Source organism: Hyperoodon ampullatus (assembly GCF_949752795.1).
Source record: "Hyperoodon ampullatus genome assembly, chromosome: 17".
In the NCBI taxonomy this organism is placed as follows: domain Eukaryota; kingdom Metazoa; phylum Chordata; class Mammalia; order Artiodactyla; family Ziphiidae; genus Hyperoodon; species Hyperoodon ampullatus.
In genome coordinates this window covers 11,155,974-11,228,062 of record NC_136930.1, presented here as the reverse complement: position 1 = coordinate 11,228,062, position 72,089 = coordinate 11,155,974, and positions in this window count along the sequence as shown.

Below are 72,089 nucleotides of genomic sequence, written 5' to 3'. Positions count from 1 at the left end.
CTTCCCGGACCGGGGCACGAACCCGTGTCCCCTGCATCGGCAGGCGGACTCTCAACCACTGCGCCACCAGGGAAGCCCAACCTCCCCTTTTCTAAGAGTCTTGTGTAAGTCTATGCAATCAAAAGAACCTAACAAACTGTATTAGGACCCTCTGTTGTAAGCAGCAGAAAACTCAGTTCAAACAGCCTTAAGGAAAAAGGGAATTTATTGGCTCAAGTAACTGAGAAGTCAGGAGTGTCATTATCTTTAAGTATGTCTGAATCCAGAACTCAAATAATGTCATTTGATTTGTCGGGGTCCTGGCAGGAATAGATGGCTCCATCCAATTAGGGTTTTGTTTTGTTTTGTTTCAGGCAAGGCTTTACTGGGGCCCCTGCTGCAGCAGCAGGGAGCAAGAACAAACAACAGGTTCTCTTGCTTGCTCACTCCCGGAGCGGGCGGCAAGCTTGTTCCTTATATGGGGGTGAGGGTACGGGTGTGTCCAGGGGTCGGACCAGAGGGTGGCTTAGGTGTTTTGCCCACCCCTTGGTGGTGTTGTGTGCAGGTTTTAAAAAGAGGACTACTTATAAAGATGAGAGCAGGATTTAGGGAAATTACAAGGGGTATTGAAGTACCAGAGCAAGTAGCAGTTAATAGTGGGACATCGTTACCGTCTCTAGGCCTAAAGGAGTAAAGCAAGTATGGATCCTGGAACCTGAAGACAGTGAGCTATATGAACAGGTCCCCTGACAGAAGCCATAGCCTTCAGCAGAGAGACAGCTAACCTGAGGGGACCCCACGGAAAGGCACTGGGAAATAAATGATCTCATGTCTCTGATCTCCTGACAGCATTCCCACCTTGAAGCCAAAGGGGAAGAGAGGTAGCTCGAGTCCATTTAGTCAGCTGGTAGAGAGCAGGAGAGAGATCTGGGGGCAAGTGGAAAATACCCAACAGCACTTGGTCTCCCTCTCCATCTTCTGGGTTGGCGTCTTTCTAGGCAGGGCCTTAGCTCATCACCCTTACAGCTTGCAATCTGTGGGAAGAAAGCTTCTCTTGCACAAGTTTTTCCAACAGAAGCCCAGAATTTAGTCTTGTTAGCCTGGCTTATATCACCAAACTCATCTCTATTTCAGTCTATATTTATGCCCATCTCGAAATCAATTACTGTGGCCAAAGGACAACTGAGCAGGTCATGATCACCTGAATACCCTTGGAGCTGGGAGGATGGGATCAACCCCATAGAAACACATAGTGTGGAATGGGGGAGAGTGGTTCCCCAAAGGAAAATTCAGGTGTTGTTAACAGAAGAGGGGGGAATACATAGAGGCGGGACAGGCAAGGACATCATATGTACACTACGTTACCCAGACTACTCATAGTCCAGGCCTGGATAAAAATGGAATGACTGATTGCCTTGATGGGATGCAGTATGCTTTGAGAACTATTCATTGCACATAGTTGGAGGTCAGTAAACATTTGCAAAAATCTGTTGGATTATAAATGTTTAGAACCTATGTACAGAATCATTTTGCAATTGACTAGGAGACATTTCTGAATCCAGAGGACATTTTTTCCACTTCCAATCTTTATAGCAATCCTTATATGAATATTGACCTATGATTATTAACATCTTGTTTGTAAAACTCTATATTTACACCCCAAACACTGCCTCTTTCAGTGTTCTGAATTATTTTGTAAACCCTGTTTATTTGCTTTCCTTAGACCACAGTCTTGTGAATTTCTGGCTTGTTTACACACATCACCAAGTATTTTTTTAGACTCATTTAGCAAAAGATCATCATGAAAGAGGCAATAAACTAAAGTAAGGTTAGTGAACAATTTAAATTTAACTGTTCATAAGGCTCCTCTGTTTTGTCCATTAAAGAGAACTGTCCGTGTTGCTAAGAGCTAGTTATTAAACTGATAAAAATGAGTCTTGTCTTTAAAAAGCCTAGCTGCTGTTATCTGATCTCAAAGGTGAGCCTGTAAAACTAATTCTTCTAGTGTTTGCTTGTCATTCAAGCATGACGTTGATTCTGGCCACACCCACTGGTTTTTTTGTTCCGCTCCAGCAGGTTTTTGGCAGTCGTTCTGTCGATGGCTCTTTGGATAAGAAGCCCTGCCAGCAGCGTTTAAGCAGCATTTTGCAGGGAGTGGGAGCAGGGATTCAGATTGGGCTGACGTTGAAAACCAGAGGATTTCCAAAGTGTAAGAATCACTATTTTTAGAGCTTTAATGCCATTGAAAGGTTCAGATAGGAAACCTTTCCCTTTATGTCTCCTATATTCTGGAGAGCAGTGATTTTAGCGATTTAGTCCATAAATATTTATGCAGTAGACAAGAGAAGCATGGACCCTACCTTAATGGGACTTAATCTCCCGTAGGGGGTTCCCCAAATACATGGATGATGGGGGTTGCCATGGTGTCTGCAGGTAAATTCATGCAGGGTGGTACACCTGCTGCCCATTCATCCTTGCACAGGACATGCCAGGGAGAACAGGAGAGAAAGCCTGAAGTTAGGAAGCAGCCACCTTTCTATCATCTGCGGCAACAAAAGCAAGCAACAATATAAAGAGCCCCCCAAATCTCACACATCCAATTTTGCAATACATGACAAACAGCAAGAGCAGAAGATTGAACTTCTTTCTCTTCTCTTACACAGACATTTCATCTTTCTGAATCCCTGCCTCTTTTACTAAGCCTTTCTTATCATTCCAGCTCAGAGTGATCTCATTGTCCCCTTTCTCTCAAAGCCTGTGGTTCTTAGACTTGATCATATACTCCCTCATAGTAGTATTGGATTTTTAGATGTCCCCCTATGCTCCTTGAGGGCAGGGACCAGATTGAGTGCTTTTTTACATCCCATATGGCCTGTATTCTGGGGTAGAACAGGAGCTGTATAATCACTGACTAAAATAACAGAAATGCTTTGCTCAGGTTAATGTTAAACTTAGTTTGCATTCTCAGGCCATAAACCACCCAGTAATTAGAGGGTCATTTGTACAGAAGCAGCCTTGAATGTAACAGTAATGAAAACGATCTTGTCTGGTGTCTGGACGAAGTAGAGCGACCTAATAAAACTCTAATAAACTGGGTCAGAACGAACCCAGAGAACATCAGAGCTGAGAGAGTTTGTACAAAAATCATTTGGTTCACAGTCCCTCCTTTCACAGAAAGGAAACTAGGGCCCTTAGAGGCCGTGGCTTGCTCAAGGTTACATTGAATTTGTGATAGAGGCCAGACCAGTAACTACAGTTCTTGACCAAGTTACTGGGTGAAGAGTCAAGTTGGGAGTCAGCTAGACTCAACTTTGTGTTTTCCAAGCCATCATGATAGTAACTGGCATTTTGCAACTCCATTTTGTTGTTCCTGGCACTGTGTCAGGTGCTTCTTTTACAGTAACACACTACTTCATTTAGTCTTCACAACCCATCTGAAGGACGTACTGTATCAGCCAGGGTTCCTCTTGAGAAACAAAACCAGTAGGAGACAGATATCAAGAAATATGTTTATTAGAGACATGCAAATCAAAACTACAATGAGCTATCACCTCACACCTGTCAGAATGGCCATCATCAAAAAGTCTACAAATAACAAGTGTTGGTGAGGATGTGGAGGAAAGGGAACCCTCGTACACTGTTGGTGGGGACGTAAATTAGTGCAACCACTATGGAGAACAGTGTGGAGGTTCCTCAAAAAACTAAAACTAGAACTGCTATGTGATCCAGCAGTTCCACTCCTGGGTATGTATCCAAAGAAAATGAAAACACTAGTTCGAAAAGATACATGCACCCCAGTGTTCAGAGCAGCATTATTTACAGTAGCCAAGATATGGAAGCAAATCAAATGCCCATCAGATGAATGGATAAAGAACATGTGGCATATATATACATATATATATATATATATATACACACAAAATATATGGAACTCAGCCATAAAGAAGAATGAATTTCTGCCATTTGCAGCAGTGTGGATTGACCTAGAGAAGATTATACTTAGTGAAATAAGTCAGACGGAGAAAGACAGATACTCTGTGATATCACTTATATGTGGAATCTAAAAAATAATACAAATGAATGTATACACAAAACAGAAACAGACTCACAGATACAGAGAACAAACTAGTTACCAACGGGGAGAGGGAAGGGAGGAGGCGCACACTAGGGGTATGGGATTAAGAGATATAAACTACTATGTATAAAATAGGTGAGCAACAAGGATATGTTGTATAGCACAGGGAATTATAGCCATTATCTTGTAATAAAGTTTAATGGAGTATAATCTGTAAAAATACTGAACCACTATGCTATACACCTGAAACTATACTTCAATTTAAAAGAGAGAGATTTGTTGCGATTGGTTTACAGGATTTGGGGAGCTGACTAGGAGAATCCGAAATCCATAAGGAAGGGTAGCCTGGGGTTTGGGGCATAGAGTGAAGCTGCTATCCACAGGCAGAATTTCTTCTTCTTCAAGGAAGCCTCAGCCCTACTTTTAAGTCCTTTCAGTACCTTCTGGGGGGTGTGTCTGATTCACCCCCATGTCCCTCTCCTGCTTTGACTTGTATCTGCTGGAAGTTTGGTTCACTTTCTTAGCCAGGTAAAAGAGGACAAATTGGTTGATTCTGGCTCTTGCTCTGTTACGTTTAGCCTGCCTCATCAGAATTCAAACCTCTTTTCTAAAAAAGAAATATTTCTACCTTCATGAAATAGTTGTAAGAAATGGCCTTGTATGTGGACACTTTGTGAGCATATTCCCCAAAAGTCACCGTCCTACTGCTTCCTGGAATGTTGAAGGTTGTCTACAAGGGCAATAGAATTGGACTTGTTGGGATTCTTTTGTCTCCCATGACTTGAGTAGGGCAAAAAGGGAGTTGATTACCCCTGTTGTGTTCTCAAGATAAGAGCAGTCACAACCCCAGGTCCAATAACCAAGTGGCACCACCGGATATTACAGTTTATCTATCCAAACTTGAAACCAACCATCTTAGAAGACCTTCATGGCCTTGACATTAACGTCACCAAATGAAAACATTTTTTTCCCATTGGAAAGTCACAAGTGCATGTTTTTCTATTCTACCAACCTGTACTTCGTGGTAGGGGAGCAGAGATTGATCGAAGGCCTCACCTGTCTCAACCTGCTGTCCCTGAACACATCTCATGATAGCATCTCTGCACCTCATCCAGGTGCAGCTGGGGAAAAATATACTATAAGTCTCAAATATACTAGGTGTCTCTAACGTGTGGTCCCACACACTCGGGCCTTTTGCCATGTACCTTCTCTCCCCTGTCCCATTCCCTGCTGTCACTGTTCCAGACCTCTCACTATGTCCCTCTACCCAGCTCCTGCCTCCATACCTTACTCTCAGCAGATGACCTTGCCAGCTGTCTTGCAGAGAACTTGAAGGCTAGCAGACAGAAACTCCCTCAGCTTCCTGGCTGATCGCCTCCTGCTTTCCCACTAAAACCTTCCTGGATCTGCCACTTTCCTTCCTTCCTCCACTCTCAGAGGAAGGGGTATTCCTTCCTCTCATTCGAGGTGACTCCATCCATCTAGTCTCCCCCTCACTCACCCTCCTTCTCTGTCATTTCCTTTCTGGACGTTAGACTCTTTTTCATAAGATCCTACCCAAGAGCCTTTAAAGAGGTCCACGTCTTGCCCGTCAGGCAGAGGGGAAGAAGAGAGGAGGGACCGACTCCTCTAGCTGCTGTCTCGCCTCCTGTCCTCAGACAGGCTTCCCGGGACGGTTGTCCTCGTGTCTCAAGTTTCTCATCTTTCCCTCTCTGTGAACACACTGCAGTTTGCCTTTTGCTTCCACCATTTCACTAAAGATGCTTTTGCTACGGTTACCAGTGACCTCCCAATGCCAAATCCAATGGATACTTTCCATTCCTTATCAAACTTGATGATGATGGGACACACACTTGACACTGTCTCCTTAAAAAATGCTTCCTAATTTCCAGGACACCACACACTCCTGGTTCTCTCCCACCTCCTGACAGATTCTCACCAGAACACTTCACTGACTTTCTCCTACAATCTGCTCCCTAAGCTTCTGTCCTGACTCTTATTTTCTTCTCATTCTATACCTCTTCCAGTGATGTCCAGGCCTCACCAAGACCTTTAATGGCTCCTTTCTTCTGGTGTCAGAGATTACTAGAACCTATACAAGTTGCTGCAGCAATTCCCTGCAGCCTAGGGAATTTCTCTAGACAACACCGTTCATCCACTGCTTAGAACCTTCTTCTCTTGTTTGGTTTCCATCCCACTTCCTGGAACAGGATCCTTGCTCTCTGCTAAGCCTCTTGGCATGCATGACTTGTTTAGATGATCAGCCTGGTTTTTGAGTCTACTGTAACAAGAACAAAATTATTAATGCATGAGTCCTTCCAACCTTGCCCCTCTTCCTGGCCTCTAAAAGGATCCTGACTTTGCAGGTTTTATTTCTTCTCCTCCCTCACCCCCCAGAGAAGCCTCTCTTGCCTTACCAGACTCATCTTTGGGGAAGTGGGAGGGAGATAGGAACAGGAGATCTGGAGACTGGGGTGGGGGAAGGCTTTTCAGGACATGTATGAGGGTTGGAGGAGCAGTTTGTGATGAGAGGGACATAAATGGGAAAGAGACAGGGCTTTTAAGAGGTATTGCTATGGTCTGTGTTCATTCAAAATGTTAAAGAAATGAAAGCGAATAACGAATAATTTTGACGGTACTTGTGGGTTTTGGCAGATTATGACGGCAGTTTTGCTCTAAAAATGGGCCACAGGGTTTCTCAAGCTTACAACTCCTCCCCCCAAGACTGCAAACTGAAGCACGATTCCCCCTTGGACACCAGCCCCACAGCTCAGACTTCCTCATTTTCCTTGAGGCCAGCCTGTGTGGGAGAAAATATCCAAGTGCTCATCTGGTCTTACATATGAGGCTCTGGCTTCCAGACCCGAATATCCAGGTCAGTTCTGTCTTCTGAGCTCCAGACCAGTACATTAAACTGCTTACAAGACATTTCATCTAGACATTTCACAGAACCCTCACAGTCACCTTGTCCCAAAGTTGCCTCTTTATCTTCATCATCCCTTCTTCTTAATGTCCCTCCTCTTAGGTCCCTCAGTAAGACATCAACCTCAACTTAGTCACCCACTACAGAAACCTGGGTGTCATCCTTCCTTCGCTAAGCCCTCTCATCCGGATGGTCACCAGTCCTCTCCTGATACTTACATGTATCGACATGCTGAGCCACTTGATGCTTCCTAAACTCTTGAAGTTTCAAAGTTTCTCCCATCATGCCATTGAGCCTTCCGTTGTGTTTGCATTCAATGTCTTTCTATTCCCTACCTCAGCTCTTCTGTTAAACCTTAGAGGATACTTAAACTTCATCTCTTTTTCGAAGCCTTCCTTGATTGCCCTACACGGACTGATCATTTTCTCCTTTATACTACCTTGAACTTACCGTATTAAGGCAGGTATCACAATGTATTGCAATTATTTTATTTATTCAACTGTCTCTGCTCCTAGACAATGAAATCCTTGAGAGAAAACATTGTATCTTATTACTGAATCTCTAGCACCCAGCATGGTGTCTGGTTTCTAGTAATAGCTCAATAAATAATCACTTAATAATTGTGCAAATGAATTAACAATAAGTTTATGAGGCAGTCAGGAATCCAAATTAAAGATAGAAAAGATAGGCTTCATGGAGTTAAGTAATTTGCCAAAGTTATGCAGCTACTAAGTGAGGGAACAGAATTTGATCTTGGTCTGTTACTACAGCCCATACCTTTTGTTTACAATAATTACACCACCTCTTAGCTGGTCAAAGCCCTTCTTATACTTTAGAAAATTTTATGTAAATTTTCTTTGATGATAGTGATAATGTTTATCTCTTTATGGTGACATTTTTAGGGCATTTTTTTTTCTTTTTTTTTAAAATAAATTTATTTATTCATTTATTTTTGGCTGCGTTGGGTCTTTGTTGCTGTACGTGGACTTTCTCTAGTTGCAACAAGCGGGGGCTACTCTTCGTTGTGGTGTGCGGGCTTCTCATTGCAGTGGCTTCTCTTGTTGCGGAGCACAGGCTCTAGGCGCGCGGGCTTCAGTAGTTGTGACACGTGGGCTCAGTAGTTGTGGCTCGCAGGCTCTAGAGCACAGGCTCAGCAGTTATGGCGCATGGGCTTAGTTGCTCCGTGGCATGTGGGATCTTCCCAGACCAGGGCTCGAACCCATGTCCCCTGCACTGACAGGAGGATTCTTAACCACTGTGCCACCAGGGAAGTCCTAGGGCATTTTCTTGGAGGTATCCCGGGGATACAAGAATTATTTCAACCATTCTGTTTTCATTGCATATTTTAATGCTCATCTTTGAAGGTTTCCTCAAAAATTCAAGCTTTTAAAGCCATTTTTTCTACATTTATTTCACAAATTCTAGGTGGTGATATTGTTGGAAAGTAGGTTGGAGTTAGAGTCCCCCATTTCTACCCGTTGTCACTCATGGAACGACAGCCATCAATACCAAGGGCACCCTGAAGCAAAGGTAGGTGGAAGAGTTTATTTTGAAGAAAATTAAAGGATACAATAGTGCTAGTTGTTTGCGGGGAAGTGTTTTGTGTTCAATAAATCCTCAGTATTACTCAGCCGAGGACCTCCCTATGGATTTCTAAGAAGTCAAGTCGAACAGCCACGGATACCGCACGAATGTTCTTCTTTGGGATTCATTTCTGTAATTGCTGCCTATGGCAATGTAGCATGTGATGTCTGGACATATTATCTCAGGAAAGAAACAAGAAATATTTGGAAGTCCACACTATTTTAAAAAACTAACAAACAGTTGTTTCTCCCCACCTGGAGGCTGGAGAGTATGTGAATCAAATCGGTGGTTGTTTTGTTTTGTTTGCTCATTCACAATATCTCTTTTATTTCATCGGACAAGACTGTAGGGTAATACAGGGTCATTTCTAGTCATTAAAAAAATTGTACCACTTTCCTAAGTAGTTCAGAGCCCCTGAGTTCTCTATAAGTGGAATCCAGGAGAGATGCGGCAATAACCACAGATCAGAGTCATTACTGAATTTTCAGACATGCATCATCCCTTTCCTCCAAGGCTTCTTACAAAACTTTCATTGCCAAATAGGCATTAATCTTTCCAGTACTCAAGAAGTTGGGTGAAAGTGTACACTTTACCAGCATAAATTTATTGAACTATTTATTTAGGGAGAACAGACAGCAGCTCATTTGCAGATGGAGTATGTAGGGAGAAACGTAATGGAGATTCTAGTTAATTTGTTCCACTGTCATTTTCTAAGGACTTTCTAAGCATCAGACACTGTGATGTGTTAGGGATGCAGAGATTAAACAGACAAACCTGGTCTCTCCTCTCAAAGCACCTCCAGAAGAGTAGGCAGTCGTGGCAGCTACACACTCACTGCTGAGGACCACGATGGCTACAAGCACTGAAACCCCAGGGGCGCACAGAGGAGCACCTTGGTGTAGGATGGGGATGAAGGAAGACTGTCCAGAGGTGGCACCCGGGCTGAGTCTTGAAGACAAATCGGAGCTGGTCCAAGAAGAATGTTAAAGGCAGAGGCAGCAGCCCTGCCTGTAATAAATGAAGGAGAGAAGACAAGGCTCTTGCAGGCAATTGTAAACATGTCAGCGTGGATGAAGTAGAAATGTGAAGGCTGGGAGTGCTAGTCCCATGAAGGGTGTGGTAAGGGGTGGGGAGCAGATCGGGTAGAACAAAAGTGGGAGCAGGAAAAGAGCAGAGGGGGCTTCCATGAAACTGCTTCCGCAGCTCACTGTCCAGCTAGAGTTGAGCTGAATGTCTCTGGTTCGCAAAGCCTTTTTCTAGATAGGCCCGCTTCTCAGAAACAGCCCTGAGAGAGTCATTGCCCCAGAGTTCACAGAGCCTGATATCTGGAGCTCAGGGACTCTAGGAGGCAGAGAAAGGAGCTCCCTCCCACCCCCCATCCCAGGAAACACTTACCGAGGAGCCTCTGGCTCCCAAATGGGAATGGACTTCCTAAGAATCCAAACACTGCAGGTCTTTGCTCTGTCAAGGTTAGCCATCATCAACAATTCAACAGCAGTGTTGCCTCAAGCTATGGAAGAACAACCTGCCTGCATTGCTGTGTGATTGCGTACCCACAGGGCAGGGACCAAGTACACAGTCTCTCCCAGCCCCTTGCTTCTGATAATTGCTTAGTAAATCCTCACAAACTATTGACTCTTCTTTTGTTTAATTGTAATTGATTGATGCTCAATAAATACTTGCAAATAATAATTACAGTTGGGCTCTGTGGTAAGGGAAAAAACAAAGGAAAAGGAAAAGAGAGAAAAAGTTAATGTACAAAAAGAATGTGGAAGAAGTAATCAATATTAATTCATTGAGTACGTACTAAATCACAAGTCCTCATCGTAGCACTTTTGTGTATTATGTCATTTAATATTTACAATGACCTATGATATACATATTATTATTATCTCTATTTAAAAGGTGAAAAGACTGAGACTCAGAGAAGTTGAGTAACTTTCCTAAGGCCAGGGGAGTGGTTTTCTGATTCCAGACCAGGGATCTTATTTGCTAAATCCAGCTTCTGGTGAGAGAGGGAGAGGCCTTGGGGCTTCACTGTAAAGCTTTAGTAACAGTTCAGATGTGAGTAAGAACAGCAGGAGATTCTGCCTTATGTTTCAGTAACTAAAGAATAAAGTTTAAATCTTGCTTGGGAGGCTTAAAAAAAAAAATCTAAGAATCCAGCCACCGTTCAATGCCCCGTACCATTTTCTTTGGACATTCTGGATCACCACTGTCCGTCCACAGCCTCAGTTGTTCTGATCTTGGTTTATAATCCTTTTATATCCATTTTGATGACAAGTGTATACATACTTTCTTGGCGCTCTGCCTTAGCAGGGAAGCCAAAGTTCAGGATCTGATATCTAAAATGTATCATGACAAATGCCCACAGTTGATGTATATTTTCCCATGGTACCATCTTGGAACTGCCCATTAGACACGAGAAAAAAACTTTTCAATAGAGTTATCCATGATTGAGTAGTAGGTGGCTTTAAAAGCATTAATTCATAAATGCGCTTTGGCTAGCACTCTGTCAAAAGCCCTGCTTAGAGGATCCACTTAAAGATTAAGGGGAAACTGGATCAAGATGGCAGAGTAGAAGGACGTGCTCTCACTCCTCTTGGGAGAGCACTGGAATCACTACTAAGTGCTGAAAAATCACCGACAGGAAGACACTGGAACTCACCAAAAAAGATACCCCACATCCAAAGACAAAGGAGAAGCCACAATGAGATGGTAGGAGGGGCACAATCACAATAAAATCAAATCCCGTAACCGCTGTGTGGGTAACTCACAAACTGGAGAACACTTATACCACAGAAGTCCACCCACTGTAGTGAAGGGTCTGAGCCCCACATCAGGCTTCCCAACCTGGGGGTCCGGCAATGGGAGGAGGATTTCCTAAAGAATCAGACTTTGAAGGCTAGTGGGATTTGATGACAGAACTTCGACAGGACTGGGGGAAACAGAGACTCCACTCTTGGACAGCACACACAAAGTAGTGTGTGCATTGGGACCCAGGGGAAGGAGCAGTGACCCCATAGGAGACTGAACCAGACCTACCTGCTAGTGTTGGAGGGTCTCCTGCAGAGACGGGGCGGGGGGGTGGCTGTGTCTCACCATGGGGACAAGGACACTGGCAGCAAAAGTTCTGGGAGGTACTCCTCGATGTGAGCCCTCCCAGAGTCCACCATTAGCCCCACCAAAGAGCCCGGGGAAGCTCCAGTGTTGGGTCGCCTCAGGCCAAACAACCAACAGGGAGGGAACCCAGCCCCACCCATCAGCAGACAAGATGATTAAAGTTTTACTGAGCTCTGCCCACCAGAGCAACAGCCAGCTCTACCCACCACCAGTCCCTCCCATCCGGAAACTTGCTCAAGCTTCTTAGATAACCTCATCCACCAGAGGGCAGACAGCAGAAGCAAGAAGAACTACGATCCTGCAGCCTGTGCAACAAAAACCACATTCAGAGAATGATAGACAAGATGAAAAGGCAGAGGGCTATGTACCAGATGAAGGAACAAGATAAAGCCCCAGAAAAACAACTAAATGAAGTGGAGATAGGCAACCTTCCAGAAAAAGATTTCAGAATAATGATAGTGAAGATAATCCAGGACCTCAGAAAAAGAATGGAGGCAAAGATCAAGAAGATGCAAGAAATGTTTAACAAAGACCTAGAAGAATTGAAGAGCACACAAACAGAGGTGGACAATACAATAACTGAAATGAAAAATACACTAGAAGGAATCAATAGCAGAATAACTGAGGCAGAAGAACAGATAAGTGACCTGGAAGACTGAATGGTGGAATTCACTGCTGTGGAACAGAATAAAGAAAAAATAATTAAAAGAAATGAAGACAGCCTAAGAGACCTCTGGGACAACATTAAACGCAACAGCATTGGCATTATAGGGGTCCCAGAAGGAGAAGAGAGAGAGACAGGACCCGAGAAAATATTTGAAGAGATTATAGTTGAAAACTTCCCTAACATGGGAAAGGAAATAGCCACCCAAGTCCAGGAAGCGTAGAGAGTCCCATACAGGATAAACCCAAGGAGAAACACGCCGAGACACATAGTAAACAAATTGGCAAAAATTAAAGACAAAGAAAAATTATTGAAAGCAGCAAGAGAAAAACAACAAATAACATACAAGGGGCTCCCATAAGGTTAACAGCTGATTTCTCAGCAGAAACTCTACAAGCCAGAAGGGAGTGGCATGACATATATAAAGTGATGAAAGGGAAGAGCCTACAACCAAGATTACTCTACCTGGCAAGGATCTCATTCAGATTCGATGGAGAAATCAAAAGCTTTACAGACAAGCAAAAGCTAAGAGAATTCAGCACCACCAAACCAGCTCTACAACAAATGCTGAAGGACCTTCTGTAAGTGGGAAACATAAGAGAAGAAAAGGACCTACAAAAACAAACCCAAAACAATTAAGAAAATGGTAATAGGAACAGACATACCAATAATTACCTTAAACGTGAATGGATTAAATGCTGCAACCAAAAGACACAGGCTCACTGAATGGATACAAAAACAAGACCCATATATATGCTGTCTACAAGAGACCCACTTCAGACCTAGTAACACATACAGACTGAAAGTGAGGGGATGGAGAAAGATATTCCATGCAAAAGGAAATCAAAAGAAAGCTAGAGTAGCAATACTCATATCAGATAAAATAGACTTTAAAATGAAGAATGTTACAAGAGACAAGGAAGCATACTACGTAATGATCAAAGGATCAATCCAAGAAGAAGATATAACAATTATAAATATGTATGCACCCAACATAGGGACACCTCATTACATAAGGCAAGTGCTAACAGCAGTTTAACACAATAACACAATAACAGTAACACAATAATAGTGGGGGACTTTAACACCTCACTTACACCAATGCACACATCATCCAAACAGAAGATTAATAAGGAAACACAAGCTTTAAATGACACAATAGACCAGATAGATTTAATTGATATTTATAGGACATTCCATCCAAAAACAGCAGATTACACTTTCTCCTCAAGTGCGCATGGAACATTCTCCAGGAGAGATCACATCTTGGGTCACAAATCAAGCCTCAGTAAATTTAAGAAAATTGAAATCATATATATCATCTTTTCTGACCACAACACTATGAGATAAGAAATCAATTACAGGGAAAAAAATGTAAAAAACACAAACACATGGAGGCTAAACAATATGTTACTAAATAACCAAGAGATCACTGAAGAAATCAAAGAGGAAATTAAAAAATACCTAGAGACAAATGACAATGAAAAGACGACGATCCAAAACCTATGGGATGCAGCAGAAGTAGTTCTAAGAGGGAAGCTTATAGCAATACAAGCCTACCTCAAGAAACAACAAACATCTCAAATAAACAATCTAACCTTACACCTAAAGGAACTAGAGAAAAAAGAACAAACAAAACCCAAAGTAAGCAGAAGGAAAGAAATCATAAAGATCAGAGCAGAAAAAAATGAAATAGAAACAAAGAAAACAACAGCAAAGATCAATAAAACTAAAAGCTGGTTTTTTGAGAAGATAAATAAAATTGATAAACCATTAGCCAGACTCATCAAGAAAGAGGGAGAGGACTCAAATCAATAAAATTAGAAATGAAAAAGGAGAAGTTACAACAGACACCACAGAAATACAGAGCATTCTAAGAGACTACTACAAGCAACTCTATGCCAATAAAATGGACAACCTGGAAGAAATGGACAAATTCTTAGAAAGGTATAACCTTCCAAGACTGAACCAGGAAGAAATAGAAAATATGAACAGACCAATCACAAGTAATGAAATTGAAACTGTGATTAAAAATCTTCCAACAAACAAAAGTCCAGGACCAGATGGCTTCACAGGTGAATTCTATCAAACATTTAGAGAGAGCTAACACCCATCCTTCTCAAAATCTTCCAAAAAATTGCAGAGGAAGGAACACTCACAAACTCATTCTATGAGGCCACCATCACCCTGATACCAAAACCAGACAAAGATACTACAAAAAAAGAAAATTACAGACCAATATCACTGATGAATATAGATGCAAAAATCCTCCACAAAATACTAGCAAATAGAATCCAATGACACATTAAAAGGATCATACACCATGATCAAGTGGGATTTATCCCAGGGATGCAAGGATTATTCAATATACACAAATCAATCAATGTGATACACCATATTAACAAATCAAAAAATAAAAGCCATATGATCATCTCAATAGACACAGAAAAAGCTTTTGACAAAATTCAACACCTATTTATGATAAAAACTCTCCAGACAGTGGGCAAAGAGGGAACCTACCTCAACATAATAAAGGCCATATACGACAAACCCACAGCAAACATCATTCTCAATGGTGAAAAACTGAAGGCATTTCCTCTAAGATCAGGAACAAGACAAGGATGTCCACTCTCACCACTATTATTAAACATAGTTTTGGAAGTCCTAGCCACGGCAATCAGAGAAGAAAAGGAAATAAAAGGAATACAAATTGGAAAAGAAGTAAAACTGTTACTGTTTGCAGATGACATGATACTATACATAGAGAATCCTAAAGATACCACCAGAAAACTACTAGAGCTAGTCAGTGAATTTGGTAAAGTTACAGGATGCAAAATTAATGCACAGAAATCTCTTGCATTCCTATACACTAATGACGAAAGATCAGAAAGTGAAATTAAGGAAACAATCCCATTATCATCGCGACAAAAAGAATAAAATACATAGGAATAAACCTACCTAAAAAGGTAAAAGACCTGTACTCAGAAAACTATAAGACACTGATGAAAGAAATGGAAGATGACACAAACAGATGGAGAGACATACCATGTTCTTGGATTGGAGGAATCAATATTGTGAAAATTGGGCTTCCCTGGTGGCACAGTGGTTGAGAGTCCACCTGCTGACGCAGGGGACACAGGTTCGTGTCCCGGTCTGGGAGGATCCCACATGCTGCGGAGCGGCTGGGCCCGTGAGCCATGGCCGCTGAACCTGCGCGTCCGGAGCCTGTGCTCCACAACGGGAGAGGCCACAACAGTGAGAGGCCTGCATACCACACACACACAAAAAAAGATCAAGAATATTGTGAAAATTTCTATACTGCCCAAAGCAATCTACAGATTCAGTGCAATCCCTGTCACATTACCAGTGGCATTTTTTACAGAACTAAAACAAAAAATCTTAAAATTTTGTATGGAGACACAAAAGACCCCGAATAGCAAAAGCAGTCTTGAGGAAGAAAAACGGAGCTGGAGGAATCAGACTCCCTGACTTCAGACTATACTACAAAGCTACAGTAATCAAGACAATATGGTACTGGCACAAAAACAGAAATATAGATCAATGGCACAGGATAGAAAGCCCAGAGATAAACCCATGCACCTATGGTCTACTAATCTATGACAAAAGAGGCAAGGATATACAATGGAGAAAAGACAATCTCATTAATAGGTGGTGCTGGGAAAACTGGACAGCTACATGTAAAAGAATGAAATTAGAACGGTTCCTAACACCATACACAAAAATAAACTCAAAATGTATTAGAGACCTAAATGTAAGACCGGACACTATAAAACTCTTAGAGGAAAACATAGGAAGAACACTTTTTGACATAATTCACAGCAAGATCTTTTTTGATCCACCTCCTAGAGTAATTGAAATAAAAACAAAAATAAACAAATGGGACCTAATGAAACTTAAAATCTCTTGCAAATCAAAGGAAACTACAAACAAGACGAAAAGACAACCCTCAGAGTGGGAAAAAATATTTGCAAACAAATCAACAGACAAAGGAATAATCTCCAAAATGTATAAACAGCTCATGCAGCTCAATATTAAAAAAACAAACAACCCAATCAAAAAATGGGCAGAAGACCTAAATAGACATTTCTCCAAAGAGGACATACAGATGGCCAAGAAGCACATGAAAAGCTGCTCAGCATCACTAATTATTAGAGAAATGCAAATCAAAACTACAATGAGGTATCACCTCACACCAGTTAGAATGGACATCATCAGAAAATCTACAAACAGCAAATGCTGGAGAGGGTGTGGAGAAAAGGGACCCCTGTTGCACTGTTGGTGGGAATGTAAATTGATACAGCCACTATGGAGAACAGTATGGAGGGTCCTTAAAAAACTCAAAATAGAACTACCATATGACCCAGGAATCCAACTACTGGGTGTATACCCAGAGAAAACCATAATTCAAAAAGACACATGCACCCCAGTGTTCACTGCAGCACTATTTACAATAGCCAAGTCATGGAAGCAACCTAAATGCCCATCAACAGACAAATGGATAAAGAAGATGTGGTACATATATACAATGGCATATTACTCGGCCATAAAAAGGAACGAAATTGGGTCATTTGTAGAGACGTGGATGAATCTAGAGACTGTCATACAGGGTAAAGTAAGTCAGAAAGAGAAAAACAAATATTGTATATTAATGCATATATGTGGAACCTAGAAAAATGGTACAGATGAACCAGTTTGCAAGGCAGAATTAGAGACACAGATGTAGAGAACAAACTTATGGACACCAAGCGGGGAAAGCGGAGAGTGGGGGTGGGGGTGTGATGAATTGGGAGATTGGGAATGACATGTATACACTAATATGTACAAAATAGATAACTAATAAGAACCTGCTGTGTAAAAAAATAAATAAGTTAATAATAATAGAGATTAAATATGAGTGTGCTTGAAGAGGTCTGCTTTTGCTATATGTAATGTGGCTCTGTACTTTTATGATTCATTATGTGGGTCTAGGAGGCAGACGTTCTGTCTTATTTGTTTGTTTATTTTTGGCTGCGTTGGGTCTTCGTTCCTGCACGTGGGCTTTCTCTAGTTGCGGCGAGCTGGGGCTACTCTTTGCTGCGGTGCACGGGCTTCTCATTGCAGTGGCTTCTCTTGTTGCAGAGCGCAGGCTCTAGGCGCTCGGGCTTCAGTAGTTGTGGCTCGCAGGCTCTAGAACTCAGGCTCAGTAGTTGTGGTGCACGGGCTTAGTTGCTCCACGGCATGTGGGATCTTCCGGGACCAGGGCTCGAACCCATGTCTCCTGCATTGGCAGGCAGATTCTTAACCGCTCACCACCAGGGAAGCCCTGTCTGTCTTATTTACCCTGCAGATAAAATATTACTGAGTAAGCAGTAACATATTTTAGAGTAGATTAAGGGGATCAAAAGGGTAAATAAGAGGAAAATATACCCCAGTATCAGAGGTTTATAAACATACGTTTAGTCTGTAGTTAAATGCAGTAAAATTAAATGCAGTAGGCTGTTTGCTTTCATAATTTCTTATACGGTCCAATCATAACGGTTACTCCATTGAAATGAAGTACTGGTCAAGATCGTAGTTTCAAGCATCAGATTTAAAAGTGCATATTTCAGTGTCTGCCTTCAGTCATTCATTCATTGAAATAGTTACTGACCACCTGCCTTACACCAGGAACCATTCCAGGGAGTGAGGATAAAGTAGTGAAGAAAAGAAAGGTGTTCCCTCGTGAAGCTTATACAGTTCCAGTGGGAGGAGACAGAAATGGACCCATGAATGCAGGATGTCAGGTGAGGAGAAAATGAAGCCAGGCAAAGGATCTAGAGGTGATGGGGTGGTGTTATTTCAGATGGGGAGTCAGGAAAAGGCCTGTCTGCTGTGGTGACATTTGAGCAGAGATGTGGAAGAAGAAAACTCGTGAGGCTTGCAGTGACTGAGGGAAAATTCCGGGCAGAGGGAATAGCACATACAAAGGCCTTAGAGTGGGAGGCTGCTTGATGTGTTTGAGAGACATTGAGGATGCCAGCGTGAAATATTATACTTAGGATTTAAATCTCACTTAATTATAAATAGATAAACGTTTTCATTTTTTAAATGTTCTAATAAGCTGATGATTAAGCAGAAACACGTTTTGTTTCAATCCATATTAAAAATCTTTGTCAGTTTCCTACTCGGGATAAATAATACATTTTCAGCTTACTTTCATTTTTTATTCTTCTGTTCATGTCTCTTCTGTGCCAAGCATGTGTGGGTGCTGTTGGGCGCTGGGCAAGCAGCACTGAATTTCACAGGCACATTCCAGCTTTGACCAAGCTTACAGTGTTGAAGAACTTGCACTCCTGGAGATCTTCCTTTTCATGATTCAGTATGTTAAGGCTTAGGAGCCAGGATCGGGATCAACTAGGAAGAGGGATGGGGAGGGCTGAGCGGGGAGGCAAAGACCAGATGGTAGAGGCTCAGGAAGGTCTTGTAGGCAAACAGGTTCCAGCCTCTGAGAGAAGAAGGGAGAAATCAGGTGAGGAGCCTTGGGGCCATGGAGTCAGTGACCCACCAGGCAAAGGGTTTGGGCACCAGGGGGCAGGAGTCCTGGCCAAGCATCTCAGTCAGTTACAGCCAAGCGCCCAAAGCAAGAAACGAGCCGAAATGGCCTGATAGGACTCGAGGTTTGACATGGAGGGTTTCCAAGCATTTTTGTCAAGGCCGAGGAACAAGACCTCAATTTTTCTGTAGTGCCCAGGCTACAAGTTGAAATGGTGAAGGCAGGGGTTTGACTGCATTGTTCACCAGAGTTTGAGTTGATGCATGTTTATGGAGTTGAATTGCCCAGTTTCTGACTGATTACCTTAAGTGGACCCATCTGCTTCCCAGCACTGGTGTCCTCTCGACCCCCATGAGTCTCCTGACCAGCCCCCGTCACCGTTATTACTCACGTCTGTGCCCTCTTTCCCAGATGTCCCTGCTTCCCCAGGCCCCTGACTGACAGGGCCGCTCATTGTAGAAAGTGCCAGAGCAAAAACAATGGCATTTTCAATAAATCTCTGATGTCAGTTAGACTTTTTTACATGTCTGTTTTTTTTCTGGAAAAAAATCCAAAAAACATAGCCTTTAATTTTAATTCACATATAATCAAGATTGTTTGTTGTTATTGTTTGTTCTTTGAGATGTTTTTCCTTTGGTAGCTGTTGCCCTATGTACATTTTTAAAACAGACACACACTTTCTTCCCCATACATGGATGCACACACCTTATATCTTTTACATAAACAGTACATCATGTAACTCCATATACAATTATATCTAGTATACATTCATAACCATCATTCTCTATAAAGTGAAAACAGTGTTCAAAATATAAACCAAAGTAGAATGTAAGTGCTGGTCTCTGGGCTTTATATAACACAAGGTAAAGGAAATCTGGTAGCTGGCATTCATAAAATTAGTTTAGGTGTTCGAGTCCTACTGTGTGTTTCTTGGTTGCCTTAGCATCGCAGTGTACAGATAAACTCTGACATGATGAAAACCATGGAAGGAAGGTCAAATGCTCAAAGCTACACTGTTATAAGGATGATTGCAATCACCTTGTTATAGCTCCTTCAAAAGCTTTTTTGAACAATATTTTAATTTTCTGGGTTGAGTTTTTCTTGTTAACTTTTTTCTAAAAAAAAAAAAAGGTATTCCTACTCCATGCAGAAAATTTGATAAACATATTTATTCCCTCTACCTCTGAAAATCAAGTCCTCTTAATCTCAAGGTGAATGACTGGATGCACGGAGATCACCGTTTGCTCAACTGATGCTTCAGCCAGCATCAACTCTGTAGCAACAGGCGTGATCAGACCAAAACAGGCCTTGCAAAGAAAGCATTCTGAAATGTCTGTCCTGATTTTGTCAATTCCGGCACAGCATCTCAACTGTGTTGGTTAGTTCCTGTCTACCCAGATTAGTTATCTTTCTGTAACAATTGATAGAGAGGATCTTTAAGTCAGGGACCTGACAAAGGAATCTGTTGGACTGACAGCACCCTTTAGAAGGAGAACTACACCTAAAGTTTACTAAACAAGTAAGTTGGATATAAACCTACAGATGATTCTGAATACTCTCTAGTTCTTTCTTACTCAGAAATTGGTGACAACACTTAGTCAGTGTGGTTTTGGGGATTGTGTCAGCTGTTATACAGCCCAGATGCTCTTTTCCCAGGTTTTGGGATATACTTCTGGGTATTTCATCCTACTGGCCATGGAATGTCCATTTCTTGTGCTGGGGGCTATTATTACTAACCTCAGAGTTTTCAGGCTTTACTTGAAGGCTTTACTTTATTTGCCTCCCTCTACTCTATAAACTGTCCTCTAAGAAACACCATCACAATTCCTGTGCCAAATATATAGATCCTGGGAAGCAGCACCAGAGGCAGCATTATTCTTAATGTCCAGCATCTTGTGGGCTATGTGTTATCTGCCTGTTATATGTTTCCATTGCATGTCCTGCTGCCTCTACCTCACACTCAACATCTAAACTTGAACTAATCAGGGACTTCCCTGGTGGTCCAGGGGTTAAGACTCCGTGCTTCCGCTGCAGGGGGCGCGGGTTTGATCCCTGGTCGGGAAGTAAGATTCCCACATGCCGCACGGCACAGCCAAAAAATAAAAATTAAAAAAAGAAAAACAACAACCTTGAACTAATCAACTTCTTCCTAAGACCAGCTCCCTTCTTGATTTCCTGCTTCTATTAGCTATTTTCCCAGCTACCCAGGCTTAAAGCTGTGAAGTCATCTTTGTTGCTCCCTCCTCTTGGTCCTCTGTTAGTCAACAAGCCCTGATCATTCATACTTTATAATCCCTTCCATAGTTGTATTTTTTCATCAATACCACTGCCATCATTCCGACTCATGTCCTATTACTTCGTGGAGGGACCACTGCAGTGGTCTTCTTGCCCCCTCCTCAGGCTCACCCTCTTTCAATACATTCTATGCTCTGGCCAGATTATTGGTGATCAAAGACTGCTTTAATCATGTCACTTTTCTACTCACAAATTTCCAGTGAGTCTCTATTGCTAAAGGGATAAATCCCAAACTCCTTGATTTGGTGGGTAAGGTCCCGATGCCAAGCTATCTCCCTGATCTCGTCTCTTAATTCTCACCTACCCTCAGCTCCAGTGAAATGCCATCTACTTGACCTTTCTTCAACATACCCTGTACATCCCACCCCCTTGCCAGTGCCCAAGCCATTTCTTTCACTTGGTTGACTAACTCAGTTGTCATTCCTAACTTCCTTTTTCCTCTGGTCATCTTCCACTGTAGAAGCTGGAAACACTAAATATCCTCTTTCCCAACCTCCCTTGCAGCTTGGGTCAGTCATGTGTCACAGTGGAACATTTTGAATGTCATCACATTTGTTGTACTACTGTTCTGTTTTACTGCTAGAAAATTTACAGTAATTAGTGTAGAAATGTGGATTCAATGAAATGTCATGATGGGGGCTTAGTGCCAAAAGAGGAATAGTGCTACAGTTTCCAGTTTATTCGGCTAAATTAAAGATTTTCATCTAAGAAACGTAGCACCTATTCTTGAGAAGTTAAATTTTTTCCTTCTCTCTCTTTCTCTTTCTGTCTCTCTCCCTCTCTGTCTCTTCCTCCTTCTTTAGTTTGATAGAAAAAAGATGAAGGAGATGGGATTGCTTGTTTGACATCTGGAAGTAACAGAAAGGTTTAAGTCCTCTCCTTTACCTCTTCTGATAAAAAAAAATGGTGGCTTTATTTGATAACTATTTAGAAGCTACATTTTATTTGATTGATTACTATGGCCTGGCACAGAGGTGCTGTTAACTAGTAGTCATAAAACTCAAAGACTTCTTGTTTACCTGAATTGCAGCAGATCCCTTTCACAGGGATATTAATTTTTTTTGTTGTTGTTGTTTTTTTAATGTGCTTAGGGGGCTACCAAGTCAAATTGTCCAACCCATAAACTGTTGAACTTTAGTCCACAAAGTAGTAACTATAGAAACCGAAAGGGTCATTTAGAAAGGCTGTGTACAGTTAAAGACACGTGTGGTTAACGCCAAAAAAGAGAGGAGGAAAGCCCATCAACCCTCAATCCACTCAATGAACAGTTTCACTTCTGTTTCTTAACAGTAAAGTGTAAACCGATTTTGAGGTAAGATATCTGAACAAAAGAGTTATAATGTAGCAACAGCTGCAGAGGTCAGATCAATCTCTCCCTTCCGACAGGCAAGTGATGTTTGATGCCTTTGCACATCTGACCAATTTGACTTCATAATCAATACTTTTGTCAGAGTTCTCATAAAAATAGCATCCCCTAAAGAATTTCAACTCTGGCATTTACGAGGCACGTCAGTTTCTAAAAGGAAATACAGTCACATTTGCTTTACAACCCTCATCGCATGCTTAGCCATGGCAGAGTTAGGAGCTAGTGTTGCAGACACATGCTTTTTTTCCCCCCACATCTTTATTGGAGTATAATTGCTTTACAATGGTGTGTTAGTTTCTGCTGTACAACAAAGTGAATCAGCTGTACATACACATATATCCCCATATCCCCTCCCTCCCACCCTCCCTATCCCACCCCTCTAGGTTGTCACAAAGCATGGAGTTGATCTCCCTGTAGGCACATGCTTTTAAAGGCCAAACTCTAATCCTAAATATATCCCAATGTGTCTAAGAAGAGTGACTATATTTATAACCAACAAATGAAGAACCAAGAGCAGAAAGGAAGAATGAGAGGAAGGAGAAAGCAACTGGGAGAATGTAAAGGAGGAGGGAGGGCGCAAAGCAGGCTCCAAATCCCCATTCCTTCCACTGCTCCCAAGGCTAGTGGGAAGCAGCCGCGTAGCACAGGGAGATCAGCTCGGTGCTTTGTGACCGCCTGGAGGGGTGGGATAGGGAGGGTGGGAGGGAGGGAGATGCAAGAGGGAAGGGATGGGGGAACAGATGTATATGTATAACTGATTCACTTTGTTATAAAGCAGAAACTAACACACCACTGTGAAGCAATTATACTCCAATAAAGATGTAAAAAAAAAAAAAATGCACAGGCCCCAGGTATGTGGTTCGGGATGCTGACTAGATAAAGAAGTCTGATGGAAAGCTGCCCTTGATAAATACTTAAATAGCTCTCTGATAGTGACGGAAGACCAGGGGATGGAAAGCTCCCTTTTTGCAGGTGGGAGGGGGGATGTTCTGATGGAGGTGGTGAGATTCGAGCAGGGTCTGGAATGATGAGTAGGATTGCGACAGATGGAGATGCACCGCAGGCCACCGTGTGCGTGGGAGCCACGATGACTGAATAGGAAAGCCAGACTCAGGTCATACACCAGGCTGAGAATTTCACGCTTTTTGGCCGCCTGAAACGTAGTCAGTGAGGCGTCTGCCACGTGAGCAGGAGGGAGAATGACTTGAGTGAAGGCCCCAGTTTCTGGGTGAAGCCCACGCCTGCCCTGTTCTCCACGGATCTCAGCCTGAGCCCCTGTCATGGCCCATAGCTTGGAATGCCCCTCCCCCTCCCTCGATTTCCCCATCCTCAGCCCCACTTCCACGCCCTCCCTGCAGGGGCACCTGTTCTTCTTTTTGGCACAGGACCCTTCCCTCTTCCTGGGACTGGCTCCCTTTTCTGGGGACTTCTTCCTCTCTCCAGCCCAAACCTCTAAGTAGAGCATCTAATGGGGTCAGCCGGTCACAGCACCTGAAGCCCTGGCAACAGCTGAACCTCAAACCAGTCCTGAGGTTTCTCACACTGAACATAGGGATTTAGTCTCTCTTTGGTGTTGAAGGTACCAGGGTAGAAGCTGCTGATGGACGAAACTGATGTAAGAGAATAAAAAGCGGAAGCAGAGAGAAAGGCGGGGATGAGAACTCAAGATGGCAGCGCTTAAATCGTGGTTCAGCTTTCCTGAGGTTCAGACAAGCTTGTTCGTTTTCCTCTGAGACTCCTTTTTGGCCTCCTTTGTTAGATCGGGATAGGGTCCTGTCACCTGCAGTGAGAAGGATTCTGACTGAAGACGTCCGTGTGGCTAACCTCCATTTTCTCAGCAGCCTTTCCATCCACGTCCACACCCTGCCCTGTGCCCCCCGAGGCTGGCTGTGTGGACTGCATCCCCCTCCCCCTTCCAGTGGGAGTCACTAGCAGGAGGCAGAGGGAGACTGGCTGCTTCTTCGCCTGCTTCTCCAGGCCCCGCAGTTGGTCCGCAAGCTTTTCCAGGACGCACAGCCGCCATCAGGAGCCTCTCCGCACAGCAGTCTTCCTTCCCTCGCCCCTTCCCACCGAAGTGTAGAAATGGCTTCCTGCTCCGACCGGCCTAAAGTAAGCCGTGTCCTTTGCTGCGCTCTCGAGACCCTGCCCCCGCATCTTTGCCAACAGTCCTTTTAGTAAAACTACCTCAGTTACTGTGCTAGAGAGAGTCCTTTCCCTCAGGACTCAGACTACTCCAAGTTCCCAGGGGACTGGCGCAGGTGGGAATCTTTCCTAGACCGGGACTCTTAAGATCGAAATCATAAACTGCTAACCATCTTGGATTATTCCGTTTTGGAACAGTAATTCTCAGTCTTCCATTATCAACTACTTTAGCCTATAGGAGGCTCGCCTTAGCCCAAGGTCGCCAAATCCACGGCCAAGGCTCAGACATTCCCCATCCCCACGTCCTCGTATAAGTTCACGGATGAGAGTGCATCAGTCACAGCTCCGTCCACTGGGCCCAGGTGTAACATCAGAATCCTTCTCAGCACAAGCCAGCTCTTAGCAGTCGGTACCAGTCCACTGAGGCCTTTCCAGCATGAACCTCAAAGCAGAACCAGTCTGTCGACCCTGCACTTTGTCCTGCCACCTGCCATGCCCAGGACACAGCCTCACAACACAGGGACAGCCAGGAATCCCAAGGCCACACCTGGATCCCACCTCCAACTGAGAATCCTTAGACCAGAGCTAAGATAGGGATCATTTACCCTACAAGGGCCCAATCTTGATTTTCTGGGAGCAATTCTTGGAGGCAGACTCCTGGCTCAGGCCTTTAATCACTGCCTGAGTGGCTTGGTCACCCTGGTCACTTATGGCACCTTAATCAACCTTATCAAGACATGGATGACATAGATGAGACATCAGGACCTTCAGTGAACATTAGGGAACTTGATGATGAACTTTGCAGACGTCTAGCCAGTCACAAAATTTCATAGTCAACAACCCCAAACTCCTATACAGCTTTGAAAAAATAGTTTTTTTCTTTATCTCCATTTTCTTTCTGCAGAAGAGGTATCTCATACATGATGCTGAATGATACTCACCCAAGCATGGCACACCTCCGTTGCTTTATTAGTTTCCCAGGAATGCTGTAACAAAGTACCGTAGATTGGGTGGGTTAAAACAACAGAAATTTATTCTCTCAGTTCTGGAGGCTAGAAGTTAAAATCAAAGTGTCAGCAGGGCCGTGTTCCCTCCGAAGCCTCTAAGTAGAGGATCTTTCCTTTCCTCTTCCAAGCTTCTGGTGGCCTAGGTATTCGTTGGTTTGTGGCAGTAGAACTCCGGCCTTTGTAGTGCTTCATTAATAGAATTTATGGAGAATTACAGCCAAGGCAAAAAGACGATCTGAGAGCAAGCGCACAGTTTTCAGAGGACAAAGTGATGAAATTCCTTTGGTAATCCACTCACTATTTATTGGGAACTATATCACAGGAAATAAGACATTCTGAGGCCACGTGGGTACCAGTCCTTTCAAATCTTCAGAGAAGCAGAAACTTCAAAAAAGCCTGAATCTGCTTTTTTGTTTTCATGAGTCATTCTTTAAGGAGGACAAATCTCAGACCTGTCATTAAAAAAAACCTGTTTTCGGGGCTTCCCTGGTGGCGCAGTGGTTGGGAGCCCACCTGCCGATGGAGGGGACGCGGGTTCGTGCCCCGGTCCGGGAAGATCCCACATGCCGCGGAGCGGCTGGGCCCGTGAGCCATGGCCGCTGAGCCTGCGCGTCCGGAGCCTGTGCTCCGCAACGGGAGAGGCCACAACAGTGAGAGGCCCGCCCGCATACCGCAAAAAAAAAAACAAAAAAAACCTGTTTTCTCCATAAGAATGGGAGGCAAACCAACTAGCACACACACAACCTGGCATGAGGCCTGCCTTCTGCATTGTAGACAGTGCCCGGCGAATTTCTCGTAGAGTACAAAAAGAAAGAAAGAAAGAAATCACCTCCTTCGATCATTACAGCAAAGCTCTTTGTGATGTGTTTTAATCCATACCTGGAAGGTGTGAATTAAACTAGAAGATGTTAAGTGTATCCAATAGCTTTCAGTTTGTGCCATCCTGATTCTGCCTTCGACCTTTCTCAACGGATAGATTCTTATCAGCAAAACACTGTACTGATCTGCACTTTCCTGTGATAGAATCTCTAGTGGCCATGAGGGTAACCATTGCTGGCTTGTTTGCGCTTGTCTTAGAGGCTAGGTGGAGGAAATTGGACACAATAATTAATTCAGATTCATTGCCCAGGGGTGCGTCAAGAAACCCGAACTTGAATCTCAGGTTGCAAAAACGCAATTCAAAGAGAACATGATAGTCCTTTTCCCCTGGCGTTTTGCTGATAGAATTGTAAAGCTAAATGGAAGATTACCCCCTACTGTATTACGTTCACTTTAAACATCCTCCAGTCTGAGAAGCAGCAAAACTACAAGTAAAATGATATCACCAGTGCCCTTCCTTGATTTAAAATACTACCAGCACGAGTCCAGTTTGAACTTTTTATATGATCTTTGAAAAACGAAAACTGGATACTTCTACTGATTGCTCCTACGTGAAAAACGCACCGTACAGTGGCACTGCTGGGTTTTTTCTTCCAAAAGCAATTTTATAATGGAAAACCACAGTGACCTTAACCTTATGAAAAGCTGAAAAACATAGACACACTTTATGTTGAACATCAACAAAAATACCTAACTACCAGGCTTATTTCCTGGCCAGTGCATTTGATGTGTTTATGAAGCCTCGTAAAGTATTACAGCAGCTATGACTATATGGAAAGTCTCCTTGGGCAGGTTGGTACATGACCTCAGCCTTATTTAGAGTTGTCATCAGCTCCTTGTAGGATAGTGGCTTTTTACTGTGGTCTATGATCCAATTATGCTTTCCAGGGTGCAGCCACCGGCATCTGTATGATTGTTTCTTGGACTTTTGGTGATGCTTGTTAAACAGTTGCATAAGAAACTTTTTCCACTTGACCGCAGGCAATAAAACATCATCTCTTCTCTATACTCTATTTTTTAAGTATAAAAGCAATGTATGTTCTTTTTTAATTTGTAAACACAGAGAAAAGGGTTTTTTTAAAAAAGTCTTTTATCATCTCATCACTTCTTACATCCACTGTTAATGTCCTGGTTGTAACCTCACCACTTATTTGTCTGCATTGGTTCTTATGTGATGAAGTTGGGTGATTATACCAGGTATACAACTTTGTGTCCTACTTGTTTTGAAAGGTTGTGTCTTTACTTTTGTTCATCTTTAGAGTCATTTTTAACCACTTCAAGCTCTTATATAAAGTGTTGGCACCATAGCTTACTTAGCCAGTAGCTGTTCCGTTTGCCCCCACTGCCAACTCCAACACACACATTTTCTTCTGGTTTTATAAACAACTTTGTAATGATCATCTCTGTGCGAAAAGAAGAGCGAATTCCAAAAAATTCAGTGGATCAAAACGTATTAATATTTATAACTCTTGGGTCAGCGTGTCAAATTACTTTCCCAAAGGGTCCTGTTCTTTTATACAGACTCTAGTTATGTGCAGAGTACCCAGTTAGTTTATCACACACCCTTCTTGCCTTTGGATTTTGTGATGTTTTTAATGACTTCTCTGATTTAATTGATGGCTATGATAGTCCCCCGCAGAGTTCTTTTCTTCATAATTTGGTTTACTACTTGTATTTCTTCTCTGATAAACAAACTGTCTTTTTGTGATCTTTCCCACATCTCTATCAGTGTCTGAATGTTTTTCTTATGTATTTGTGAGAGCTCATACTATTTAATATTTTGGTCTGCTATTTGCTATAAATATTTGTTTTACTTTTAAACTCATACACCCATATTTTAAATTTTTTACTGTAACCAAATATGTGTATTTTCCCTTTATTGACTTCTTTTAAAGAAGAAGTTGCTTTTAAACTGGGAAACCCTTCTCCATGTATAAAGTGGACAAATTCAATTCCATTTTCTTTCAGATTTTCTGTTTAACTCTTTATATGGAATTAGTGTCCATAATGATATATTGCTGTAAGCTGTTTTCTCAATAGTTAGCTAATACTCTTATTTATTTGCTGAATATTTATAATGTTGTATGGCACAGAAGTAATTCTTACATTTGAGGGTCAATCTGTTCTGTTTTATTGAGCTATCAGTTTAAGACTTACAGCTGAAATTACTGTAGCTTTATAATATACAGGCACAACCCATATGTCTCCAGAGGTAACATTTTCTTTCATTAGAATGCCTCTTGGACTGTACTACACAGACATCATTGAACATACTTATTTTTGGTACAATATTTTTTTCACCACTGGTTACATAGGAAACTGATGTTTTTCCATAAAACTCAATACCACATTTTAAGCAAAACTATGGATAGAATAAGACTTGAGTTAATAAATAGTAATAAAAATACATAATAAGTCTTGAGTGAAATAAAATTAGTAGAATAGAGTCATATCGATATAATAATGTGTAGACCATTTTGAAAAGCACACTAAGTGACAGCAGTGGGGATCACATCTGGGATATTACATACAAAGCAAAAGTTTGTTAATAACCATTCAGTTTGGTGAGAAAGTAATGTTTTAAACATATTATGTACTAACCTAATGTATCTGATATACAGGTATTTTACTTTGTTCTGGTTTTATGTTAGGAAAATTAGTTGGGTGTTTTATGTTAATGTACCAACCATTTAATTTTTCCCATAAAAATAGTAAAAAATAGGCTCTCAGTCAGCACTTTTTGGGCAGTAAGTCTGATTATCAAGAACAAGTTATTGACTTAACTGGGAGGTCCCTGTTCTTTATTATCTTGCAGGACCAGAACTGCCCGACCAATATTTCTCTTTTCTATAATATTTTTTCTTTTCTTTTTTAATTTTTTAAAAACTGAACCATTGAGAGTAAGTTGTGTACATGATGCCCCAAAACCTCCAAATACTTTAGTACATAATTCCTATAAACAAAGACATTTCCCACTTAACAACCCCCCCAAAGAAAGATCAAAATTGATAAATTAACACTGATGCGCTGCTACCATCTAAGCCATAAGACTCCACCCAAATTTTGTCCGTTGTCCCAAATTGCTATTTATAGTAAAAGGATCCAGTCCAGAATCATGTGTTATATGTTTTTGTCATGTCTCTTTAGTCTCCTTCAAACTGTAATAGTCTCTTGATGTTTCCTTGTCTTTCATGACCTTCACACTTTTGAAGAATGTCCCTCAATTGGAGTTTGCCTGATTTTTCTTATGATTGGTTTCAGCTTTTGAATTTTGGGCAGGAATGTTACAGTGTTGCTATATTTTCATTGTTTCTGCCACAGAGAAATACTAAAAGTTAGTTTATTGGTTTCATCTTCACATTTATAAAGAAAATAAATAAATAAATTACGTAAAACTGGACAAAACTACCAATACTTCTCCACCTCGTTCTTGGTTGACAATAAATCAAATAGAAGGTTAATATACCAGTTAGCTATTGCTATGTAACAGACCACTTCAAAACTTACAATTTAAAACAACCATTTTTCAGTTCATGATTCTTCACATTGGCAATTTAGGCTGGATCCAACTGGGTGGGTTCTTCTGGTCCAGGCTGGGCTCAGATGATCTCAGCTGGGCTACTCATAAGTATACAGTCAACTGGTGGGGGGGCTCAGTTGGGATGACTCATTTCTTCAACTTCTAAACTTTACAAGAGAAAGAACAGAAGCACATAAGCCTCTTGAGACCCAGGCTCAGAACTAAGACATTATCACTTCTGCCACGTCTATCAACAGAAATCATAATGTCAGATTCAAATTTTGTAAATATAACAAATTCTATGAATGGGGAGAGCAAGTGCTTTTGATTAAATAGTGAATTCAAAATAGAAGTTGTTCTGGTTACCTATGGCTGTGTAATAAGCTACCCTAAACTTAGTGACTTAAAACAACCAGTTTATTTTGCTCATGTGTTTATATATTATGAATTCTAGAAGGGTTTATTTCTGATCCGTGAGGTATCTGTGGTGGCTGAGACTGGATGATCTACCTCTGAGATGACTCTTGCACTCATATGTGGCACATCAGTTCTCCCCACACATGATGTCTTATCCTCCAAGGCCTCTCCAACATGGTTGGGCTTCTCACAGCGTGGTGGTATCAGGATAGCCATACCTCTCAAGTAGCAGCTGACTTCAAAGAAACAGAAAGTAAAAGTTGCCAATTTCATACACCTGAAACCAGCACAACATTGTAGGTCAACTATACTCCAATAAAAATTAAAAGAAAAAAAAAGTTGCCTATTTCCTAAAACCTGGATTCAGAAACTGGTGCAACTTCACTTTAGCCATATTCAACTGACCAGAACAGTCACAGAATCTAACCAGATTCAAGGGGAGGGACCCAAACTCCCCACTCATCAGTGGGAGGAGTGTCAAAGAATTTGTGGCCAGTCTGCTCTGTGGTCACAAAGTATTATATTCTTCCCACATGCAAAATGCACTATCCCCCTTCCACAGTCCCCAGAAGTCTCACCCCATTATGTCGTTAGGTTTAAACTGCAGATCTCAGGGAGAGGTGCAGATAAGCCTCCTTATATTTGGTTCCTCAGGTATATATCCTCTCAATCTGAAATCCTCCTCTGAATAAGAAAGTAAGTTTCCTGCATACACACACACACACACACACAATTCTGGGGCAGTCATGTGTAGACATGCCCTTTCAAAAATGGGGAAGACGGGGGACACAAAGCAGTCACTGTTCCATAACAATATGACATCCAGGTAGGCACATGTTGCCAGTTTCTTGATGAAGCTCTAGACCTGCAGCCTTGGTATGATTCTCTGTGGTTCTTGGCTTTTGACCTTTGGGCTCTTGGTTCTGCCCTCTAAGACAGTCTTCATTTTCCATAAAAAATAACCTATGTTTTCTGCTGAGTGAGTTTCTCAGCCTGAGTCCTTCCTGTATTAGTTTAGGAGTCCAAAGCCCTCTTTTTAATTTGATATTGTCTCTGACCCTTTCACTCCAAGGTGGTTTAATTCCTTTAAAAACATTGTGGGATTCCTGTATATCAAACTATAATCCATTCTGTTAGACCAAAGTCTTACCCACAAATCCTTTTGAGATAGGCTTTCCTCTGCCTTTGGCCTTTTGGAAATCTGCTTAAGGATGGTACAGTAGCCTTAAGATTACTAGAATCTATTGTTTAATAGAGAAGGATGATAAGGCACTTAAAATCTTTTGTCTAGCTGATAGGGCATCAACTTAAATGTTTCTGAGATCTTATCAAAGGGATTTATGCTTGCAGCTTTGACTTCATCTTTACCCTGAGTCTTTCTTTTACTTTGTTTTACTGCCCTGGTTTTTACTTTTACCTGGAGGCTATTTCTTGCTTTGAAAGTATGTTCTTAGCCGGAAAGCAGATCAGAAATGGTGCTGTTTTGAAGCCAACAAGTCCTGGGTTCTATATATTTCCTCTAAATTCTGCTAAAAAATTGAATAACATCTTTAGCTAATTTCTCCCTATCTATACTTTGCTGTATGCAGATACAAGAACTATTTGGCACTCTTAACATTTCGCCTGGAAATCTACTTATTGAGATCCACTAGTTTATTATTAGGTACATTTTATATTTTCCAAAATATGTCAGGTGACAGTTTTATTAAACCTTCTACAACCAAAAAATAGAGGTTGCCCTCTTGCCAGACCTTAATAATAACCTCCTGTTCTTCTCCATTAACACCCTTTTTCAATCTCTGCCCACTGTCCAGTCCCCAAATCAATGCCACATGTTTTCGGTTTTTGTAATGAGAGCACCTATATCTGTTCCTGTTTTCTATTGCTGCATTACAAACTACCACAAAATTAAGTATCCCAAACAACTATTTTATTTGCTCAAAATTTGGAGGTTCAGAATTTGGATGACCTCAGCTGGGCAACTTGTGTGTCTGATCTGTTTGTTGTCAGCTGGGGTCACTGGGGCTGGGTATCCACTTCCAAGATGGCTCATGTGTCTCACTCATGTCTAGCATCTCAGTGCTCCTTGGTCTCTGTCTTGTGCCATGTAGTGTCTCATTCTCCAGGTCCTCTTCACGGGGCTTTGACTTCTCACAACATGGTGCTCTCAGGGTAGCCACACTTCTCCCTGGAGGATGGCTTCCAAGAGTGAGTGTTCCAAATGACAGGAAGTGGAAGCCATCAATCTCCTAAGGCCTGGGCCCAAAAACTGTCAGAGTGTCACCTTTACCATATTCTGTCCTTTAGAGCAGTCACAGCACCCACCTAGGTTCAAGCGGAGGAAACATAGACTCCACTTTCAGTGGGAGAAGTGCCAAAGATTTTGTGACCATCTTTAATCCACCATAGAGGTGAATCTTTTGTTCTCCTTCCTTTAACAGGGCAGGGACTTCTGAACCAGAAGATAAGCCAATATGATTGAATCCCAAGTCTAGCCTCCTTAACTGGTGTATTATTATCTTGGTGTCACTTTCCTTCCCTGATTCTCTGTTTCTTCATTTATAAATACAGTAGGATATGAATATTCTGTAATTTAAGATTCATGGCTACATTTATATTAGGATCATCCTGAAGGTTCGTAACGTGAAATAATTTGTCATTTGGCTGAGGTATCCATTTAAATTATGCTGACTGTGAGGCTGCTGCCCTTAGTCAGCTTACCAACATCTGCAGACAACTCAATAGAGCTTTGTTTTCTTCTTGATGTCACATAAGCAATTATTTTCATGGTTTATTTAAAATTTATTTTCATAGGGAAAAACATTCAATAAAAAAAAGATGTAGCCCTTAACAAAAGTTTTGGATAAAAAATAGAAGAATGCTTAATTGATTGTGTCTCTAATACTATAACAGGAATGCATATACCATCAAATTCAATATTCCATTTGTTAATTTAAAATACATAATGCAGAGTCTACTTCTCTACTATATCTTCAACTTTGGGATTCCCAAGATCTCTACATGTATCTATTGTGAAAAACAAGAGAGTCTACTACAATGATAATATCTATTTCACAGAGTTGCTAAAATAATAGATGAGATACTCTGTATAAAAGAAATCAGTTAGGGACTTCCCTGGTGGCACAGTGGTTGAGAGTCCACCTGCCAACAGAGGGGACATGGGTTTGAGCCCTGGTCCGGGAAGATCCCACATGCCACGGAGCAACATGCCACGGAGCAACAAAAGCCCACGCGCCACAACTACTGAGCCTGTGCTCTAGAGCCCACAAGCCACAGCTACTGAGTCCACGCACCACAAGTACTGAGGCCTGTGCACCTAGAGCCCATGCGCCACAACAAGAGAAGCCACCGCAATGAGAAGCCCGCGCACCACAATGAAGAGTAGCCCCCGCTCACCACAACTAGAGGAAGCCCGCTTGCAGCAACGAAGACCTAACACAGCCAAAAATAAATAAAATTAAATCTTAAAAAAAAAAAAGTAATAAGTAATCAGTTGACTTAAAACTATTGTTTCACTAGAACGTGGGCTCCTGGGGATAAGGACCCTAGTATATTTTTATCTTTAAGTCGCTAGTACATAGCACAATACCTGACATTTTTCTGACTACAATTGACAGAAATCCAATTCACGTAAGTGCAAGCAAAAATGGGAATTCGTTGCCTCACTCTATCAAAAAAAGTGTGATAAAACTGTGGGAAGAGTAGTTGGTTCAAAGGAATAGCTGGAAGTATTCCTCAAATCTACCAGGAGCTATATCTTTCATTTCTTTTCTCTTTGCAAATTGGTTACATTCATCTTCCAAGTCTTCCATCGAACAACTTTCAACCTTTCTTTTACCAAGCCCAACAGTCTTGGATTTTATTTGTCAATCTTAGGTCAGGTGACAATCTCTGTAGCAATCAAATATGTTGATTTTTAAACTCCAGTTGAGGAGTTTTATAATTGGTCCACTCATAAATCAATTCACTGTGGTCAGGGGGTCATGTAAATGCATAGTAAGATTCCAAGGTAGTCACAAGGAAGAAGCAATACAAGTTTTAAGATGAAAAGAAGCTGTAGAGGTGGTTTCCTTGGCAGACAGTCCCACAAATTTCTAATAATCTTGGCATTTGATAAAAAGTTGCTTACCAAGTATCTTTTATTTCATGTTATAGTCCAAAAATATACTCTAAATGTCGTAGCTGTGTCGAGGGCCGTTACGGCCTTAGCTGTGGTTGCACAATCAGACAAGACATTATCACAGTTACCACATGAGTAGCTCCCTCTGCCACAGAAACTGCTACATTGGGTTCTAATCTCTGTCTTAGCTTTGTCTCCATGCTAGGAAGTCTACAAGCCATGGTAAAAGATGAGGCATTTAGGATTCTTCTCTGATACGCTGGCAAGGAAAAGGTGACTAGCTTATACCATCAGAATTTCAGTGGCCTATCAAGTAAAAAATGTAAAGTTCTGGAGATTATGACCCATTGTGGGCATAGAAATGCCACTGCCATGCAAGGAAGAACTATAAACTGCAGTCAGATTCTGCTATTTCAGCAACAAACTGTTCAACTGCCACTTACTTGAGAAACATTTTTAAACCCCTGATAACCCTGCTCTCTGGGAAGGATCCCCACATCCATTCTCTGTGGTCACTGGTTCTGTCTTTCAGAAATATTTATTCCAGAAACACTTAGTGAGCATCTGCCAAGCCCTGAGGAACAAGCTATGCATAAATAAATAATTTTAATGCAAAGTGATAAGTTTAATGACAGATATGCACGGTCTTGGGGTGGGTCAAATGAGAACATTTAATCATCCTGGAAGACAGCACTGCCTTCGTTGAGATGGCACTTGAATTAAGCAACTAGCAGGTGTTAACCAGGCAAAAAAGAAGGGAGGGGATTCTAGCAAAATATGAATAAAGGGAAGCATCATGGTGTGAGCAAGAAACTCAGAATATTTTGGTGTTCCTGAAGTGTAAAACAAAAGGAAGTGAGTGACGAGAAATGAGGCTGCAGAAGAAAATTGGAGCCACATAATGAAGAGCCTTGGATACCACGTTAAACGAGCTTAAATTTCATCTTAGAGGGAGTGGGAAGCCTTTGGAGCATTTCAGTGGGGGAATAGAACAGTCTCATGTACATTTATAGTGATCAAGCTGGTTGGTGTCTGGAGGATGGATATGGCGGTTCCTAATGATGACTGACACCAGGCTTGATTTGTTTCACGGTAATTCATGTGGTGTCATGGCCACGTAGAGAGCAACACCTGTAAGGGGTTATATTCTGGGAATCAGCCCAGTAGCCAGTGTACTTAAATGTAATTCCAAATTTATTCCTTAAATAATCCCAAAGAGAATCTACGTGCTTATCCATAATTTCTCATTCCCTTTGTTTTCAGTATTTCTACCATCCCGCAGTTGCTCTAGTATTTTCTCTTCATGCCCTAATAGTCTCTCTCCACTAAAATTTGGGAAAGTATATATACATTCAGCAGTCATTTTGAACTCTGAAATCCCACTGCGTATGTGTTGTAGGGATCAACTCGGGAGCAGAGAATGTACTTTTTTTTTTTTTTTTTTTTTTTTTTTTTGCGGTACGCGGGCCTCTCACTGTTGTGGCCTCTCCCGTTGCGGAGCACAGGCTCCGGACGCGCAGGCTCAGCGGCCGTGGCTCACGGGCCCAGCCGCTCCGTGGCATGTGGGATCTTCCCGGACCGGGGCACAAACCCGTGTCCCCTGTATTGGCAGGCAGACTCTCAACCACTGCGCCACCAGGGAAGCCCCAGAGAATGTACTTAGACCCTCTGTTCTAATATCCTCCTTGACCACATCTGGAGTGAACATTGGAGGATATGCCTTCCTTGGGGTCTAGCCTCCTACCCATCCAAAGATGGGAGCCCAAGGATCTTTTTAAGCCTTGAAAGTCACAGACTTTTAAAGTTCTGGCTCATGGTTTTTTGGTGGTTAAATTTAAAACTTAGCGGGATATATAGATACATCCTAACAGGCCGCAGCCTAGTCTATCCGACATGGTACTCACTAGCCATCTCTGGCTGAGTCTTGAAATGTGGCTAGTCTGAAATGAGATGTAAGTGTAAGATACACACCAGATTTCAAAGACTTAATATGGAAAAGAAATGTAAAATTCTCATGAATAATTTTTATTATTGATTACCTATGGAAATGATATTTCTGATATATTGGGTTAAATGAACCATGTCATTAAAATTAATTTTAGTTTTTTCTTCTTACCATTTTTTTTTAAGATTTATTTATTACTTATTTATCTATGGCTGCGTCGGGTCTTAGTTGTGGCACACGAGATCTTCATTGCAGTGCACGGGCTCTTCACTGTGGTGCACGGGCTTCTCTCTAGTTGTGGCGTGCAGGTTTTCTCTTCTCTAGTTGTGGCACGTGGGCTCCAGGGCACATGGGCTCTGTAGTTTCCGGCACGCGGGCTCTCTAGTTGAGGCACGTGAGCTCAGTAGTTGTGGCGCACGGGCTTAGTTGCCCCGCGGCATATGGGATCTTAGTTCCCTGACCAGGGATCGAACCCAAGTCCCCTGCATTGTAAGGCAGATTCTTTACCACTGGACCACCAGGGAAATCCCACTTTTTACTTTTTTAATGTGACGACTACTAAAAAATTTAAATTTACATATATGGCTTGCATTATATTTCTATTAGACGGTGCTGATAATTAGATGGTAAGTCAGCAGAAAAAAAGGAAATGTGCCAACATGCAAACCAGTTCTTAAAGTTTCCACCTGGAATAACACAGATAACTTCTCACATTTCTTTGTCCAAAACAAACCACATGTGCATGCTAACTTTTTTAGGGGAATGGAAATATTATCAAACCAAATGCACTCAGGGGACACACAGTCTCCAGCACTAAGGACAGTCACACCTCCTTCCCTTAGGCAATTTCATTAATGCCACTTACGAGACAGACTTAATACTAAACATCAATGAAGGGGCTTCCCTGGTGGCGCAGTGGTTGAGAGTCCGCCTGCCGATGCAGGGGACACGGGTTCGTGCCCTGGTCCGGGAGGATCCCACATGCTGCGGAGTGGCTGGGCCCGTGAGCCATGGCCGCTGAGCCTGCGCGTCTGGAGCCTGTGCTCCGCAACGGGAGAGGCCACAACAGTGAGAGGCCCGCGTACCACAAAAAAAAAAAAAAAAAAAAAAAAAAAATTAGTGAAGGCTGGAAGCCATTAGTTTATTATTCGCACCATTGCCTTGCTCTTTGCACGTGCTGGTTGAATGCAGATTTCCCAAGAAGCTCTGGATGATGAGCTAACATGAAGCAGTGTTCCTAGGACGAGAATAAGAAACACTTCTAAGAATCAGTGTCAACCCTGCTTAGGTGTAGTGATACACATCAATGCTGACCACCCGGGCAAAGCTGCAGGAGGCAAACCCTCTTGGTGGGAAGCAATCAGAGATGGAGTAGATACTGCTGAGCCAAAATGTCGTGAAATATATAAATAACGATGCACGGCACCAGCGTGCACGTATTTAGAGCAGTCATGAAACAAAAAGCAGTGTGCATGCGTGCATCACATGTCAGCAGAGGCACTGTAGGGGTACTGGCTTAGCAGAAAGACAGGCAGGAAGCTGGAGCTGGCAGAGCAAAGACCGTGCAGAGGCCGTGGATCTGGGCTGCACAGCAGCTTTGCAAACTTGATAAGGTGCCAGGGGCCTGGATGCACGCACAAATGAAGCATCAGGGCAAAGCTGTGAATCAGACCACCAGTCTGAGCAGCACAGTGACGACTGGTTAGAGAAAGTAGTGGGGTAAGAACCAGTTAGGAAGGTAAGAAACAAGTGGGCTTACGCACTGCAGAGAAAGGCCAGGAAAGCGGCCTGACAGTGCACCGGAAGGAAACGGGCAGGGGAGAATGAACGAAGTAGAGGTGTACAGCACCGAGAGGAAACCGCAGTGCGGTGGGTAATCTGCAGCGACAACCAGGACACTTCCTGTTTGCTTCTTTCTGGTACAGGAGTTCGTTCTGGCTCAGTCTGGGAGCTAGTGGTGGGACAGGGTAAGAGGGTGAATCTGCCAGGGGTAGGGAGTATTCACAGAGAGGCAAGAGAAGATCCTCACCATTTCACATCGAAAGAACAGATAAGTACACAGTGGAGTGTTTGGAGCTCACACACCACACAGAAAGATATGTGATGTCTTTACAGGTGCATGTTGGCTTCATGACCCACTTTCAACGGAACATATGCTCATCCTGAGCGGTCATGGTTGGCCCAGAGCCAGTCAAGTTATCTTGTTTCAGCCTTGCATGTGACCCATGCTACACGCTGAAAAACTGACTGCCAGGGCAAAGCAGAGCAATCTGGTAGCATGATTCACCCCAAGGCTAATAGAGGTACAGCAGACAGTCCCTCAAGACTTGGCCAGTGGGGTAGTCTCCTTTCTGAGAGCTCATGCTGTAGTTTGTTAGTTGGTTTAGTTGCTTGGCTGGGTGGTGATGGTAGTGTTGTTTGAGGTTTCTTCCTTCCCTCCTTTCTTTTCTGAGCATGAAGACCATTTGTCCACCTTAGGAGCTGGGAGAGGAGACTTATCTGAAAGAGTAGAAGACAGAAGTGTGGGGACAGGCTTAAGGCCTGGGCTCTCTGAGAGGATGACCAGAACTGGCTCACTTGTTCAGAGGCCATTAGGCTCCTTAGTGAGAGGGAAGGAGGGCACCGTATCTTTTGCTTATGGAGTCTAAAGAAGGAAGGACTAGGAGTTGTGGAGAAGACTTGAGGGGAGGGACTGGGGCCAAGGAACCTCTCCCTCCTATTTTCCTACCACACACTCTCCTGAGGACCTCATCTATTCCCATGGCTTTTTTTTTTTTTTTTTGGAGTACAGTTGATTAACAATATTGTATTAGTTTCAGGTGTACAGCAAAGTGGTTATACAGATACATGTTCCCATTCTTTTTCAGATTCTTTTCCCATTTAGGTTATTACAGCGTACTGAGCAGAGTTCCTTGTGCTATACAGTAGGTCCTTGTTGGTTATCTCTTTTAAATACAGCAGTGTGTACATGTCAATCCCAATCTACCCCTCCCCCCGACCCTTCCCCGCTGGTAACCATAAGTTCATTCTCTAAGTCAGTGAGTCTGTTTTTGTTTTGTAAATAAGTTCATTTGTAACATTTTTTTTGATTCCACATATAAGCAATATCATATGATATTTGTCTTTCTCTCTGACTTACTTCACTTAGTCAGATAATCTCCAGGTCTATCCATGTTGCTGCAAATGGCATTATTTCATTCTTTTTAATGGCTGAGTAATGTTCCATTGTATATATGTACCATATCTTTTTTACCCATTCATCTTTCAATGGACATTTAGGTTGCTTCCATGTCTTGGCTATTGTAAACAGTGCTGCAGTGAACTACATGTATGTTTTTCTCTGGATATATGTCCAGGAGTGGGATTGCAGGATCATATGGTAGTTCTATTTTTAGTTTCTTAAAGAACCTCCATACTGTTCTCCATAGTAGCTGCACCAATTTACATTCCCACCAACAGTGTAGGAGGGTTCCCTTTTCTCCACACGCTCTCTAGCATTTATTGTTTGTAGAATTTTTGATGATGGCCATTCTGACTGGTGTGAGGTGATATCTCATAGATTTGATTTGCATTTCTCTAATACTTAGTGATGTTGAGCATCTTTTCGTGTGCCTCTTGGCCGTCTGTATGTCTTCTTTGGAGAAATGTCTGTTGAGGTCTTCTGCTCAGTTTTTGACTTGGTTGTTTGTTTTTTTAATATTGAGCCACATGAGCTGTTTGTAAATTTTGGTGATTAATCCCTTGTTGGTCACATCATTTGCAAATATTTTCTCCCATTTTGTGTGTTGTCTTTTCATTTTGTTTATGGTTTCCTTTGCCGTGCAAAAGCTTTTGAGTTTAATTAGGTCCCATTTGTTTATTTTTGTTTTTATTTCCATTACTCTGGGAGAAGGATTGGAAAAGATATTGCTGCAATTTATGTCAAAGAGTGTTCTCCCTACGTTTTACTCTAAGAGTTTTATAGTATCCAGTCTACATTTAGGTCTTTAATCCATTTTGAGTTTATTTTTGTCTATGGTGTTAAAGTTCTGATTTCATTTTTTAACCTGTAGCTGTCCAGTTTTCCCAGCACCATTTATTGAAGAGACTGTCTTTTCTCCATTGTATATTCCTGCCTCCTTTGTTGTAGATTAATTGACCATAAGTGTGTGGGTTTATCTCTGGGCTTTCTGTCCTGTTCCATTAATCTATATTTCTGTTTTTCTGCCAGTACCATACTGTTTTGATGACTGTGGCTTTGTAGAATTGTCTGAAGTCAGGGAGCCTGATTCCCCCAGCTCTGTTTTTTGTTTTTTGTTTTTTGTTTTTTCTCCTGAAGATGGCTTTGGCTATTCAGGGTTTTTTGTATCTCTATACAAATTTTAAGATTTTTTTTGTTCTAGTTCTGTAAAAACTGCCATTGGTAATTTGATAGTGATTGCACTGAATCTGTAGATTGCCTTGGGTAGTATAGTCATTTTGACAATATTGATTCTTCCAATCCAAGAACATGGGATACCTTTCTATCTGTTTGTGTCATCTTTGATTTCTTTCATCAGTGTCTTATAGTTTTTGGAGTACAGATTTTTTGCCTCCTTAGGTAGGTTTATTCCTAGGTATTTTATTCTTTTTGATGCAATGGTAAATGAGATTGTTTCTTTAATTTCTCTTTCTGATCTTCCATTGTTAGTGTATAGAAATGCAACAGATCTCTGTGTATCCCATGGCTTTAAATGCCATCTCTATGCTGATGACCCCCAAATCCCTGCCTCCACATCAGACCTCCCCTTCCAGGTTCCAGGTGTATATTCTGGCTTCCCACTGGACTTCTCCTTCTGTCTGTCTCACACACAGCTGAAACTTAATTCCAAAACCTGAATGGATTTCTGCTCACTCTCACGAGTGCATTTTCCCCTCAGATTTCCCCATCTTAGTTAATGGCACCATCATGGGCCGGTCTTTCAAGCAAGAAATCTAAGTCATACTCGCTTCCTCTTTGTCTCACTTCTCAGATAGAACCCAACGGGAAGTCGTGTTGATTCAACCACCAAGTAGATGGAGGAGGCCTCGGTGCCTCCCAAAGGCCACTGCACTCAGCAGCAGCCTCCTCACTGGTTCCCCTGCTTGCTTTCTCTTCTGCATCCTACAACCCATTCTTCGTGCACTTTGAAGCAAGGATGGCCTGGAATTTCAATTATTTCATGTTATTCTCCCATTTCAGTGGCTTTATTTTTCACCTAGAATTATATGCAAGCTCTCTACGGCCTTCCTTCCTGCCACTGACCATACCTCACTTCTCATCTTGTACTATTCTGCCCCTTGCTCACTGTCCATCAGCAACCCAGATTTTCTTTCTGTTTCTTTAACATACCTACCTCAGGGAGTTTGCATATGCTGTTCTTTCTGGCTGTGACACTCTCCCTTCCTTCAACTGCTTGCATGATTACTGTCTCCTCATTTCTTTGGTCCTACCTCACATTACCTCCTCAGAAAGGCCTTCCCTGGATGGTCACCCTCCCCTGTTATTCGGTCTCTGCCTCCTGCTCTTTTCGTTTAAAGCACATTTCACAGTTTGTAGTAATGTTTTAATTCAGTGTTTTACTGTCTGAACCACTAGCACCTCGCTTGGGCCTTGCATATAGAAGATACTCAATATGTTTCACTGTTACTGTTTGTTCCATGTATCTTACACCTGAATTCTCCCATCATAGTTATGTGAAAATTCACTTGGTTGGCCAGGGTGTTTCTGTCCAGTAGACTGGAGGTATGGCTTCTGCAAGGGACACCAAGAAAATATCCAGAAAGTGTGCTGCACTAAATGAGTTAACATATCAGAGAAAATTGCCCCATTACATGAGTGGGAATATTTTTCAGTCTGTGCTTCACGGTCTCATCCATCAGCCATTCACTCATCATGTAAACAAGAAATCCCCTGCATGTGCATTAGACCTTGCCCAATACACATCTGATCACGGCATGAGGACAGCCTGCTGAGAACAGAGCAGGCTGCATAAACTCTAGAGGTCGACTGGAACCCTGGCAAGGGAGGGGAAGAATTCCTAAGTTGTCCTTTGGTGCTGGTCGAGGACACACTGGTACACCGTGAGCTTGAGTCCGAGTAAACTAAGTAGCTCTATTTCACAGTAATTAGACTTCACCAGTGTCTGGGTCCCATGCATCTGATTGGAACCGAATTTATAAGACTGGCCTTCTTACAGGGACAACTTGAAGGAAGAGAGTCCAAAGCATCAAGGGATGCTGAAGAAACATTACCCAGGGCAATGTAAGAGTGTGTGCCAAAGTGTGGAAGTAAAACCATATTAAGAGGAGAGGTGGGATTAACCAAGAGTTAGGAAAGACAGGAACGTGAGTCAAGTAGAACTGATAAACCGGAGCCGACCTTGGAAGGCACAGGATGGTCAGGCTGGGAAGTTCCTCCTAGAGTTGTCTCTACATCCTGCTGCAAGAGACCCCTTTTGCCCCTCCAGTTTGGTAGGGTGCCAGAAATTCCACCTGCTGTGCTCTGCTTAAGAACTATGTGCCTGAGTGGCCATAAAATTCCCCTGCAGTTTTAAGAATTTAAGAAGTTGCATCAGATTGCTGGCAAAGCACTCAGACAGAAACACGGGTCAGGAGGGAAAGGAAGAGGAGAGATGTGCCAGGACGGAGTGTGCTGGAGAATAGCTGCTTGAGTACCAGGTGTAGAGGTGTGGAGTGTCTGCCCTCAGGACCAGTAACTCAATCCGTGCCTGTACGCAGTGACTCATCTAAGCTCATCCCACAACACTATAGTGGAAAGTTATAGACATCACAAGGTTCTAGGGAGCCCTGCTATTGTATCACTTTGGGTACCCCTGGTTTTTATATAAATGTCCAAGAGGCTAGGATTTATAGAGAAAGAGAACTCTATTCGTTTGTCTACTTTCAGTTGCAGGAACAGGAAGGCAAAAGTACAATTTATTCACTTAAAAAACTGAAAGGTTTCAGGGCAAAAAACTTCAGACATGGGCTTCCCTGGTGGTGCAGTGGTTGAGAGTCCGCCTGCCGATGCAGGGGACATGGGTTCGTGCCCCAGTCCGGGAAGATCCCACATGCCACGGAGCAGCTAGGCCTGTGAGCCATGGCCGCTGAGCCTGCGCGTCCGGAGCCTGTGCTCCGCAACGGGAGACGCCACAACAGTGAGAGGCCCGCGTACCGCAAAAAAAAAAACAACTTCAGGCATGAATGAATTCAGTAGTTCAAACCCCACCAAAAGCCAGCCTCTGTCTTTCTCCCTCAGGTCTGGCTTCATTCTCAGACTGACTCGTGTCCAGGCTCTCTTCCTGTCTCTTTCTAAGAGGAGAAAGAGCTTCTTTTCTCAGTAATTCCAACAAAGATCTCAGGACTGGCTCTGTTTGTACTGATTTAGTCATATGCCTATCTCCAAACTAATCACTGTGACTGGGGGAATACACTGGTTGGCCAAGACCTGGGCAGTGTAGGAAGGAAGTTTAGCTCCCCCTGGACCACCTGCACTAAGGGTAAGAGAAATTTCCCAAATAAAAATAAAAATATTAGGAATTCCCTGGCAGTCCAGTGGTTAGGACTCCATGTTTTCACTGCTGAGGGCCCGGGTTCAATCCCTGGTTGAGGAACTAAGATCTCACAAGCCGTGCAGTGCAGCCAAAAAAATAAAATAAAAACTAAAATATTGTTAAAATAATATGGTAAGAAGGAGAATGGAGGCCAGAAGAGCAAACACAAGACACCAAGGGGACTGGGATAAACTAAGATGGGTGTGAGGACATAGAGTGAAAGTCAGGATTTAATCAGGAGAGTCCTGGTGCTGAGCTGAGTGAGATTGGAATGTGAATTGAATGAAAGGGGCCAGGAGAGGACCCACGTACAGTGAGCAGAAGGGTTGGTAACTGGGATTATTAAGGGCAAGGTTCAGCCCAGGTTCACTAGAAAACAGAGCCTAGAGCAATGCTTAATTGCTCATGCTTCACTGGGAGGTGCCATGTCAAGGCTGCAAAAATGAGGGAGAAAGGAAATGAGGCTAGAAGCAAGCAGGATGGTGTCACTCCTTCATGAAGAGACACAGAGGACCTCTACTCTAAAGGGGCCATTTCCTTTACACTGTACTGGAACCCCATACTGTGGAACAGTCCGTTGTAGGGAGGGACCGAGAAGAAATTTATCTGCTATCACCACCGATCAAAGTGTGTTCCCATGGAGTTAACTCCTCCAAACCCCTGTGATGTTGCCTGCCCTGTTCAGTATGTGAAGCCAGCTTTATGTAACCTGTGACATGGTGTTTCATCCGAGTGCATGTGAAGAAGTAGTGGGAGGCACCAAAGACTCTGGGCATTGGCCTCAGGCAGTAGAACAGTCTGGAACTGAGCAGATCAGGCAGGGAACTAATTGCTGCAAAAACAGCTGAGGAGAAGCAAGGGGCAGAGGACCCAAGAGCTGGGTGAGGCCAGGGGAGTCTGAGGTGGCGCATAGGGTGTGTTCGGTACAGGGTTCATACTTCCAATTAGGATTTTTTAAACTGCTGCTAGCCTAGCTTGGCACATTGTAGGCCCTCCATAAGTGTGGATAAATGAATAAGTTAATATGTGCTAGGCATTATGGTAGGTCCTTGGGATACAATAGCAATGAAAGCATAGATTTCAGGCAGATAAGTTCTCCAGAACAGGTCAGGGATCAGTTATTTCATTTTTAGGGGAACCTAGCTGTGCTGAGGACAGGACTTTTTAAAGATGTAGTCTTGACATGGGTTCCATGCTGTAATCTCTGAAACATTCCCATATTTTCTCATGTGGCCCAAGTGGTCTGTGCCTCCTGTCTCTAGAACCTGTGAGTTTAATAAGCTTTGTTTGTTTGTTTGTTTGTTTTGGTTTTCCTGAGTCTTTCCTGTGTCTTCTCTTTTGGCTGCACCTGACTGGCCATTTCATAAAAGAATACAAAACAAACACCAAGTTACACACAAGGCATTATATAATAAGAACATATGTTGTATCTGTGGATATATCTATGTCTATGGATACATCCATATATACCCTATATATTGATCTGACATTGCAGATGGCATGTCACTCATGATTTCGGGGGATATAATTATTAAAATGTTAAACTATAGCCACTCATCCCTGTAACAATTATAACTAACAATTCTATAGCATCTACACGTCTCAAGCCCTGTTCTGAGTATTTTGCTGAAGTTAGCTCATTTAATTCTCCCAACAATTCTATGAGGTAGTGCATAGCCCGCCAAGAGATCTTCTTAGGCTCAACCAAACTCTCAGACTCACCAAGTGACGACGGACCACCAGCCTATTCAGGATATAGGAGAGGAACCACAGCTCACCAGCAGGGCACTTCAGACACTTCTCTTCCGTGGCAGTTCTTGAAACAGTGCAACAGCCTGGGGGCAGGAAATAGGACCCACGTGGGATAAGCGTAGGATCTGCCTGGCTTAGAAGCCTCATTCTTCACCAGAGCCAATACCTCCTGTAGGGTTTTCCCCCCCTTTTAATTAATAGACATTATATTTTAGAGCAGTTTTAGGTTTCAGAAAAATTGAGAGGAAAGTACAGGGAGTTCCCACATACCCCCTCAGCCCTCGACACACAGTTTCCCTTATTATTAACATCTTTTATTAGTGTGAGACATTTGTTACCCTTGATGAATGAATGAAGATATATTGCTATTAACTAACATCCTAGTGTATTACTAGGGTTCACCCTTGGTGTACATGCTGTGGGTTTTAACAAATGTGTAACGTCACATATCCACCGTGATAGCATCATACAGAAGAGCTTTACTGTCTTAAAACCCCCACGTATTCTACCTCCTCATCCTCTTCTTTCCTCAGACCCCTGGCAACCACTGATCTTTCTACTGTCTCCATAGTTTTTGCCTTTTCCATAGTGTAATGTAGTTGCAATCACACAATATGTAGCCTTTTTGGTCTTTCATTTGGCAATACCTTTTTAACATCCCTCGATGTCTTTTCCTGGTTTGATAGCTCATTTCTTTTTAAAACAAAAATTAATTAATTAATTAATTAGTTTGTTTCTTTATTTATTTTTGGCTGCATTGGGTCTTTGTTGCTGCGCGCGGGCTTTCTCTAGTTGCAGCGAGCAGGGGCTACTCTTCGTTGCAGTGCGTGGGCTTCTCATTGAGGTGGCTTCTCTTGTTGCGGAGCACAGGCTCTAGGCGCGTGGGCTTCAGTAGTTGTGGCACGTGGGCTCAGTAGTTGTGGCTCGAGGGCTCTAGAGCGCAGGCTCAGTAGTTGTGGTGCACGGGCTTAGTTGCTCCGCGGCATGTGGGATCATCCCAGACCAGGGCTCGAACCCGTGTCCCCTGCATTAGCAGGCGGATTCTTAACCACTGTGCCACCAGGGAAGTCCCTGATAGCTCATTTCTTTTTATTGCTGAATAATATTTCATTGTATGGACGTACCGCGGTTTGTCTACCCATTCATCTGTTGAAGGACATCTTGGTTGCTTCCAAGTTCTGGCAATTATGAATAAAAGCTCCTGTAAACATTTGTGTATAGGTTTTTGTGTGGACCTAAGTTTTCAGCTTATTTGGGCAAATACCAAGGAGCATGATTCCTGGATCATATGTTAATATTTCCTGTAGGATTTTTAGAGGCATAACTACAAGGATCCTGAAAGATACAAGCCTAGTTTTAAGGGTCACCGTACTCAGGGAAGCCCAAAGCATGTCATCCCCATAAATGCCCACTGGGCATTTATAGATTTTTTCTAATTCCTCCCAGTCCAGATGGAATTTGCCACTCAGGGTTCATTTTTACCATAAACAACGATGTCTAGTAACATGGTTGACATTTCTACTTTTCCCAGATTACTGCAAGAACAGAGCTGGATAGTCAACCAATGTTTAAGTCTCACAGAGGGATAATAGGTTTTGTTAAACCCTTTGCTCACAGAGGTGTATTTTTATTTCCCCCATTTTTCAAATGAAGAAGCTGAAGCACAGAGGATGCCCAGGATCACATAGCTAGTAAAAAGTGGAACCAAGGGGCTTCCCTGGTGGCACAGTGGCTGAGAGTCCGCCTGCCAATGCAGGGGACACGGGTTTGTGCCCCGGTCTGGGAAGATCCCACATGCCGCGGAGCGGCTGGGCGCGTGAGCCATGGCTGCTGAGCCTGCGCATCCGGAGCCTGTGCTCCGCAACGGGAGAGGCCACAACAGTGAGAGGCCCGCGTACCACAAAAAAAAAAAAAAGTGGAACCAAGAATCAGACTCAGGCATTTGGCTGCAGAGTCTATGCTCATAAATGCTATATTATACTGCCTCAAGCATTATTTGCCTTTCTTATAAATGGAGGTAGTGTTTATGTAAATATGTCATGGGTTAATATCCCTAGAATATTAGATGATAAGCCTGTGACCACTAAAGTTGCTGTAATGCTGCTTTTATCTAAGAGCCTCTCTATTTCTGTGCTCTGGGGGAAATTTTTTCAAAACCTCTAATTTTCAGGGGGTGGGGAAGTCCCCAGGATTTCTGGGGACTCTCACCAACTTAAGGCCTCCAGATCTCCTCTGACTCAGGCCCCGGCACCAGAACTTACTATCTCTATTTTATTTCCCACAAAAAACATGATGCAGAATTTGGGCACTTTACTGGTTTTCATAAGATGTACAGTTGCCTCAAGCTTTTGTGATTTTGTAAAATTTCCTGCATGTTCATGAGGTCACTGAGAAGAGTCACCTTGCTTAGTTCATAGTATTCCAGCAAACATGGCATTTGCTCATGTTCATTTCCCTTCTTTTCCTTTCTCTCCCTTCTCCCTCTGCCTCACCACAATTGCAAATAAATCTCTCTTTTTTTATTCTCTTCTTTCCTCAGAAGACTTCAGAGCACCTATACCCTGCAGGGAAGTACTATTTCTTATGAATACAGGCTTCCAGAGGTTGTATTCATAAGAAAGGTGAGCCTTGCCCAAGAAGAACCCGTGTACACTTGTTATATAATATGTTTTCCATCTCATTACCTTGTGATCGAGGTAGCTGATCAGCAGTCCATTATAATAAGCCTTCAGCGACTATATTTGGTAACAGTGTTGCAATGACCAAAATATCACCAGAAATGTGTCACTAAAGATCTTTTTTTAGTCTGTTACATTCTTTTTTTTTTTCCAAATGCGTCTGCACTAAGAGCATCATTCTTTTTTTTTTAATTGGAGTATAGTTGCTTTACAATATTGCGTTAGTTTATACTGTACAGCAAAGTGAATCAGCTCTACATATACATATATCCCCTCTTTTTTGGAGTTCCTTCTCATATAGGTCACCACAGAGCATTAAGTAGAGTCCCCTGTGCTATACGGTAGGTTCTCATTAGTTATCTATTTTATACATTGTATCAATGGTGTATATATGTCAGTCCCAATCTCCCAACTCATCCCACCCCCCTCCTTTCCCCCTTGGTATCCATACGTTTGTTCTCTACGTGTGTCTCTATTTCTGTTTTGTAAATAAGATCGTCTATACCAATTTTTTCAGATTCCACATATATATGTTAATATACAATATTCGTTTTTCTCTTTCTGACTTACTGCACTCTGTATGACAGTCTCTAGGTCCATCCGTGTCTCTACAAATGACCCAATTTCATTCCTTTTTATGGCTGAGTAATATTCCATTGTATATATGTGCCACATCTTCTTTATCCATTTAGGTTGCTTCCATGTCCTTCCTATTGTAAATAGTGCTGCAGTGAACATTGGGGTGCATGTGTCTTTTTGAATATTACATTCTTGTTTTCTACTTTTTATTTTCCTTTTAGTATAACCAACAAAATAGTAGAGAGAGCAGAAGCAATTTATTTCTCATTCAGAGATTGTATGAGATTTTCTCATAAATCTCAATCTGTACAACCCAGGAATCATTAATATCCCGTTGTTCTACTCTGTGTCATCATATGTCCATTAGTTTTGACTGAAAGGGGGCTTTTTTTGCAATGCCTGTCTTTGTTAGTGTTTAGCCAAAGTTGTGGTTGGCAAATCAACAACAGATTGAAACATTTCATCTTTCATTCTTGAACTAATATTTTCAGATTTGCCATGTGATGTAATTTAGGTCAGAGCTATCAATTTCCTGTGAGATATTGTATTCACTAGGTTTTAGTTCAATTCAACTCTATAAATATTTTGAATGCCTAGTATTTACAAAGTACCATGAGAGATGATGGGAGAGATTCCAAGGTGAGCAGGGCTCTGTCACCAGCCTCGAGAAAGCCAAGTGGAACAGGTAAGACATGACCCCAGTACCTGCAACATAAGGTAGAACATAACTGCTGTAAGAAAGAAGAAGGTGCACATATTGTGCTGTGGGATTTTAAGAGGACAGATCAATCACATCCAGTTGGGAAGATCAGGAGATGGCATTAGATTTGAAGGCTACTTTGGGAGATTGGGATGATGGGGAAAGTATTAAAGATAGGAGGCCCACAAAGGCAAGAGTTTGGAAGTGTAAGGGGTAGAATCAGAGATCAGCAAAGTGCTTTTTTTGGCAGGAGCACAAGATGCTGAGAGAGGACTTTGGGTAACAAAGCTGGAAAGGTAGGGCACGTTTCAAGAAGCTGAAAATCTGCCTTAAAATAGTAAAGATAGTTGAGGCTAGAAAACCTTCCAGTCTTGAAATTATAAGCAGTTTTAATCTCTCGGGTAGAGACTGGAATTTACCTTTGGGGCCAAACTGCTAAATCAGTTTTTGTAAACATAACTTCATTGGGCCTTTTAATTTTGTAGATATGAGGGCAAGTAAGTACTCACGGTTTTTCTTAAAGAAGGACAAAATGCGACAAAGTAACCCAAATGCAAATGCTTTGAACAGTCTATTTAGTAACGTAAATTGGGTGTATCTTAAGCTCAGTTATGCTCCTGCAGAGTTATAATTTTTTTTCTCAATCTAGATTTAGAATTTCTTATGTTTGAAAATTGCTGGTTGTTCTTGGGTGATGTGTTGATGGATTCTTGCCCAAGCATTTGTTTACGGGAGATCAGGAATGAAAACCCGGCTGTAGTAGGGGTGTGTGAAGGACCATTCTACTCTTCACCACATGCTGGAGGAAAGGCTGTAAAGCAATTGTATTTGGCTTGTAGTAATGCTTCCAGGCTGGATTCTTGGTGGCCCACCTGTGGTGTTACATAAACTAGACAGCCTAATATTAGTAAATGTGGTCTGGGAGGATGGGACCTGCTGAGGTAGGTGAGCCTAATACCTACCTGTGGTTCCCTGTAAGGGGATGATTCTCTTCAGTATTACTCATCCTGGGAAGACAATCCTCCTAAATCAGGAAGTGAGGGCATTGAGGACAGTGTTTTCTCTCTCTAGGCCCAGGTGCATTGCTGGTCTGGACTCCCTAGAAGGGACATTATGGGAGCATTTGTGGTAGCGTGAGTCGAGCCTTCCATTTGGAAGCAGGAGCTACTTTATTTAACGACTCTGAGGTCGTGTTTTGTGGGCTCTAAGAGTAGTCAATTTTCATTAGCAGTTTGACATTATTCTCTTTGTTATGCTTGTGTTACCCTCAAGCATTGAATGAAGTTTTGTTAAAAAGCTCTAGCCTGGGGCTTCCCTGGTTGCGCAGTGGTTGAGAGTCCGCCTGCCGATGCAGCAGATACGGGTTCGAGCCCCGGTCCGGGAAGATCCCACATGCCGCGGAGCAGCTGGGCCTGTGAGCCATGGCCGCTGAGCCTATGCGTCCAGAGCCTGTGCTCCGCAACGGGAGAAGCCACAACAGTGAGAGGCCTGTGTACCGCCAAAGAAAAAAAAAAAAGCTCTAGCCTGGCCTCAGGTGTGATGCGAGGAAGTAAGGAGCACCCATCCAGGGTATGGAGTGAGAGGCCACAGGCCTGCAGCACACTTTCTCGGAGGTCTGAGAGGATCTGAGTGGTGGTGTCAGCAGTGGACAGCCAGGCCTTCTCCTGAAGTTCAGGAGCAGCGGTGGCAGCCACGTGGAGGGCAGTGAAGTCAGACAGACAGACAGAAGACCCAGAAGGACCGGCTCCAGATCACACATGAGGCAGTGCCCTGGGAAACCCTGAAAAATAACGTGGGAAAAGAATGAGAGAAAGTGAACTGAAGGATGTTCCACAAACAACTAGCCTGTACTCAAGAATGTGAATTTCATGAAAGGCACAGAGAGGCTGAGAAACTATTCTAGAGTAAAGGAGACAAGAGACATGACAACCAGATAAAATGTGTGATCCTGAATTGACTCCTGGATCCAAGAAATAAATGCCATAGAGGACATTTAATTATTGGGATAATTGGTAAAATTTGAATATGGAATGCGTATTGGATAATAGTAATATATCTCTGTTAAATTTCCTGAATTCGATTAGTGAGTTGTGGTTATGTAAGAGAATGTATTTAGGAGATAAGATCAGGTATTTAGAAGTGAAAGGTCATGATGTCTGCAACTTTTTCTCAAAGGGTTTAATCAAAAAATTAATAGCAGGGGCTTCCCTGGTGGCGCAGTGGTTGAGAGTCCGCCTGCCGATGCAGGGGACATGGGTTCGTGCCCCAGTCTGGGAGGATCCCACATGCCGCGGAGCGGCTGGGCCCGTGAGCCATGGCCGCTGAGCCTGCGCGTCCGGAGCCTGTGCTCCGCAACGGGAGAGGCCACAACAGTGAGAGGCCCGCGTACCACACACACACAAAAAAAATTAATAGTAGTAATAAAGTGAATGTGTGCACGTGTGTGTATGTGTGAATATAGAAGGGGAGCAAGAGGAAAAGTAGATGAGACACTGAAAAGCAGTAATTTCACAATTGAGCACTCAATGCATAATAATTTATTATTGAAAGTGTGACTTTAGATGTATCAAATAGTACATCATGGTAAGGTCTGGGACATACAGGTGCCTTTATTTTGTAATCATATCTTGGTAAGGCTTGAGATACACACATCATATGTTTAAAATACTTAATGCTACATTTATAAGCACTTTGATAAGTGTGCATACCACATAATAATGTATCCCTTTTCCTGTCACCTGTAACATTGATTTAGAGCTAAAGCTTTCTAATTGCTTTGTGTTATGTTATGATGGAGAACAGGTGTACTGATGGGCATGATTGGTTCGCTTGCTACTCTGAAAATATATTGACTTAACTCATTTTTGCATCCTTAACATCTAGTAATGTTCCTAATAATGGTGGTTAATGAGTGAATTAACTAAATGAATTGAATAGCTGTATAAACAGCACTTAAAGGAGGCAATGAATTTCTACCACTTTATGAGATATACAGCATGGACAAAGGGAGATAAAAAATGGACAAGCCTTCCTGATGAGATCAGTGGACAGACCTCTCTTTCCATTTGTTTGCCATGGTATTCTCTTTAACCCAGATTCACATCTGGCTTTTTTTTTTAAGTTTCATGTGTACAACATTATGTTTCTACTTCTGTCTACACTACAGTGTGCTCACCAAGAAAAATTTAGTTTCCTATCATCACCATACAGTTGATCTCCTTTATCCATTTCTCCCTCCACTCCCACTCCACATCTGACCTTTATCTGGTTCCGCTATGACTTGGGGAAGCTCCAGCTTTATTCCTTCCTATCTGGGTATCTCAGCAAATGGCTCTCCTGAGTTCAGTGTTGTTTCTGGCATTTGCTAAGTTCATCTGTTTGATGCATTCAGCCCTTGAGTAGGGAAGGTCTTGGTTTCTGCCAACCAGTTCCCTCCCTGGGGACTAATAAGTTAGGGACCACATTAAGTTGAATGTCAAGCCCATTCCAAAGTACTGACCCAAAACACAGTATTCCTGGCTGGCAAGAGATAGCTATCAAAGCATACCAGCTGAGCATGTATTCCCCTGTGTGTGTGTGTGTGTGTGTGTGTGTGTGTGTGTGTGAGGGGGAGACAGAGAGAGAGAGAATAGGCAAGGAGGAAGAAATTGGTAGATGTTAGTAAAAGCCAAAATAGAGTATATGTCTATTTTAAAGAATAAAACCATCATTTTTCTCCATTTTTGAGATTGCTATATATATACACATAATTCAAAATTCTTAAAGTATTAGGGAACATTTATTAACTTATTCTTCTCCCAGTATTCTGACATTATTAAAATTATATTTTAAATGTGATTTCATGAATAAGTCAAAGAATGAGTCTTTAGGCCTAGAAGTGTTCAGTGTTCAAAGTTTTAAGTGCATTACCCCAATATGTTATGGATTTAAAGATGGCCATCCATTTCATAAAGAACAAGATTAAAGGCAATAAGAGAAGTAATTTGTGTTTAGAGACTAAGAATATAGTAGGCGTAAGTTCATATCTGGCAGTCGGTGAAAAGTTAATGGCCCTGAAGGAAAAGGGCCATTTTCCATTTTGCGTTGTGCTCTCTGCACAGGTGATGATCATCATGTTAAAAAAACTAAGACAAGGCTCTCTTTAAGCCTTGGACAGAGAGGATATTATGAGAACCCCTGACTACCAGAAACCCAGAGATAATTGTGCCACTCTCTGTAATTCCTAGGCAAGAAGATAGGTGTCGAATAAGGCAAAAGGCCTCCTAATTTTCAGACATAGGAAGATGTTTTTTAATGCGTTTACTTAACAAAACTTTATTGAGAACCTTCTTAGGTAACAAGTACTGTGCTAAACACTGGGGGTAAAAAGAGAAATAAGACATGGTTCCTAGAGAAAGGAGACGCTTAGCAGATAACACAAACATTTGGGAATTGCATTATGGATTTGCGCAGGATGTCATCAGGTGGTCAGAGCTGTAGTTATGAGCGTGGGCTTACAAATTAGACAGATGTGCGGTTGATACTGGCTGTCTCCTACAAGCCATGTGGATCTGGAAAAGCAATTAAATAGCCCTGGCCCTCATTCTCCATCTGGGAGTAAAATCTACCTCATAGGCTTGTAATAGAAATGTAATGAAATAATGTAAATAAAGCACTTAATACCATGCCTGGCACAGAGTAGCCACTCAATAAAATGGCAATGATTGGGGTTATTGTTATATCTGGAAACTGTGTATTGGTAATGTTAATCCTGGGCAAGATTCAAAAACTGTAAAATATTTTTTTTCCTAATAAAGGAAGATGTGACCACTGAGAGCCGCACAGCGGGTTCACTAACAAAGCAGCCACGATGAACCTCATTGCTTTTTTGGCATAGTTACCCCGACACCTAGTTACTAACAAGTCAGATAAAGAAAGAGGTAAGTAGGCGTAGCGTCAGTGGGTTTAGCAAGGCACCTGGCAGTCTCCCATACCACACCATTAGGCATTTGGGAAAACTAGGTTAGGCCTGGTGATGGTACAGTGACGTGGATTTGCATGTGGCTGATGGTGCTTCACCAAAGGGTGATGTAAACCCGAAGAGAAGTGTCTAGGGCTGTTGTTCCTGCCCTGCCAGTTCAAAACTTTTATGAACAAATTAGAAAAGAGCTTTAATGGCAGTCTGATAAAATATAACTTCTCGTTAGACGAAATAAGCAATATGTTTTGTGATGGATTCAGGGCCCAAAAGGAGCTCTCTCCACAGACCAGAAAAACAGACCTGCTAAGCTCCTTGAATTTTATTCTCTACGTGTAATCTATAAAGTAGTCTTGATCATTGTTGACTACATGGTCTGAATTTACAGAGAAACAGTAAAGCTTAAGGGCTCTCCTGCAGACTGAAAGCAAGGAAAATGTTAAAGTACTCATCTTACAACATATTGGAGATGTATTCCTCCTGCAGAAAGAGAGACATAGTTCTGACAATCATACTGTGTCACTATTGTGTACTAAATACATATGCAGTATGATCTAATAAGAATTTAACTCAGTTTCTTAATGTCCTGGTTTTATCATTTTCGTAAATAGCTAAAACTAACTTTTGGTGACAAAATACAAGCTTTCTCTCTCAATTTTTTGATAAGTTTCCAAATTATACCCAGATGTTAGCCTCAAAATTAAAATAAAATTATCGCCCCTAAAACAATTACTCGAACTTTCCCTTTAGTGTTTAATAAAATCAGCATGGATGTTTGCATAGCATTATGCCTTAAAGAACAATTTATTTGGCTTCTGATTTCATGGAGTAAAGGTTATGTTGAGTTCAAAATATATGTTGTCTCAATGGAAAATATACTTAAGCAGGGCTGATGCTTGTTACAGTCTTTCTACTCCCTGGAACTTGAATAACAGCCTTTCCAGGTATGAAAAAGCCAAGTGAACCTGTACAATAATCTATGCATAACTATCAAAGGAAATGTATTTCTGGAGTATGCTAGTCCCTCTTTGCATTGAGGTTAACTCTATAAAGGAAAGTAACTATCGAGGCAGCAGCCCAGAGCTTCTGGGTTCAGAGCCATCAGTGATCAGCTTTGATGTGCTCACACGAAACCTGTATCGGAAGAGTGTCCCTTCGAAATTCATGTCTTTCCCAGAATCTCAGAATATGACCTTATCTGGAAAAAGCATCTTTACAGATATAATTAGTTAAGATGAGATCATATTGGAGTAGGGTGTGCTCTGAATCCAATCTAACTGATGTCCTAATAAGAAGAGGAGAACAGACAGGCATACAGGGGGAAGACAGTATGAAGACACAGAGACACACAGGAGAGAGCCATGTGATGACAGAGGTAGAGACTGGAGTGATGCATCTACAAGCCAAGGAATGCCGAGGACTGCGGGCAATACTGGAAGCTGGGCATGGACCACATTGTCCCCCAGAGCCCTGGAGAGACCATGGCTCTGCCAACATCTTTTTTTTTTTTCTTTTTCTTTTTTTTTTTTGGCTGCGTTGAGTCTTCGTTGCTGCACACCGGCTTTCTCTAGTTGTGGCGAGCGGGGGCTACTCTTCATTGCAGTGCGCAGGCTTCTCACTGCGGTGGCTTCTCTTGTTGCGGAGCACAGGCTCTAGGCGCGCGGGCTTCAGTAGTCGTGGCACGTGGGCTCTAGAACGCAGGCTCAGTAGTTGTGGTGCACGGGCTTAGTTGCTCCACGGCATGTGGGGTCTTCCCAGACCTGGGCTCAAACCCATGTCGCCTGCACTGGCAGGCTGATTCTTAACCACTGCGCCACCAGGGAAGCCCTCTGCCAACATCTTAATCTTAGACTTCCAGCTTCCGGAACTGTGAGAGAATAAATTTCTTTTGTCTTAAATCACCTTTTGTGATACTTTGTTACAGCAGCCCTAGGAAACATATAAAATCTGAGGTGCCTATGGAGAATGAATTTATCATGGGATTCGTGAAAAATGCAGATTTGGGGTGCCTCAAGGGTTCCATAGATTTCTGATGAGGCTTCACAGAACATCAGATATGGCCTCCTGACTTACCTCCCTTTGACTGGTCTTGCCCTACTACCGTCTGTTTTCCCCTTGGCCACCAGGGTGATCTTCCCACAGCCTACATCTCATCCCTTCATGCCTCTGCATAAAACACAACAGTTGTTTTCCCCATGGCCTTCAGGATAAATCCCCAGTTTCCCAGAGTGGGGTCCTCCTGATCTGTCCCCAGCTTATCTCAGCTGGTGCCAACCCTCCCCCCTATAACTTCTCCTCCAGCCACCCTACCTGTTCAGGGCCGCCTGCCCTTTCTCCCCTCTGGCCTTTGTGCCTTTATGCCCTCTGCCTGGAGCACGTTCCTCTGGTGCGTCCCAGTATCCCTTCTCCCAGCTGATGCTGCTCATTCTCGGCTTGGACGTCTCTTCCTGGGAGGCTTTCGCTGCCCCGCCCGAGTGCCCCCCGTGCTCTCTGCCTCACCCAGCATTGCTCTTCCCTCTGCGCTGCCCTTGCTTGTTGATTTGTGTAGCAAATAAATTTCAGGTGCGAGAAATGTCACATTCCATTCTTACTAAAAGCAACTAAACGCGCTTCTCATTCTCATCCTCTTGAATCAGAAAAAGTCAGGCTCTGAGCTTCCCCCCGTCCCACACTCCCGTGAAGTCAGCCAAGGTTTCTGAATTCATGCAATACCAGAAAACGGGTTCTCCAGCCGTATGATGCTGCCGTTGACCGGCGGGGTGCCGGTTGACTGGTGGACTCGGGGACCACCCCTCACCCCAGCAATGCTTTCCACTGGGGGCAGGAGGACACAGACCCTCCTAGCCACTCAGAGCCTCAGCATGGATTGGCCAGTCTGGATGGACTCCCCACTAAGGCAGAGTTCACCCCACCTTATACACCCCACCATAGAGAGCAACCCTCAAACTCCTTACTTTTTTTTTTTTTCCCTCCAAACTCCTTACTTTTATTTACATCTAGGGAAACCTCTACTGCCCCTCTGCCCCATGCGCGTGCACACACACTCACACTCACACACACACACACACAGAGCTAAGCATTCCTGTCTTTCCCACTTAAGTCTCTTTCCTCTGCCCTGAGTCAAACCAGAATATTCTTCCTCAGTCCACTAGAAGCAGATAAGGTGTGTGCCAACCAGTTGGGTACTGGTTTGCTGGCAAACTCAGGGCCACCCTCACAACCACATAGGATAGGATGGGTAAAAGGTAACTGGGCTTTACAAGCACAGTGCAGGGCTCTCCATCTAGGTAGAAATAGAAAAAGATCTTGATTGGCATTGCCCCACACTGAAAACAAAAGCAATATAAAAACCAAAATACCAGTTAATTTTTAAAAAACACTCCACCTATTACACAGTTTCTCCTTTCCACTGAGAGGAGAGGGAGAGTGCCATGTTCACCATGACATTGTACGTGCTCTGTAGTAGGTGTTTTAACCATTACACGGTACTGCTAGATAATAGACTATCTTTAGAAAATGGGCATGCTTACTAATAATAGCCTAGAGTAGGGGTAAAAAGCTTAGAATTAGACAAATCTGGATTTGAACACATGCCCTGCTACTTATAAGCTTGTGACTTTGATGTACGTAGAATATTTGACAACCTGAGTAAGCCGTTATTTTTAACATCCTCTCTGCTGTACAACAAAGCTTTTTCAGTAATAATGTGATAATTGGTAAATGGTCATTATTTTCTTGATTAATTCTTTAGTTTTAAAACAATTAACAGGTTTTTGTTTGTTTGTTTGTTTGTTTTTGCTGTACGCGGGCCTCTCACTGTTGTGGCCTCTCCCATTGCGGAGCACAGGCTCCGGACGCGCAGGCCCAGCGGTCATGGCTCACGGGCCCAGCCGCTCCGCGGCATGTGGGATCTTCCCGGACCGGGGCACGAACCCTTGTCCCCTGCATCGGCAGGCGGACTCTCAACCACTGCGCCACCAGGGAAGCCCAATTAACAGTTTTTTATTTATTTTTATTTTATTTTATTTTTTTTTGTGGTACGCGGGCCTCTCACTGTTGTGGCCTCTCCCGCTGCGGAGCACAGGCTCCAGACGCGGAGGCCTATCGGCCATGGCTCACGGGCCCAGCCGCTCCGCGGCATGTGGGATCTTCCCGGACCGGGACATGAACCCGTGTCCCCTGCATCAGCAGGCGGACTCTCAACCACTGCGCCACCAGGGAAGCCCCAACAGTTTTTTAAAAGTACATTTCGAAGCTAACGATATCCAAATTCAAACAAATATTTAATAAAAACAGATTATACCGCAGAGTTGGTAGTTGTTTTATTGCTTTAAATTTTAAAAACAAAAACTCCAAACTGTTCGCATAGAATGACAGCATTAAAGTGACTCAAGTTCTGTTCTTTGTATTTACAATCATGTGCTATCATTGTTTATTTTAAATTTAGTATTTAAACACAGGAATAGGTAGTTCCACAGGGGTTCAAGATATGAATTGCACTCAAAGCAAGCTCAAACAATTTCAACCCATCAATAATTTCTCTAAATAGATAGAGGAAGACTCTATAACTCTTGTTCTCAGATCACTTCCATGTAGAATCCAGTGTTTATTAAAGGAAAAGTAAGTTTTAAAGTGTGCTAGTTAAAAAAAAAAGTGCTAGTTTTGAGGCATATACTCTATTATTAAAATTCCATAATACCCACAACAATTGCTTAAAATGTGGCCAGCAAAAGATTTTTTTCTGGAAGGAATATTTTATCCCTGACATTATCTAGAATTGCTGGTATATAATGATTTAAACACATGCATGCACGTGCACACATGCATGCAGACACACCCACACCCACACACACGTTCATAGGAAAGTATTCATAATAGCCAAAAAGTGGAAGCAACCCAAGGGTACATGGATGGATGAATAGATAAACAAAATGCGGTATATACATACACTGGGATATCATTCAGCCTTTTAAAAAGGGAGGAAATTCTGACATATACTACAACATGGATGAACCTTGAAGACATTCTGCTAAGTGAAAAAAGCCAGTCACAAAAGGACCGTGTGATCACACTTGTATGTGGTACTTAGAGTTGTCAAAGCTATTGAGACAAAAAGTAGACCAGTGGTTACCAGGGACTGGAAGTGGGGGGGAATGAGGAGTTATTGTTTAATTCGTTCAAATTTTCAGTTTTGCAAGATGAAAAGAGTTCTGGGGATGGATGCTGGTGATGGTGGCACAATACTATAAATAGACTTAGTGCCACTGAGCTGTACACTTAAAAATAGTTAAGATGGTAAATTTATGTTACGTACATTTTATGACAAAATTTTTAAATGCTGAAAAAAAAGAGAGTCTGACTTTTCGTCAGTTTTATTATTACATTTAAATCTCGGCAGCCAGTGCACCTCCTCATTGCCTGAACTCAGGGCAGATCACATCCACATCCACCTCTTGGTGTTCTCCTGGACTTTTAGCAAGTTTCTTAACTTCTTCGAGTCTTAGTTTCCTTGTCTGCAAGGTGGAGATAATAATTTCTTCAGGGAGTTGTTGAAAGAATTAAGTAACTGCCCTTGGCTCATAGTAAATGCTTAGTAGTGCTAGTGCTATATTCGTATTTAAATGATTTTTAGATGCCAGGGAAGTGACAGAAATAATGTTGGCAGAACTAGAAACTGGCAGCATGATAAATGGGTCCTTTTTTTTTTTTTTTTTTTTTGCGGTACGCGGGCCTCTCACTGCTGTGGCCTCTCCCGTTGCGGAGCACAGGCTCCTGACGCACAGGCTCAGCGGCCATGGCTCACGGGCCCAGCCGCTCCGCGGCATGTGGGATCTTCCCTGACTGGGGCACGAACCCGTGTTCCCTGCATCAGCAGGCGGACTCTCAACCACTGCGCCACCAGGGAAGCCCCTATGGGTCCTTTTTTAAGGAGGGAGGGTAACAAAGTGCAGTGTGCAGTTTTGACCTACTGTTTCCCTTTGCTGAATATGAGTTCCTCTAAGGGTCCAGGCCTATCCCACTGCCTCTACTGACCACCCAAACCCAAGCAAGCATCCTGCCCATCTTTGAAATTAACAGGAGTCAGCCTCACAGATTTAAGGTGTTCCTTTCAGCTAAACAGTACCTGAAGGGTATAATGGGGTGCCAGGCCCAGCAACATTATCAGCATCTCCTTGACCTGCTCCAGGTCTTTTGGCAAAGGTTGGGAAACTGGAAGTGCACATAGAGTGGTATCAACAATGGTTAACTGTCATTAGCGCTTCCTCTCTTGTAAAGTTAATTTATAATGATAATTTGTAGAATACTCTTCTGTATGGAACTTATTAATTCTCAGAGGCAGCTTCTGCTTCTGCAGCATGCAGGAAGCTGTACTTGTTCCTGCAGAAACAGGATCTCATTGACCACATCTGATATGACAACACAGGGAGGAAACCCAGTGTCTTTGGTAAGTGTATGAGACCAGCTGCTGCTACAGGAGTTAAAAAAAACAAAACAAAAAAAGTAGAAAAGAATACACAAGCCAGTATAATTTACAGCGCACATGCCTTACAAACTAATGACTGCAGTGGCCTCCGTTCCAAAGTTAAGGACTAGAAACTGTTTTTTTTTTAAAGGAAAAAAGAAAGAGCAGCAGAAGGCCCAAAATGGAGTCATTTGCCCCCAACGATTCCAAACTGAGACTTAATTGCAGTTTGAATCCCTCCCAGAAATGACAGTCAATCTGAAATTTCCTGGTCAACACTGCTGGGGTAATCGGCAGGATAAAGACCCCTGCTGTTCCTTTCCTCCCAAAGAAGGAGGCCAGGCCTGGAACAACCCTTTCTTTTCTTCTCCTAATACCTTCTTGCCCCACCCTCCTTCTGCCCATAAAACCCTTCCATTTTGTACAACCTCTCTGCGCGTCTGTCGACAGGCTGATCTCGGTGTAGTGCACTTCCGCTTCGCAGATGCTGCAGTTTTTTACAGATTGAAGGTTTGCGGCAACCTTGCGTTGAGCAAGTCTGTCGGCGCCATTTTTCCAACAGCATTTCCTCACTTCTTGTCTCTGTGTCACATTTTGGTAATTCTCAAATTATTTCCAACTTTTTCATTATTACTGCATTTGTTATGGTGATCAGTGATCTTTAACGTTACTTTTGCAAAAGGATTGCAATTCCCTGAATGCTCAGATGATGGTTAGCATTTTTTAGCAATAAAGTATTTTTTAATTAAGGTATGGACATTGTTTTTTAGATATAATGCTATTGTATACTTAATAGACTACAGTAAAGTATAAAAAACTTTTCTATGCCCTGGGAAACAAAAATTCATGATTTGCTTTATTGCGATATTTGCTTTGTTGTGGTGGTCTGGAACCAAACACGAAATACTTTCTGAGGTACTCCTGTATTTGCTATATGAGGTGCTGCCTGATTCATGAATCACTGAGTAAGGCCAATTAGATCTTCAGACTTTCTCGGTTCAATTCTGTTTTTTAACAAAACTTATATCCTCTTTATTCGGGATTTTTTAAAACTAATTATGGAAAACAATTTTTCCCCATCCCTGCATAATGGGCAAGCTATTTTGAACATAAGTGACAGCTACTGATGGGGATTCTGAGACCCAACAGCAGTAATGTCACCAGAATTTAGTAGGGACATTATTTTTTTCTAAAGAGTGAATTAAAAAAAAAACTGATTCTTGTTTTTCAAAAGGAAGTAAAGACAAGTGATGTAAAGGCAAGTGATATGAAGAAAACTATCTTCAGAGTCTTATTTGACACACTATAAACAAGTATCCATAGTGCATCTAGGCGGCCATTTTTGAATTGAAGGACATTTTAAAAAGGCTGCCAGTTGAATGACAAAATGAGTTTCAGCACAGCACTACCGCCACCACACATCTTTTCCCCTGAATCCTGGTATGGGTGTAGAAGGAGATGTTCTGAAGTATAACTCAAGTTTATAGAAGAGACAGAAATCACATAACCTTCATTAGGCACAGGATTCTTAGTAAGAAGAGGAACGAAAGGAAGGAAGGGGAAAAGAAAGTAGAAAGAAAGGAAGAGACAAAAAGAGAGGGGGAATGAGAGAGGGAGGGAGGAAGGGAGAACGGGACAAAGAGAGAGAAAGCAGGAGGGGAAGGGAGGGAGGGAGGGAGGGAGAGAAAGAAAGACAGGAGGAAGATAGGTTAGAATGTACACTTCTCCAGGTGGTTTGTAGCACGTGAAAGTGAGCAGCACTGTGTTCCCGATGGTGGCAGGGGCCCAGCCACACTCTCTTCCACACTTGGGTCTGGTGCCCCAGCTGGAGAAAGCAGAGACAGCCCAGGCCGGACGCCAGACTCGGAAGGCAAGGATGTTAACAGAGCTGAGAGAGGGCACAGGTAAGGGCCCAGAACAGACGGGATCTGTGGCCACATGGAAGGCCTGCAGGAGGCACAGACCGTGGCACGGAGGCCTGCGCCCAAGATGTGGCTGGAGACCCATCCAAAATCCCTGCCGCCCTGAGGACGCTGTGTGGTGAGACATCACCCCTGGAAGCCAAAGGGCTGAGCGCCCTGTTCCCGGTGTGTCTGCCTTGCCACCAGGGAGGCCGTTTTGTTGTGAATTCTTCTGTCCTGTCACACAATAGGGCTTTGGAACTGAGGTTCCTCTTGAAAGTGTCAGCTAAATGTTTTCAAATTAAAATAAAGCCACTTGACAAAGGAAGCTTTGCTGAAGTAATAGAGATTTTAGGAAGGAGTGCATTAGAGGGTTCTTGACTACTTGGGAAGCAGATTGTCACCAAGGAATAGGTGACTCATTATCAAAGACAGAGACACCGTTGCCTACTTCAAGGGGCGCGTCTACCAACAAACGTCCAACTCACGAAAACCCGTTGGTGAATGCCTTCTCCTGCAGCTCCACGTAAGGGAGACGCCATAAAGAACAACCAAGTAAGCCCTCCCTTCCTCCTGACGAAACAGGACTTTATTCTACTGATAATCAGTTTAGACACGTAAAAAGGAAAATACTCCACAGAGGACAGTGAATTGAATGCTTCTTCAGCAGATGAATTCTCAATCCAGCAATTTTGACGTAACCAAGATAAATAAACTGAAGTTCTATTGAACAAGAAGGATATTGATACAACCTCAACTCACTTGTTCTACAGGAAATATCAAATTCTCCCTTTTCTGGAGGGTCTTGGAGCCTCTCACCAAGAGAACATGGGCCCAAAGCCATGTGTTCAGGTATCCTCTGAGCAATGTAAATTCAGCTCCATTGTCAGAGTAATCAAACCTGCTGAGTGGGACAGGTTTGCCCCAAATTGGTTTGCCTTAATTCAAGGCCACGTTTCTCTTTATCGTTAGAAAAACTGGTTTTAGGTAGAATGTCATGCAAGGACTAGAGTGGCTGGGATCTTAGAGCGAGATCCCTTCCAGTAACCGGAGTGCACCACGAGTTCTTGGAACCGGCTGCTCCCTTCATATTTGGCATTAACCAGCTTATTGTCCTTGTGTAGACAAGTGCTATGGGCTGCGTAACCACTGAATTGCTACATAAAGCCTCTATTCATCCAGAATGAAAATGTGTCAACAAGTAGCCTTTAAAGTCCAAGAGGGGCCTTTGTGCAGAGAAAGGACTATTTACAGCTACTTTAATTTTAAATTAATATTTAGTTATTAACATTACAAAATTTAAAACCTAATTTCCTTACATTTTAAGTGCAATTTACAAGTCATATTGTTCTATTTATAATTCTGATAAAATATGAATCATTTTTACTCATTCTTTTATTAATATTTGATTAAATCAAACTAAACAAGCTGAATTCCTTTTAATAATCATTCCCATTTACAAATTCCTCAAGTTATTTCGTCACTTCCTTAAATATTTCAGCTACATTTGCAAATTTCACATATTTACTGTTCTCTTTTAAGATATTAAGGTAAACTAAATAATCATTACAAGCAAAACAATTCATGAGCTAATTTAATGCTAATTTAGTGAATCTCAAATTATCCTAAAAATTTAAGAACTATTCATAAAATTAGCCAAATTATTATGCCTATTAATTTGAAATTATAAGTCTGAAATCAATAATGCAGGTAAAGCTGAAAGCACATGGGTGATGTGTCAGATTCCTTAAGCATTACACTTTAAACAACAAATATAGATTACCCCAATGATTACTTATTCCTATACTTTACACAAAAGTATTATTTGTGGGTTGGTTAAATTTATTATATTTAAATTTAATTCTAAAACTCCATGTGGTTGGAAGGACACTTAGCTGGACAGAAGTGAAGCTGTACCATCCTGGGCAAGTTGAGGTGACTGTGCTGACCATTAGACCCTGAGACGGCTACTTATCAGGTGAGAGTCCAGGCAGGACACAGCCCTGAGGATACATGCTTGCAAACAGAAGCTGTATAAGACAGGATTCTAATACTTGCTCCCTGGCTTTGTTTTACCTTTCTTCTTTCAGCTTTATTATTTTTAATTTGTATTATTTTTTATTTATTACACGTTGATTTTGGTAGATGGAATTCTACAAACCACCTGCCACCCTCCCCTTGTTAACCCTAGCTGAATTAAACTAATCCTTTTATTGCATGATTGAATCTGCGTTCTTTTTAGATCTTTCTCAGACAACAGCTTTCCAGCCCTCTTCATGTCATGGATCATGAGTTCTCTCAGTCCTCTGTCTGGCTCTGTGGATACAAATCTAAAAGTCATAAAACTGCAAAATGTTATACTGATCACTTGTATATTCTAATCTTTGAACACCTGCAGGCGGGTTGTTAGAGAGGCTAAGAGAGTTGTCGTGCACCATTTACTAGCTGTATGAACTTGGGGTGTGTCACATAATGGACTGATGACCCAGATGCCACTTAGTCTTCCCCCTTGTCTTTTTCAACTACAGAGAGTCCAGAGCTAAGATATTTCTTTCAAACTCTTTTGAAGATGACAGTGGTCATGAAAACAGTTCTTGTCAATGAAGAGAAAGTGGAATTTACAAGGAAGATATTCTGGGGGAAGGTTTTTGTTGTCCTGTTGTTGTTTAACAGCAACATTACTAACAGGAATGGCACATTTTTTTTTTACCAAGGATGAACCCATACTGACACATCATAATCACCCAAAGATCACAGTTTACCTTAAGGTTTATTCTTGGTGTTGCACATTCTATGAGTTTGGACAAATGTACAATGACATATGTCCATCATTATGGTATCATACAGACCAGTTTCACTGCCCTAAAAATCCTCTATGCTCTGCCTATTTGTCTCTCCACTTTCATCCGCCCCAACCCTGGAAACCACCAATCTTTTTACTGTTTTCCTAGTTTTTCATTTTCTGGAATGTCTTATAGTTACAGCCATACAGTATGCAGCCTTTCAGATTGGCTTCTTTCACTAGGGATATGCCCTTAAGATTCCTCCTCCATGTCTTTTCATGGCTTGATAACTCATTTCTTTTTAGCACTAAATAATATTCCATTGCCTGGATGTACCAAAGTTAATTTATCCATTAACCTACTGAAGGACATTTTGGTTCCAAGTTTTGCCAATTATGAATAAAGCTGCTAAAAATATCCATGTGCAGGTTTTTGTGTGGTATAAGTTTTCTTTTTTTTTTTAAATGGCATCTCATTTTATTTATTTACTTTTAATAGGAGTATAATTGCTTTACAATGTTGTGTTAGTTTCTGCTGTACAACAAAGTGAATCAGCTATACATATACATATATCCCCTCCCTCTTGAGCCTCCCTCCCACCCCACCCCCCAATCCCACCCCTCTATGTCATCACAGAGCACCGAGCTCATCTCCCTGTGCTATACAGCAGCTTCCCACTAGCTACCTGTTTTATACATGGTAGTGTATATATGTCAGTGCTACTCTCTCAATTAGTCCCACCCTCTCCTTACCACCCTGTGTCCACAAGTCCATTCTCTACGTCTGTGTCTCTATTCCTGCCCTGAAAATAGGTTCATCAGTACCATTTTTCTAGATTCCACATATATGTGTTAATATACTTTATTTGTTTTTCACTTTCGGACTTACTTCACTCTGTATGAAAGACTCTAGGTCCATCCGCATCACTACAAATGACCCGATTGTGTTCCTTTTTATGGCTGAGTAATATTCCATTGTATATATGTACCGCAACTTCTTTATCCATTCATCTTTTGATGGACATTTAGGTTGCTTCCATGTCCTGGCTATTGTAAATAGTGCTGCAATGAACATTGGGGTACATGTATCTTTTTGAATTATGGTTTTCTCAGGATATATGCCCAGTACTGGGATTGCTGGGTCATATGGTTTTTTAAGGGACCTCCATACTGTATCAGTTTACATTCCCACCAACAGTGCAAGAGGGTTCTCTTTTCTCCACACCCTCTCCAGCATTTGTTTGTAGATTTTTTGATGATGGCCATTCTGACCAGTGTGAGGTGATACCTCATTGTGGTTTTAATTTGCATTTCTCTAATGATTAGTGATGTTGAGCATCCTTTCATGTGTTTGTTGGCCATCCGTATGTCTTCTTTGGAGAAATGTCTATTTAGGTCTTCACCCATTTTTTGATTGGATTCTTTGTTTTTCTGATATTGAGCTACATGAGCTACTTATATATTTTGGAGATTAATCCTTTGTCAGTTGCTTTGTTTGCAAATATTTTCTCCCATTCTGAGGGTTGTCTTTTCATCTTGTTTATGGTTTCCTTTGCTGTGCAAAAGCTTTTAAGTGTAATTAGGTCCAATTTATTTATTTTTGTTTTTATTTCATTACTCTAGGAGCTGGTTCAAAAAGGATCTTGCTGTGATTTATGTCCAAGAATGTTCTGCCTATGTTTTCAATTCCTTTGGGTAAATATCAAAGAGCACCACTGCTGTATTATATGGTAAGAATATGTTTAGTTTTATAAGAAACGGCCAGACTGTCTTCCACAGTGGCTATACCCATGAGTGATGGATATAGCATTCCCATGAGTGATGTATGAGAGTTCCTGTTGTTCCACATCCTCACCAGCATTTGATCTTGTCAGTGTTCTAGATTTTGACCATTGTAATAGTTGTGTAGTGATATATCATTGTTGTTTTAATTTGCATTTCCCTGATGACCTGCAATGTGAGGCATCTTTTCATATGTTTATTTGTCATCCTTATATCTTCTTTGATAAGGCGTCTGTTAAGGTCTTTCGTCCATTTTCAATTGGGTTATTTGTTTTCTTATTGTTGAGTTTTCAGAGTTATTTTTATATTTTGGATAATAGTCCTTTATCAGATGTGTCCTTTGCAAATATTTTCTCCCATTCTGTGGCTTGTCTTCTCATTCTCTTAACATCATCTTTCACATATCAGGAGTTTTTAATGTTAATGAAGTCTAGCTTATCAATTATTTCTTTCATGGATTGTGCCTTTGGTATTCTTTCTTTTTTTAAAAAATATTTATTTATTTATTTGGCTATGCCGGGTCTTAGTTGCGGCTCGCGGGATCTTCTTTGCCACGTACAGGATCTTTAGTTGCAGCGTGTGGGATCTTTTAGTTGCAGCATGAAGGATCTTTTAGTTGCAGCATGCGGGATCTAGTTCCCTGACCAGGGATTGAACCTGGGCCCCCTGCATTGGGAGTGTGGAGTCTTAACCAATGGACCACCAGGGAAGTCCCTGGTATTCTTTCTAAGAAAGGCATCACTATACGCCAAATTATCTAGGTTTTCTCCTCTATGTTATCTTCTGGGAGCTTTATAGTTTTGCATTTTACAGTTAGGTCTATGATCCATTTTGAGTTACTTTTTAGGAAAGTTATAAAGTCTGTGTTTAGATTCTTTTTTTTTTTTTTTTGCATGTGGATGTCTACTTCCACCTTTTAAAAAAGATTTAAAATTATATAAAATAATATTTAGAACTATATTATTGAATTTATAAAATATATAGGTGTAATATGTAAAATAATAACAATAGTACAAAAGTGGGGAAGAAGGACTAGAGTTAAATAGGAGTAACATTTCTATATCTCGCTGGAATAGTTAGTGTCAATCTGTAACAGATTCTGATAAGATGCATATGATAAGCCCTAGAGCAACCACTAAGAAAATAACCCAAAATATCATGAAAAAAATAATGAAAGGAATTAAAATTTTGTACTAGAAAATATTCACTTAATGCAAAAGAAAGCAGTAAAGGAAAAATAGAGGAGCAAAAGAGGCTTGAGACATATAGGAAACAAAAAGTGAAAAGGCAGACATAAATTCAGGCGTATCAGTGATAACATTAAATGTGACTGGATTAAATAATCCAACCCAAAGTCAGAGATTATGAAACTGGATTTCAAAAACCAGATCCAACTTTTTGCTGCCTACAGCACATTTTAGATTCAAAGATACAAATAGATTGAAAGTGAAAGAGTATAAAAAGATGTATCAATGGATCAAAGAAAACTCAGCAGGGAAATAAGAAAATGCACTGAGATAAATGAAAATGGAGATACAGCATACCGTAACTTAAGGGATGCAGCTAAACAGTGCTCAGAGGGAACTTTACAACTATAAATTCCTGTATTCAAAAAGAAGAAAGATCTCAAGTCAGTAATCTAACCTTCTACCTTAAGACACTGGATAAAGAACAAACTAAACTCAAAGCAAACAAAGGGCATGCAGTAATAAAAATTAGAGCAAAAATTAATGAAATAGAGAATAGAAAAACAGTAGAGAAAATTCAATGAAACAAAAAGCTGGTTCTTTGAAAATATCTACAAAAGTGACAAATCTTTAGCAAGATAGACCAAGAAATAAGTAAAGAGACTCAAATTGCTAGAATCAGAAATGAAAGAGAGGACATTACTACTAACCATAGAAAAATAAGATAGATTATAAAGAAATACTATGAACAATTGAACATCAAATACTGTAAGATGAAATGAAAAACTTTCTAGAAAAACACAAACTACTAAGACTAACTCAAGAAGTAATAGACAATCTGAACAGGCCTTTAACAAGTAAAAGATTAAATCAAAACTACTCAGAAAGAAGAACCCAGGCCCTGACTTCACTGCTGAATTCTACCAATGAAAAATTAATACCAATTCTTACGAACACTTCCCCAAAATAATTACTCTCTTTTGAACAATTATGTTGTTTTTAATTTTAAATATGATAAATAATGTTATAATAGGCATCCATATGCATAAAAGATGAAAAGACCCTTATCATTTCTGGTGCTTTCCTCAGGATAAATATAAAAATCTGGAGAGGAAACATTTTGCAGTATTAACAATCTTATCTCTGAGTGGGGAAATTATGGGTGATTTTTATTTTTTCTACCATTTTCTATAGTGTATTACTTTTATAATCAGAAAAATTAAAAGTATAGCCTTTATAGTATTTACATTTACATGAACTTGGAAAGAATTAACTGGTTGAATATAATATATATCCAGAAATAAATGATACTACTAAGAAATGTTTAGGTCTTCCACTGTTGATGTGAATAAAGAATTCACCTTATTGCAGAGACCATTAAAGTGTATAGAAGCTGCAAATGAGAAAGGAAGCCATGATGACTAAGTTCCTGGTATGACACTGGCACGGTGCTAAGTTTTGTAAGACGTATGAATGTCTGATAAAAGGGCTGATATCTAGCAGGACCTTTTTACTTCAGTAATTTATAATTGAGACATGGAAAGAAGAATAAGAAACAAACAAAAATGTATATAAAATCATTCCAAATGGCACATGGTTAGATTGTATATTGCTTGAAGTCTTGGACTATACCTGACCCTTCTTCGTATCTCCCATACACTTAGGAGGTGCTCAATCATATTTGTTGATTTTTTTAATCAAGCGCTCAATAGCATGTAGGCTCAAAATCTTCTACCAATGTAAGACCGTATTGCACTTTTGTGAAAAGAGACTTTAATATATAATTCATTATAACTATAACATACTTATGTAAATATATCCATGACCATTAATTATTTAATGATCCCATTGCATGTTAGTCTCTGGTAACAAAATGAGAAATTGCCCCACATTCCAAGGAATATTTTATCTGCATATAAGCACTCCTTCTGTAAATGTCTCTCTAGATTTTTGCTCCATTTTCTGATCCTTCCAGGGACAATCAGCAAAGGTATGTGTGATCAGGAACCCATTTGCAAAAGGTCAGTTGACCAGAGAGCATCAGTAGTGCCGCTGACTGGGAGAGGCCATCCTAGCTCAGGGTGGGGGGATAGTTGGAACAGCAGTAAGATTTGAAAAATGGTTTAGGCCAACCCAGCTGCTCTGGAGGCAACTCGCAGCCCTAAGACTTAAGAAACATCCCAGAAAAAAGAAGCATTGAGAACTTTTCATTTGGTGGATGGGAGCTACTGATCAAGAGGACTTAGAGATAAATTCTTAGTTTGGCCTTGCTTAGGATTCCCAGGCTAGTGAGTTGTAGAAACATGATAAATATGATGAATTCTAAACCCCTCAGCCTGTCATACAAGACCCTTTAACAAACTGGCTTCCAACTTCCTCACCAGTCCTGTCTCCCAGCTCTCACCAACCTCGGTAGTGACACTTCTCACCAAGAGGCAGTCTAGTGTGGTCATAAGGATCATGCTCTGTGGGGCTGCACAGCCTGGGCCTCCCGTCCCCTCTCTGTTGCTTCCTAGCTGAGGGACCTCGGGCAAGTTGCTGACCCTCTCTGTGCCTCAGTTTCCTCATATGTGTAGCGAGGAGCATGTTAATAATCACTGTATCTTCCTCACAGGATTAACGCGAGTGCAGATTAGATGAATTCACTAGTTAAGCACCAGTAAGAGTCAGCCGTTGTTATTCTCCTTAACCGTTCTTGCACATTGCCCCATTTTGTTTACCTGTAGTTTGCTGTCTAGAATTCTGTCCACCTTGCTCCCTCCACTCTGTTTCCCTTCTTTGACAGCCAGGTGCTCAACGGCCTTTAAATTTCAACCAAAGACTCCCCTCTCTCAAATCCTCCTGCATTCTACCAAAGTATTCATTTCTCCTCTGGGCCTCCAAAGTATTTATTCATTACTTTTGTCCTCTTTGCATAAAAACGAATAGCTATAGTACATCTGTGATGGAGGCATGAGGGCTCAGAAGAGAGAGGCTCAAAGAGCTTCTATCATCGTATTGCAAAGGAAGACACTATGCTTAATTGTGAGCTTGAAGCAACTAAAGATGGAGAGAATAAGAGTTTTCTGCAGTTTGGCATAAAGTCCTGATTACTTCCTTCTTAAAGACATTTCCAGTGCCTTCTGCTCACATGGAGAATAGGAAACAGAAACTTAAATTTCAT